The sequence below is a fragment of the Alosa pseudoharengus genome, unplaced genomic scaffold (genome assembly GCF_046254945.1).
Source record: "Alosa pseudoharengus isolate Yale_2024_CS ecotype anadromous, Long Island Sound unplaced genomic scaffold, YU_APseudo_1.1 YU_APseudo_1.1_scf_18, whole genome shotgun sequence".
In the NCBI taxonomy this organism is placed as follows: Eukaryota; Metazoa; Chordata; class Actinopteri; order Clupeiformes; family Clupeidae; genus Alosa; species Alosa pseudoharengus.
The window spans coordinates 23194885-23266973 of record NW_027468650.1 but is presented as its reverse complement, the minus strand read 5'-3'; the positions used below and the strand labels follow the sequence as shown (position 1 = coordinate 23266973).

Sequence of the window (72089 nt, the reverse complement as noted above, 5' to 3'; positions counted from 1 at the left end):
AGTGTAAAAGGTTAAATTATTTGCTAGGTAGATGAGGTTTAATATAGTTGGAATGACTGAACAGTTAAATAGGTGGTTAGTTTATATGGTTAAATTATTTGCTAGGTAGATGAGGTTTAATATAGTTGGAATGACTGAACAGTTAAATAGGTGGATAGTTTAAATGGTTAAATTATTTAGGTAGATAGTTGACGATAACTGACAGTTGGAATGGCTCTAATGTTTGCTAGCAGTTATGTTAACTATGTTAACAAAGATAATAATGCTAACCAAGTTACTTAGTTAATTTAGCTAATGTTTTCTAGCGGTTTTTTTAAAAGTGCTAATAATGTTATGCTGTTAACTATGCTAACAATGCTAACTATGTGACTTAGCTAACTTAGCTAATAATTTATAGCAGTTGTGCTAAAATACTAAGAATGCTAACATGCTAACCATGAGACTTAGCTAACTTAGCTATTCATATTTAGCAGTTATGCTAACAATGTTAACTATGCTAACATACTAACTATACTAACCACGTGACTTAGCTAACCTAGCTTATCATTTTTAGTAGTTATGCTAACTATGATAATTAGCATGCTAACAATGCTAACATGCTTACTATGCTAACCATGTTACTTAGCTAACTTAGCTAATCATTTTTAGCAGTTTTATTAAAAATGCTAACTAACATGCTAACAACGCTAACATGCTAACTCGCTACAGTGGGTAGGAGTCATAGTTGATGACAAGTAACAGTTACAATGGCTGAACAGTTAAAAAGTTCAGTAGTTTAAAGGGTTACATTGTTTAACAGTGAAATATTGTAGTGAGGACTTTTTTTTTTTTAAACAGTTTTTGGCAGAGGAAGCAGTTGAACAGGATGTGTAGTCTTAATAGGGCCAGTTTGTATGCTTAAAGCCTGAGACTGGCAGTTGATCCAGGTGGCCTGAACACCTGCCATAGGATTCTAATTGCTTAACGGCCGTATTATGATGTCACAATCGGCAATGTTAAGTCTATGGGGATTTTTAAAAAGTTTTTCTTTAATAGTTTTTAAAAGTATAAAAGTTTCAAAGTTGAAAAGACATAGCAGCTTGGTCCGTTTGAATACCTACGTTACGAAGTTTGAATTAAGTTTCTAAGTTGTGTAGTAAATTGCGTACAGAAAAAGTGGTAAGCGGAATAATAATAACTAGAAATGCAATTCCAAGGAATTACCAGTGCATGAAAATGCTAAAGTTGTGATGTAAAATATCATGTATAGTTAAAGGAACACGCCACCCAAAATCAGTAGTAATATATGTTCTTACCTTAACTTTCACGAGTTGAGTCATACCTCTCCCGCGCCGGTAGGTGCACTCAAACGCTCTGTCACGCAGCGCGAATGTGTTAGCATGTTGCTATGCTAGCGGGCTCTGCCGTGGCCGTAGAGAGAGGAACATAGCAGTAATCAAACACCTCCACATTTTCCCTACTTAAATACAGTTCCACGAGTAGTTGATAAAAATGTGTACGTCACACAACATGAAACGTCAAGTCAAGTCAAGTCAAGTCAAGTTTATTTATAATTGTAAATTGTAAAGCAATTTACAAAAGATTCACTGAACAAAAATGCTGATGTGGTACATGAAAATTTAGCAAAAAATGTGGAGAATGCAATGCAATCAAGCATTTTGGACGATATATTGTCACAAGCTGGCAGAATAGGCAACAGGCCGATGTGCGTTTTATTTGGAGACTGTTTTGCGCGACAGAGACTGAGTTTGCTGCTGATATTCTGGGGATAGGCCTAGCCAATGTACGACTTTGTACGGTTTTGAAAATTGGTCAACAAACTTTGGTGCTGATGGATGGCTGATGGATGATAAGTTTTGCTATGCAGTTATGGTTGAAATAATAGCCCATCAGCGCATCTCTAGTGTGCCTCTCTCTCGCTCAGAGGGGAGGGAGAGGCTGAGGGTCGATCCAGCATGGATTCTAAACTCTGTGGTGGATAGGATCTACAATTAGGTGTTAATAATATTACCACGCTAGGTCGAAGTACTCCCAAGTGCTATTGCGCCACACATTGTAGTTCTCCTGTTTATTCGCTTGGAAAATCGCCACGTTTCATGTTGTGTGACGTACACATTTTTATGAACTACTCGTGCAACTGTATTTAAGTAGGGAAAATGTGGAGGTGTTTGATTACTGCTATGTTCCTCTCTCTACGGCCACGGCAGAGCCCGCTAGCATAGCAACATGCTAACACATTCGCGCCGCGCAACAGAGCGTTTGAGTGCACCTACCGGCGCGGGAGAGGTATGACTCAACTCGTGAAAGTTAAGGTAAGAACATATATTACTACTGATTTTGGGTGGCGTGTTCCTTTAAAACAGATAATAAAGAGATGGTTACTACGGTGATGCTAGGATAGACATGGTGGTTGCATAGCTTATTAAAAGTTGATAGTTTAAAAGTAGACTGTTTAAAAGTTGAATGTAGATAGTTTAAAAGTTGTTGATAGACAGTAGATAGTTTAAAAGTTGTTGATAGACAGCTAGTTTAATAGATAGTTTAATTATAGTTTAAAAGTAGACCGTTTAAAAGTTGAAGGTAAATAGTTTAAAAGTTGTTGACAGACTGGAAGTTGAATGAATGTTGATATTCAAATAGTTTAATGGCTGTGTATAGGTAGATATTTGACGATAACTGAAAGTTGGAATGGCTCTAATGTTTGCTAGCAGTTATGCTAAGATTTTTAACTATGCTAACCATGCTACTTAGCTAATGTTTTATAGCAGTACTAGCAATGCTAACCTGCTAACCATGCTACTTAGCTAATGTTTTTTAGCAGTTTAATGAATGTTGATATTCAAATAGTTTAATGGCTGTGCATAGGTAGATATTTGACGATAACTGAAAGTTTGAACGGCTCTAATGTTTGCTAGCAGTTATGCTAAGATTTTTAATTCTGTTAACCAAGCTACTTAGCTAATGTTTTATAGCAGTGCTAACAATGTTAGCATGCTAACCATGCTACTTAGTTAACTTAACTAACATTTTCTAGCAGTTTTGCTAAACATGCTGACTATGCTAACAATGTTAGCATGCTAACTATGTTAACCATGTTACTTAGCTAACTTAGCTAATAATTTTAGCAGTTATGCTAACTATGCTAACTAGCATGCTAACTATGCTAACCATGTTATTTAGCTAACCTAGCTAATCATTTTAACAGTTTTGCTAAAAATGCTAACTAGCATGCTAACTATACTAGCATGCTAACTATGCTAACCATATTACTTAGCTAACCTAGCTAATCATTTTTAGCAGTTTTGCTAAAAATGCTAACTAGCATGCTAACATGTTAGCATGCTAACTACGTTAACCATGTTACTTAGCTAACTTAGCTAATCATTTTTAGCAGTTTTGCTAAAAATGCTAACTAGCATGCTAGCATGCTAACTATGCTAACCATATAACTTAGCTAATCATTTTTAGCAATTTTGCTAAAAATTTTAACTAGCATGCTAACATGCTAGCATGCTAACTATGTTAACCATGTGACTTAGCTAACTTAGCTAATCATTTTTAGCAGTTTTGCTAAAAATGCTAACTAGCATGCTAACTTGCTAGCATGTTAACTATGCTAACCATGCTAACTAGCTACAGTGGGTAGGAGTCAGTGTTGCACGGGTTTGGTCACAAGCGGCCCGCGGTCGCCCGATATTTTAATCAACCCGACCGCAATTCGGACCGCGAATATTAATTAGGACAAAATTATACCCGACCCTTGATCTGACCCGCTTATTTACAAAATGTGTGCTTTTGGTTATAGCCTGCATGCAGTGTGACAGTAGGCCATTTCTGTAAAACAAACTAATTTATTTAGGCATGCAGGACATAATGTTTGCGCAGGAGAGAGAATGAGAATAAGAGCGCAAGCACGCACGCAACCACCAAGGATTAGAACACTAGGATAAGATTTGAAGGCCATGGACATACATCTTTCTTTCGAAAACAGAAATGGTAAGGCAAGGTAGGCAAGAGAGATACATTGCTGGTCAAACTGCTGGTCAAACTGCTGATCAAAAGAACTGGTTTATATTGCTGAATGAAGCACAAAGCTTTACTAAAGCACATCCACTGTTTAAAGTCACAAACACAACGAACTGTAACTTTTATGCATGCCCGAACCTATACATACCGGTAGATATGGCTGTGTAGTCTGTGCCATAACATTTATTCCTGCAGGCTGCCCGTTTTGGCTGTCATACTTTTAAATGGCTTCGCAAGAAGTAGGCCTACATAGACCATAACTTACTGTCATCTTCTTTAAGAACTTTTCCCAATATTTCCCATAGCCTATATCGCTTTTCCTGAAGGGGTGTCTTTATTATTTTAACTCGCGTCTTCAGCTTCTTTACTGTTGACTTTATTGTATTGATGCTTTACTGTACTGATGCTAGCCTGCTCGTGATATTTTAAGTAGGCTTATTTGTAGAAAATATATATTTAATTAATTTTAACTGACCCGCCCGCAAATGGCCCGAATATCATTAAAATATTTTGTTTATGACTCATAACCGCGGGTGACCGCGGTCATCCGCGGGCGACCGCTTAATTTCGGGCAGACCGCGCAACACTGGTAGGAGTCATAGTTGATGACAAGTAACAGTTACAATGGCTAAACAGTTAAAAAGTTCAGTAGTTTAAAGGGTTAAATTGTTTAACAGTGAAATATTGTAGTGAGGACTTTTATTTTGAAACAGTTTTTGGCAGAGGAAGCAGTTGAACAGGATGTGTAGTCTTAATAGGGCCAGTTTGTATGCTTAAAGCCTGAGACTGGCAGTTGAGATCCAGGTGGCCTGAACACCTGCCATAGGATTCTAATTGCTTAATGGCCGTATTATGATGTCATAATCGGCAATGTTAAGTCTATGGGAAATTTTAAAACGTTTTTCTTTAATAGTTTAAAAAGTATAAAAGTTTCAAAGTTGAAAAGACATAGCAACCCGATCTGTTTGAAGACCTACGTTACAAAGTTTGAATGAAGTTTCTAAGTTAAACTGTTCAAGAGAAATTGCGTCTAGAAAAAGTGGTAAGCGGAATAATAATAACTAGAAATGCCATTCCAAGGAATTACCAGTGCATGAAAATGCTAAAGTTGTGATGTAAAATATCATGTATAGTTAAAACAGATAATAAAGAGATGGTTACTACGGTGATGCTAGGATAGACATGGTGGTTGCATAGCTTAATAAAAGTTGATAGTTTAAAAGTAGACTGTTTAAAAGTTGAATGTAGATAGTTTAAAAGTTGTTGATAGACAGTAGACCGTTTAAAAGTTGAAGGTAAATAGTTTAACCCTTACAAGCCCGACCGTTCTAATTTCGTTAAAATTTTAACGATGACCAATCATCTAATATCTCAGCTGTCCAATGACTGATTTTATTTCTGAAATCTTCCCCGTAATGCTGACAACATAAGCTTCAATTTGATATGATTGGTTAAAGGGTTTATGGCGCGAAATGTTTTGGATACTTGAAGATGAGTCGTGAAAAAAAGTTTTCACGTCAGTCGTACATTTTGACATGGACCGCCAGATGCCACCTGCACTTCGTTGGAGTTTACCTCGACTGGAAACCGCACAGCTGGATAAACTGAGGTAATATATGTTTTTACATCGTTTCTAGTTATGGTTAATCTTAATTTGTAGTCATAAAATCATGTTATTTGACAGTAATATGCTTTCTCATCAGCGTCAACATTATGGCATAGCGGGGGCTAAGTGCATCGTCATGTAACTTTAGCTAGCTGCATTACTCTGAACTGCTTGCAGTATTCTCGTGTGCTTTTGATATCAGTTATTTTCATTTGACAATTTCATTTAAAAACCTGTTAGTATATAACCTGTTAGTAAGTTTGTTTTCTAGTACCAACTTGTTTGTTAGGTAAGCATTATATTGGCAAGACAGTATAGCATACCAAAGCTGAATAAATCAATGGGCGCCACGTTTCTAAGTTGCGTTCTCTTACCTGAAATAAGTTGAGCGATATTTTTACTCCTCTCAATATGTAGTTGTAGAAAACAAGATGTGAAATCACGGATTCTGTCAGAAATGTAGTGCTAATTAACTTATTGCCTCTCCTCGGGTTGTTACCTCGCTAGGCAGTTTGTAGTGAACTGTTGCTAACTTCTAAATGACAAACATCAGACATGCTTGTCTCAACATTTTCTAAGATGGCATGACTTGATATTCTACTCTTCTCAATATGTAGTTATAGAAAACATGATGTGAAATCACATATTATGTCAGAAATGTCATTGCATTTCAGCAGTTAGTTACTAGGTGAAATGTAATCTGTCTTTATCTTAATGCCAGCCAGGCAATCAGATTTAGGGTAGCTAAACCCATGTGTAATAAAATGACTTTTCATACTTCTAAATATTTTTGAGTTACTCAGAATGCTTCAATAGTTTAGGCTATCTCTTCTTGTATATGTATGTGCACACACACACGCATCTGTAGTTTTGTGATTTTATTTTTTAAATTAATAAAGGTATTACATTTGTATGATTTTACTGTTGTTTCAGATGGAGGATGACAAGACCTACACAGACGTCCTTGCAGGCCTGAAGAGGTAGCTGACTGCTGATGAGCTTGCACTCACAATGTTGAAGACCATGTGACGATGGACGAAGATGGTATAGATTTAGGTGGCGTGCGTAGGGTGGTGTAGACTGCCACTAAAACACTGTGAAATAGACTTGTTATGTTTTTTATATGTTGTTGTCCCAGGCATATGTGGTTTTACCAACCGGAATGGGTGGGAGGTTGTGCTTAGTAGGCTGTCGTATGCAAACACACAGTGCAGGGGCATGGGACGAAGAGACCCCAGAAGAGTTTCACAGTTTTCTGGGATTGATCATTGACATGGAACTTCACTTCCCTCCCTAATATCCATTGCTACTGGGGAACCAAGTCTCTGAAGGGATCAGGGAGCGTTGACCAAATGAGATATACATATTGTGTACACTTTTTCTCCATTGACATTGCCGTTGTCAGTAGTTTCTTATTATTTCAAGTAGGGCTGCACGATATATCTAAAATCTATCGTTATCGCGATATCTTGCACTCGCTTAACATTTGCGATGGACATACCGCACAGATTACTTAATTTTCGATAAATTTCGATAATTTTTTTGTGCCGTGCGCATTCCATACAGTCTATGGTGTATTCACATTCTGAATGTCAACATATTTTACCAAACCGATGCTGTCATGCTGCCCTAGAAGCCCGTCCCCTACCAGTTTAGGTGTGTGGTGTTTTAGGTGTTGAGGCGGGAGCTAATGTCGTGATGGCTGAAGATAGTGAGTCGAGCGAGGTAGGTTACACTTGGGTGAAGAGGAATTGGTGACTAAAAGGAAAAGCATGTCTGTTATATGGAAATATTTTGGTTTTATTAAGGATGACGTGTTACAAACACATTGCCAAATGCGTCCTTCACTGTGTTAAAATAAACAATTTCTTTCGTTATAGTTATAGGATCAGAAGATATCTGTCTTTCACTGTAAGGCTTGTATTTCATGACTTGCATTTAGCAAAAGCCCCAGACAGCAGCAGAGAGGTAATCAGGATTCGTTATTTGTAAAAGTTGTTAAGCCTACTTCGTTGGACTGTGCGATCGCAACCCCTTACTTTCACTTTCCGCTGCACTCGGCATGCCGGTAGCCTAATAACGTGAGATGCGCAGCGTATGAGGTTGGAGAAAAACATGAGGTGGAAATATTTAAATATCGCAACTTATATCATTATCGCAGAACTCAATAATGTTATCGCATATTGCATGTTTTCCTAATATCGTGCAGCCCTAATTTCAAGTTTGGCAATGCAGAATCTGGTGTTGAACCTAGGTTTGGTAGCTACAGCCAGAAAGACTTTGGAGAAAATCTATCACAACAGCTGGCAGGCATTTCCGTCAAAATTTCAGCCTCGCCTTCAGCTGTTCAAACTACTACTCTGTCGTCTTTTCATCAAGTACATATTCCTGTACAGCAGGAGCCAAAGAGAATTTTTTGGCTTTGTTATAAAAACAACACATAATAACACTAAAGTAGCTTGTATGGCCTGGAGTTTAGCGGTAGGTGACTTTTTTTGGTAAACAAAATTGCTGTCAGATTTGGCATTCTACAGAAGGGGATGCGTTTCGTTTTGAGTCATAGGTCTTCTGTGTTTAACCTTCAGGTTCCCCATCCCACCTTTCCCTATCCTCCTCTCTCTGTGTGTGTGTGTGTGTGTGTGTGAGAGTTTGTGTGTGTATGTGTTTATTCTCAACAGGCTTGTTCTATGTAATCCACTTTCAAATGTTTAGAACACATTGATTTTTGAGTGATGTTGAAGTTGATTGTATTCCTAGCTTTTCATAAATAATACATTTTATAGATGTATATCATTTTCATATTACACTAATTTATATAAGGAAGTTGTATCTGTTGAATCAAATGTATTTTATGTCTCTATTCAGAATTGATCTTCAATAAATATACAGTATACTTACTTCCTGTATTACTGGTAAGGTACATGTTTTTCTTTTATATATCATTATTATTGACTGTTGCATTTGCTTATATACAAATAAATGGTTTATTCTTATGGACCACATAAATCTAAACCATTGTGTCTGACTTCATTATTAGTTTTTATGCATACTTTAATGTTTTTGGTGAGAAAGAGAATGTGAATTCTGTCAACATTCTAAATCCCGTTTCCTGCATTTTTTTACACTGATCACTAAATTTATCATAACTTTTGAAAGGTTAATGATATTCCAATTCAGTCTTTTTTGTTAAATAGCCCACAACTTGCTGAACATGTCATACACTCTATATTTTTCTCTATCTTGTATAGAAATATGATGAAAATTCATTTTTATGTGAATGAAATTAAATTTTAACGAATTTCAGTATACATTTGGAGAGGATTTTCAAAGACTGTTCATTACTATATCAACATTACCATATGTATTTTACATCATTTGATAGAACTGATCCTTCTGATTATAATGGTATGTATATCACATTGATGGTATGTGTTATACTCAAGAAATAAGGTTTTTTGTGCAAGGAAGTCATCCAGCACCAAAAATGGAATGTTCGGCACGGGCACGAAAGGGTTAAAAGTTGTTGACAGACTGGAAGTTGAATGAATGTTGATATTCAAATAGTTTAATGGCTGTGTATAGGTAGATATTTGACGATAACTGAAAGTTGGAATGGCTCTAATGTTTGCTAGCAGTTATGCTAAGATTTTTAACTATGCTAACCATGCTACTTAGCTAATGTTTTATAGTAGTGCTAGCAATGCTAACCTGCTAACCATGCTACTTAGCTAACGTTTTCTAGCAGTTTAATGAATGTTGATATTCAAATAGTTTAATGGCTGTGCATAGGTAGATATTTGACGATAACTGAAAGTTTGAACGGCTCTAATGTTTGCTAGCAGTTATGCTAAGATTTTTAATTCTGTTAACCATGCTACTTAGCTAATGTTTTATAGCAGTGCTAGCATGCTAACCATGTTACTTAGCTAACTTAACTAACATTTTCTAGCAGTTTTACTAAACATGCTAACTATGCTAACAATATTAGCATGCTAACTATGTTAACCATGTTACTTAGCTAACTTAGCTAATAATTTGAGCAGTTATGCTAACTATGCTAACTAGCATGCTAACTATGCTAACCATGTGACTTAGCTAACTTAGCTAATCATTTTTAGTAATTTTGCTAAAAATGTTAACTAGCATGCTAACTTGCTAGCATGCTAACTATGCTAACCATGCTAACTAGCTACAGTGGGTAGGAGTCATAGTTGATGACAAGTAACAGTTACAATGGCTAAACAGTTAAAAAGTTCAGTAGTTTAAAGGGTTAAATTGTTTAACAGTGAAATATTGTAGTGAGGACTTTTATTTTGAAACAGTTTTTGGCAGAGGAAGCAGTTTAACAGGATGTGTAGTCTTAATAGGGCCAGTTTGTATGCTTAAAGCCTGAGACTGGCAGTTGAGATCCAGGTGGCCTGAACACCTGCCATAGGATTCTAATTGCTTAATGGCCGTATTATGATGTCATAATCGGCAATGTTAAGTCTATGGGGATTTTTAAAAAGTTTTTCTTTAATAGTTTAAAAAGTATAAAAGTTTCAAAGTTGAAAAGATATAGCAACCCGATCTGTTTGAAGACCTACGTTACAAAGTTTGAATGAAGTTTCTAAGTTAAACTGTTCAAGAGAAATTGCGTCTAGAAAAAGTGGTAAGCGGAATAATAATAATAAGAAGAAGAAGTTGCCTAGGAAGAACAGTACAGTGCATTTTCATGCACTGTAATAAGAAGTTGTTGTTCCCTAGGAAGAACAGTACAGTGCATTTTCATGCACTGTAATAAAAAGAAGAAGCCTAGGAAGAACAGTACAGTGCATTTTCATGCACTGTAATTAGCCCAAGGCTTACTATGGTGCAATGCATCAAATGGTTACACTTATGTTTTAATTGCACTGTCCCTTACAAATAAAAAATAATAGAAACATAAAGGTCATTCAAAAATTGGTTCAAGTTCAAAGGTCAGTTTTAAATCTAGTACTAAGAACAAATTGTTCTCAGATGTCCTCTGCTATCTGATCAAATGCACTTCTTGTTATCACTGAGTTACAAATTCTATACCTATCTTTTAATTATTCTACCTTGTGTCTTTTGTTGTTTAATTATATTATGTACTTTACTTTTGAACTATTGCCCCTTTATGCTTTTATATACCATTACGCTTTGCTTTTGTTAATTTTACGCACCTTAAATGACCCTTGTGCATGAAATGCACTATATAAATAAACTTTTGACTTGACTCCCTATGTGGTCCTGAGCTGGAGTGGGTTCAGCACATCCATTCCAGAGATAGCTAGATCACCAACTTTATTCTGAGTTCCTCATACCTCTCTGGCATTAAAATCACAATGAGGGTTTAAACCTGAATATCCAAGAAAGCTGTGTGGTAGGCTAATACATCCCTGTTTTACAATGCCTTCTAACAAGAACTGGATTTGTGTGAAGATCTCTTTGATTTGCTTTGTAAATGCACTCCACCTACAACAGATACAGCAGAAGCTCATCTCAAAGCCTATTATTGCTGTGTTCAACTTTTGAGTCCTTTTCCTTTTCCTGTCTTCTTGATCAAATTCAATGATGATGGAGGAGGATAGCAGGAGGAGAGAGAGAGAGGAAAGAAAGACAGGTTTAAAATTATTTTTAAAAAATTGGCTTTTGTGAAATGCTCACCATCTTTATCTCATTTTTGACGTAGGTGGCATTTAGAGGCTTTTGCATCTGAACCCTTCATGTCATGAAGCTGGCAATTTTGCTGTCATTTAACTAGAGATGCACCGATATGGAATTTTAGGGCCGATAACGATAACCGATATTTATTGGTTTGTTGTGGCCGATACGATAACTGATAATATTACTCTTGAAAAAAAAAATGTGAAAAGTGATTTGGGGAAAGCATTTAATAAGCATAATTTTATCGCAGTACCACCAAATGATGGACAGAACTCATAATAGTCCTCAATAGTACGGCAGTCAACAACATAACAGTAGCCTAGCCCTACAGTATGTGTGGCTCCTTTAAGTGAACCTGACGTCAGTAAATTGCGAGTGGCTAGAGAGTTTGAATCGTTTTTATTTAGGACTAAACGCTCATAAACGGCTCAGCTTGGAATAAGCTTCAGTATAGCGACCAAATCAGAGTTTGTGAGGGAAACTTAGGTTTAGTTTCAACTGCGGGTAACTGAATAAAGCTGCAACTCCTCAGACTGTATCTTATGTCCGTCTACTCTGTTGCGCACAACCTGCTGCAGCAGAAATGAAAGGCGTTAGCCGCGAAGGTTTTAATAACTTATTATGATGACCTGTCTGGAACTGAAGCACGAATGGTTAGCATATTTCTAGGTAATAATACAAAACCCTAGCTAAAGTAATGCAAATATCATACTAAAACACAACTTAGAACTAGGCCTACTTATGTACTCGTCAGTGGCGTAACAAACCATTGGTGGGCCCAGGTGCGAGAACGCTGCGCGGGCCCCATACGAATTTTGGCCCAGCCTGCAGGCCAGGGTAATCTAATATTACTGCATTAACATCAACTCGCATGGAATTATGGGAACACTCAATGCCCCTCTTGAAACCTCTGCTGAACTGCAAGCGTAGATTGCTTGCTTATAAATTCGCACTGCGCAGACACAAAACTTAATGTAGCCTAACTTATTTAACCGTCCAGAAACCAAATAAAATCATTCATATGCATACAATCCCCAATATGCGTGAATTAGGCCATTAGAAGAAGGCCATCTTACGAGCCTTTCGTTGTGCAAAATCGTCAACGATGTTCCCAATATTTAATGCTCTGGCTCTCGTATTTTCAATGGACAGGATAGCTAACCCACGGAGCCTCTCCTGCCCCATGCTGCTCCTTAGGTATAGGTCTTAATAAGTTTGAGTTTGGAAATAGATCGCTTAGCTGTTGCCACAGTCACAGGCAATGTCAGAAACATGAGTACACACTTCCCCGAATGTGGATGTTACACTGTCATAATCTACCACCAGCATTTTGGCAAGTTGAAAAATAGATGACTTCTGTGAAATCTCTGCTTTAAAGCAAGACCTGAATGAGAGGAGTTGTGTTGGGAATGTCGGTGCAATGTCCCTGCTATAATGGTCGGACAAACGTCTTGCCTTTTCAAGCAGTTCATCATCACCTGCGAGTTGAAGGGTCATACGTAAAGACTCAAACACATGACAAGTTTCCCGCATACTTCCAAATCTTTGGGAGAGCTGACTGATTATGATGTCCAGAGTTGCATTAAATACCTGCACTTTGAAGTATCTCTCTGCATCGGTTAAGCGCTCATCTTCAGATAGATCGTCAAAGTGACGCTTCACTCTCCGTGCTCTAACATTTTAAAGTTCTAAAAAAAAAAAAAAAAAAGGAGGCAGGGCGGGGGTAGCGACGGGCCCCCGGGAGGTCACGGGCCCTGGTGCGACTGCACTTGCTGCACCTACTATAGTTACGCCACTGGTAGGGCCTACTCGTCCCATAACGAGTTTGTTTATTTGTTTCCCAGACCAGCACAAGACGGCTGTAGATAGGGCTGAGCTCCGCTCTGGTAAGGTTAAATGGCGGATCATTCACGAGAGGATTTTGAGATGCACAGATTCCCAAATGAACGCATATCCACAGATTTTGTTAGAGTGGTGAAATACATTCACACCGCTGACATTATATTGAGGAAAAAGTATAGCCAACCAAGCTCAAGTAGCTCAGTGTAGCCAGACGGACCTTACGTAGGCCTAAATTAGTACTTTAAAAAATATCGGCGCAAATTATCGGCCAGAATTCTGTTATCGGACCAATAATAATATTTTCATTTTTTCACTTATCGGCTAATAATATATCGGCCGCCGATATATGTGCATCCCTACATTTAACTGAAACATTCTTTTGCAGCAGCAGCTTGGTGATTCTGCTACACGTAATGCATGCCTTGTCTCTCTGAGGATGGTTTGCATGCATGTCTTGTCTCACTGATGAAGTTTTAAAAACTTCATCTCCTAAAGCAGATGGCCTGCATGAATACAAGCTGAATGAAGAAAGAAAGTAACAGCCCACTGTCTCCCATTGCCCTTGTCTCAACCCGGTTGGCCAGCCTTGCATTTCTATCTTCTGTTGGCAAAAATGTTCTTTTCAATGTCTATCTTGAACAGGAGAGGGGAAAGGTCAGAGTGGATGTGCATGCATGGAAAGCCAGGGACTGCAAACTATATAACAACTTTATCTCTCCCTCTCTCAGACAGAGGGTTCAAGCTGTGATTAACCCCTGCCCCTGTCCAAACATCAGCCTTAACCTGATACGGGTGGAGTATAGAGTTGGGGGAGCAGGTGCATCGCTAATAGCACGACATCTATTATTGAATTACACTACTATACTTCCTTTACAGTGATCTGTTCTGTTTTGCAACGCTCGTGAGAATTTCAAGATAGGCGAAGCAGAGGAGTAATTCTTAGTCTTACAACTTAAATCTGGATTTTCGGTTCTAAAAGAATACATTAGTTTCTTCTGAGCCTCACACACGCCCAGAAAAACCCCCCATAGAAATCATCGTACGCTTCTGAAATGAATGCCATATACAATGAGTATAGGCTATTTGCCAGGAATATGCAGTAGCATGCACAGTGGCGGTCTTAGCTTGTATGAAGCCCTGGCCAACAACCTTCCAATTGTTGTTACCCGACAACTGCCTGTATGAGAAACCGCCCCTGAGATTCATGCCTTTAGGCTATATTTGGGATGCAGTTGGCTACGTTTAAGGACCAAGATGAGGACATCACACAACAAACACGATCCATCGTCACATCTATCCACGTAAAACAGTATGTGTGCGCAAGCTTATCTTATCTCACTGCTTGCCTCATTTAACTCAGTGTCTATGTAGAAGCCCTAAAAGCCCAAATGAAGCACACAAAAAAGTGAATAACTATTCTAATGTATTCGAAATGTTAAACATAATCTGTGCGTAAAAGTGTGAAACAAACTGAGAAAATACAATACAATACATAAACTTAATAATATGTTATATATTTCGAACTCTTCGAACTAATGTGGACATGAGTAGCCTATCCACTATGCATGGAGCGAACTGATTGGTTAGCAAGCTGTCATGATGAACATGCCCACTGAATTTCTGAATGGGGAGGGTATGGTACATACTCAGTTCGCGTTAGAGACGCGCTCGGAGCACAACTTCTGATGCCCTCGAAGGTGTGAAGTAGATTTTCACGAGGAAAAAAACAGGCTACTAGTAATCTTTAAAAAGTACTTGCTCGACAACAGACCGTAGCTCGAAACTTTGGCCACACTATTTCGTGGTCATTTACATTTGGCGGCGCTCTTATCACGGTGATATGGGTGCTTCAAAACTGGTGATAACTCTTGCCACCTTGAGCTGCATGATTTCTGTTGTAAGTACAATGTTGTTCTGTGATTTTTTGTCTGGTCTGCTTTTCAATATCTGATGGACGTTTATCGCCCAGCACCTTTGCATTAAATCAGACAGCGCAGTAGCTGTGTTTTTTGATAGATGCAGCGTGACCTTTGTATTTAAAAACGAAATGGATGACGGTGAATAGAAGTATATGATGTGTCTAAATGTTATTGTAGCCTATGTGGTTTTAAAAAATGTTTTGGAAGTAACTCACCCTGCTGCATGTCCTTCGATATTAATATTTTACAGTATCTCAAATATAATGGCGTTAATGATGATGGTTTGATTTGTTACTTTTGCAAAACATTTTTTCGTAGTTTTCAGTATAATTTTGCATTGTTCTTCCTTTACACCAGTAGTAGAGAATCACGTTGTTCGTAACAACGCTGGAGCATTCAGCAAGCCTTTCAATAGGTGTGTCTGCGTCAGCTTCCAAGGATGCACACATAAAACAGTTCACTTTTAGTTTACGTAAGTTGTTTTTTTATTGTCCATAGGGATACCTGCGTGTAGGGGATGCGTCATGTGGTGTGTCACATCATGGGGTTCTAGGAGGTGGCATTTGTTTCCAAATGGTTTAAATCGTCAGATTGTCATTTGATGTAATAACAATTGATCGCGTGGCAGTAGATGAGGTTAAGGATTTCTGACCCTAACGTTTGACCTCAACGAGTGTGCCTGAGGGCCAGTAGCACATGTCTCCATAAAGTAACCGACTGCAATTTGACCCTCCTCAACGACTCGTCGTTATTGAGAGGTGTTGTGTATTTGATTACAACTACTTCGACTTGAACATTATCTGTAAATGCGCTCACAGGTCCCCGTGATTGTTACTTTCGTGTGAAATATACCGTTGTAAAATGTTCCTGTAGAATAAGTCAGTCCACCAAGTCATGGGTTATGTTGTCCTCCCCCTGCACATTATTTTTGTTGTTGTGAAAAAGGGAAATGAAAATCGGATAATCTGCCAGTCCAGGTGACATTAAAAGATTGTGTGAGATGATCACCATGTTACACATACTGGGGTTCCCCTGGCAAACACTGTGATAGGAAAAATATCACTTCACCAAGAGCCAAGTGTTCAATATATCAGCCCCTTAAAAATCAGAAAAAACTTGTAGGCCTATACAAATGATATCCATGAGCTCAGTTGGGTCTGATGGATGGAAACGCATTGAGGTGAATCACCTAAAGTGTCAGCCTTGCTTATGACCTGTTGCACCATGGAGTGTTTTCTGTCCTTTGGTAGTATTTTTCTTCATTCTTCCTCTTCCTGTATCTGCATTGTCTAAACCCCATCCATCGCCCTGCATGCAATGTCCTCTTGGAAGCAGATAATGTCTTGCGTATTTCACACCTCTCTAGCCTCTGAAATATTTTTGAGACATGACAAAAGACACATTAGTCTCTGTCCCCCCCCGGAGGAGGCTGAGCGGGCTATTCCCAGTTTGGCGAGACAGCGGGACTATTTTCTGAAATTCACTTGATTGAAGCCATCTTTCCTCAGACGCACAAATGCTACTAATCCCAGGCGTCATTTACAATCAAGGGCAATGATGAGACTAGATGGGCTTGGGCGATTCGAGCCGAGTATTTGGAGTGCATTACTACTTGTTGTCTGGGTGTCTTACGAGAGCTTCTCTCTCTCTCACACACACACACATACACACACACACACACACACACACACACACACACACACACACACACACACACACACACACACACACACACACACACACACACATGCTGTGACAATGATACCCAGCTGAGTTTGAGACAATGACAACAAATGAAGCAGTGAACGGTAGACCAATAAAAGCAGTCAGCAGTGGAATGATGTCCCTCTCACCCCTGTCAGGCGTGTGTTATTTCTGCTCGAGTTCAAATCGTTCTTGACATCTGTGGCATGGGGCCCGGGAGGACTTCATCAGTGAGAGAATGATTGATACTGCGCTCACTGTGTCTCAATTTGTCAGAGATATGTGGGCATCTGCTACCTTCCAAGACGGGAGTGTAGTTTGTCTTGCCACTGCCAACATTTCCGTTTTAAAGGAAATATTCCCATGATTGCAAAGAGGATGTGTGTTGACCTTCCTGGGTGTATGCATATGTATGTGCATTTAGACGTGTTTCATTCATAGACACATCTCAGAGTGTTTACTTGAAATCAAGTGAGAGTTTTGCTCAGTAAGGGTTGTCCATTTAAGGTGATCCAGGATTCAACGGGGCATGGATGTGACTGGAATCCGGTATTCCTAATTTTAGATAACCATGGCCAAGACCTTGGGCTACAGATATATTTTTCCATGATTTATACCAGGTTTTTATAGCTAGTTTGGGGCTTATCTAATGACGCATACTTTATGTATTTTACGTCACCTAAAATATTAGATAAGGCTGTATTGAAACACACTTGTTCCTACAAGTCTCACCCTTAGTGCTTTTGTTTGAACTTTTGTTTGACCTCTGACCTCATAGTGCCATTACAGAAAACATCATAGTTTGTTCAATTTCAAGCACATTGCATTATTATTATTTTTTCCATATGAGATATACTATGGTATGGCATGTAATCCTTTGTTGACACGTCAGATATCAATAACCTTTTTAACTTCCTCAGGGTTGAGGGAAACGTTATTATCTTCAGATATCCTCCAGAGGCCTCTATATTGAAATAATCTTAAAAATAATTCTTACTTCCTTGGACAGAATAAAGTGAAATGAAATAATTATGTCATGGCCTTCGATAATTGAAGGACCATCTTGAAGGAATCTTTGCCTCTAGTCAGTGTCAATGCTAATATTGCCCTGCTGCAGTTAAAGATAAAAAACAAAATCCACCCATTTGAAAGGCTGCATTTGATACAGTGGAGCTTTCTAATTGTGTATGTACAGTGTGAAGTAGGGCCAGCAACCTCCTCTCCTCGAAATGTTCCCTATTTGCATTCCAGAGGAGGCTAAGCCATAGAAAACACATATACAAAATCTCCATAAAATGAAAAATGTATGTGGACCATGTGAATTGTTACATAAAGTAGAACAAAACCAAGCAGGACAACAGGAGCTCTCGCTGTCGTTATCTCCTGATTTACCCTCATTTCTGGAAAATTCCATTCTCTGAACAGGGGCTGTTGTCTGGAAATGTATGTTGATAGTGTTGGCTAGAGGTGGTCGATTTGCTCTGAACACCGAAAACAATCTTGCCCTTTGTGGTGGTGATTGCCTGAGTGATGAGTGCGCAGTGAGAGCATGCCCAGAGGGGTCTTCAGGAGTGATCAGCAAATGTTAACCGGATTGTTGCTAAAGCGAGCCATGTGTGATGGTGGCAATGATGGTGGTGGTGTGTATGTCTGTGTGTGTGTGTGTGTGTGTGTGTGTGTGTGTGTGTGTTTGTGTCTCTGTGTGTGTCTGTGTCTGTGTCGGGGTGGATGGATGTTCAGACCATCTCTCTCAGCAAGCTGGCTGGCGCAACACAGAGACACCCAATCCTCACCCCCCCCCCTCCTTTTTTTTCATGTTCTCCGTGGCTATCAGAGGCATTTGTGTGAAAGACGTCTAAACAGCTGCCTCTCGAACGCTCAAACATCTGCAGCGGCTCCCAGTGTGCACGGCCTGTTTCACCATAACAAACTCTGACATGTTTTGTGATGTATCGCGGGATGCGGCCGCGTGTTCTCGGGTGCTGCCGAGGTGCTCAAATGTGCAAACCACACGTAAGATGTCAGAGGAATCCGCATGACAAAGAGCAGACAAAGGACATGGGAAGTGGTTGACGTTTGTAGGAGGTAGTCATTATTTACCAACTGTTGCAATGGAGCCAGTGAAATGTGGCTCTCCAGGCTCATCTAAAAACGAGAACATGTTTTACATGCCACGGATGTTTAAGCGTTTTCACTCTCGCCCTGCTAACTGCAGTCCTGTAAAATGTTGTCTGCAGTTGGCTTCCATTCATTAATACGCTTCCATAATTTTGCATTCATTAATACGCTTCCATAATGCATTTGTTTGCGGCAACTGATGGGTGCATTTTATGTTCTATGCCATCATGTTGTCAACTTTAAAAAACAACAACATAATAACAAAGCCACAAGAATCCAGAACTCCTCCTTTCTAGCACATAGCCACTAGGGTGTTTGTGTGTTGTGGGTTTAGTTGATGCCTGATACTTCCTTCAAACATGTGGGGCGGGTTGGGTGTTGGTGGTGTCAGTTGATGTCATGTGATACATTGACACATTCTCTAAACATCCACATCCCGTCTTCCCAGATGTTTTAGTTGGGGGAAAAGGGGGAGAGGTAGGGCAGTGGTGGAGGAAACAGAGAGGGAGTTAGCAGTGTTTTTGTACTACTGTCGTAACAGTTAACCTTGACTCCATTTAGCAGTTTGATGCTGTCAAACACAAAAACCAACCCCACATCCCCCAACTAAGACAACATCTGCGATGTCCTGTTGGTTACCGGAAGTGCGAATGGGTCAGTTGACATTAACGGTGTACCTTTTGCCAGGAGAACCTTCCATAAAGATCTGGGCACCTAATTTTTCTTTTCTGTCCTGATGAAAGCCATGTTGGCCGAAACATGTTGCCATTATTTTATTTGTTCGCAAATTAACTGAAGTTTTTTTTAATATGAAGAGGAGTGCCTTGGATCTATCTTTTTTGCATCAAGTTGGCTGTTTCTCTCTGTGGGAGAAGTTGACTGTGGCCAGGTCTGCCCTGCATCCACAGCACAGGTGTACCACTGGTGGGTGGTACTGGCAGAATCAGGTTCCATGAGTCATCGTAACCCACAGGGCGATTTCTCTCAGCAAATAATAACACTGAAACATGACCCACCCTCTAAGATCCTCTCTGGGGGAACATGTGGCACTGAAACCTTTTCTAGGGGGGGTAGAGGCAGTCAAATGGCTCCCCCAACTGTGTGTGTGTGTGTATGTGTGTGTGTGTGTGTGTGTGAGTCTGTGTGTGTGTGTTTGTGTGTGTGTGTTTACATGCAGCATCGTTGCTCTGCACCTCTTGGGTGAGGTAGTTATCTCCGAGCCTTTCTTTTATGAAATATGAGGTGCCGTAATTAGTCCAGACAGTTGGTCAGCTCTCAGTGCCCCACACTCCCCAGTCACCAAACCCCTCCAAAAAAGACAGGAAACTCATCAGCCTTCAACAGGTTTTTTACTCCTCCAGTTTGAGTTGACAGCTTCACAACATCTGGAGGCCTTAATAATGCGTAATGAGGACAAATGAAGTCAGGAGGATAGGTGGGCCTTGGTTAACATGGAGAGCAGGAGGAGATCAGTCCAACAAGCAGCCTCAGAGGAAGCACTCGGCAAGGCAATGGAGTGGAGAGTCGGAGGATAAAGAGTGAATTTACTTTTCAGTGACTACATGTAAAGTTAAAGTTAAAGGTTAAAGTTGACTGGTATTTTGCAGATGCTTTTATCCAAAGTGACATGGACTTGCAACGGAGGGCTCAGGAATCGAATTGTCAATCGATTGTCAGGTGCTGACGTTACCACTGCTCCACCAGGCCCGACATCACCTACTGTAGTCCTCCGCACCCCTTCCCACCCCTGTGTCTGAACAGTTAAAAGGCCGTCACCACATCAGCACTCGTGTTGAGCTTCGGATTTCACTGACCTTGGTCTGGAGTGACTGTAGGACCTTGGTCTGGAGTGACCGTAACTCTCCTCTCTGTGAGGCAAGAGAGGTGAGTCCAGGGCCAGGCGTGTGTCCGCTGATAACATGATGTCTGTGGCTGGTTTCCTCTCTGACAGCCGTCCCCCACTCATCTGCCAACTCTGGATGCTGGCTTTACCTGACAAGATAATTTCAGCATTCATCACGTCACTGAGAGATATAGCTCCATCACGACACATGACACCCCCCCCAAACCCCCATCTCCCCCCATATCACATTGCGACCAAATCTGAAGCGCCTTTTTTCCAACAGCTATTAATCCCCCTCCGGCCCTGTGCTGTCATTTTGGATAACCTTGTGCCCCATCTTCCGACTGGCCTGGATAAAGCTGAACTGAACTCCCCCTCATGATGTTTTTTTAATGATGTTTTTCACTTGCTGAACACATTTTGGTATCTTTGCGAGGGTGGTGAGCTACTCATAGTCTGACATTTTCTTTTTATCAGCAGTTTTCTTTTTTCTTAGCATAATTAGTCCACTGATTAATTTCAGATTTGTACAGTGGGTTGTTTTTATGTTTACACATTATTTATTTAGTAATTATTTATTTATATTAGTAATCATGGTACATACAACACAGTCACATAAATAGCTACATCTACATATATAGCTTCTACATATGTAGCTATGTTTACATGAAATAGTGTAACTAATACAAGCAGGGTAGCCTGGGTGCCAGTTGAACTTAGTCCCACCCACAACATTTGAGGTCATATTCTGACTAGAATTTGAGCAGACAACGTCAGGCTACAAGCAGGGCCCTCTCATAGTCTAAAATGTATTGAGGCCAAGTGCACTAGATGGAGCATATAAAATAGTAAACAAAACATTAGTATGTAATGTAGAGAATGGTATATCAGAAGAAAAGGTTAAACGTTAGATAAAAATGTTGAAGTAAATTAACAGTAGACACTGACAAAATAAATCAACAGATAAGCAAATGAAAGTCTGAAAGTGTTTGACCCTCCTTCCTCTCCGTCTCATCCCTCTAGTCACTGCTAAGGTAAAGAGAAGGCCTTGGCCACAATTGGGGATGAGGAGTAATTAAAAAAACGAAGCTTTGCTGTTGTTATTTCCCCAAGTCTGCTTTTGGCACCGCCCCCGCAGGAGCCTTGGTTATTAACGAACACGTGTTGTCAGCCGTCTCTTAAGTGGGATAGTGAGAGTTCTGTAGCTAACGCCGTGCCGGCGGCTCAAGACGGGTGCTTTTCTCCAGACAGTTCTGAGACTTCTTAAGGATGCCCCAAAGCAACGTTCACTCCTGCGGGCAGGCCTGCTTTACGTTTCACCACTTTCGCGCCTGTCATAGGGGGAGAGGTGGGTGGGAAAAGAAAAAAAAACGTCTCCTATAACAAGGGCTCTCACACTTCTGCTCCATCACTTCAGCTCAATCGCAGGCTCTCACAAGAAAGCCCTCTGCCCTGCGGGTAACCATTCGTCACCACTGGTGCGTATTAGCTGAATCCGAAACCCGACAGACAACTTATCCGATTTTAAACAGACTATATATATACATTCAATATATATATATATATATATATTTATTTACTAGTTTATTTCATTCACATATTTATTTTTTTCTGTCTACTATTGGTGGCTGACTTTTGGTGTACCAGGGCTGAATTCAGTCCCCCTCTCATAGTGCAGGCTATCCCAGGGGGCTTTGTGGTTCACTTGTGAGTCAACTGGATTATGGGGTAATCACCGGCTCATCTGTCTGCCCCATCCTTCAGATGTGCAGCCAGCCCAACAAGTGTGTTGTGTCTGCTCTCCTTTATCTCAGCCTGGGCCCAAAGGGTATTCCTTCATTTTTTGTTTTTGTTTTTGAGTGAAGAGGCTCATGTGAAACACTAAGGGGAATTTAATCCCAGCATAACATGGAAGCTTTTGTATTTAAAGATGAGCAGTTAGCCCAACGTCCCTTAATGATTACGGCAAGAAAGGCATTCCCACCCCCTTTGTGTATTCATAGATTGATCACCTTGTGTGTGGGTCGATGCTTCATTTGCAGTGTCAATACAATACCTCAAGTATTGTGTGGAAGCAGCAGCGTTGTGTTGTCGATGAACAAATTTTGTGCCATAAATTAGGTCCCTGAATTCCTGTGCAAATCCTTGGGACAAGTGGGATTTGGTATGAGTAATGGGTCCTGGAACTAAATAGTGAAAACCAGATAGAAGTGTAAGACTCTAGTAATTTGTTATTTGTATAAGGAAACCTGATATTCAGGTATCTAGTGACATCCTCACGCTATTTACTGTGTTCATGATTTTGAGAGTATTCTGTGGGCAACATTTTTGTTAACATAGATATGAATTGGATGTCTGACAAACAAATTGGATGTAGCAATGAAATCATGAGGTTTCGATCTCTCCAGACTGTTTTGGGGCAGGATCAAAGGTTATGATTCTGGTTCTGCTTTTGTTCAAAGCCACATGAAAGGTCATCAGATGAGAAGATTTTTTAGTGAAGATTTTTTTTAGTGTACGGTCTGAGCCAGATTTTAGCTCCGTAATATTATTAAAGGAAATAAACAGTGCACAATAGCTATGCTAAGCTTTTAGACATCAAGCCAGTGCTTACATAAGTATTATCCGTCTCTGAATGACATCTAAATAAGACGATGTGGAACAAATCCTATTACCTATTCTGGGCAAAAGCAAATTTGGATATTTCCGGAGAGTTACCTGATGTTTTTATGTTTTTGCTATGCTACTGCAGTTCTAAAGTCAAAGTTTGAGGAAATTTGAGTAATTAAATTCTGAATCTGCATTTCAATGGGGGACAAGTAAAATAAAATGGCATGATGCGACTGTTTGCCCCCCCCGTCTCTCTCGCTCTCTCTCTGTATGTGCGTGTCTGTGTGTGTGTGTGTGCATGTGTGTGTGTGTGTGTGTGTGTCTGTGTGTGTGAGTATGCGGTTGTGTTTGCGCATGCTTGCGGATGATTTGACCGCATGAATACAAATGGGTAGGACTAATGTATTCTATCCTTGTCCTTACATCATCAACAAACATAGAAACCAGCTCAGTGAATTACGCTATGGTGCTACTCTGTGAAACTGTACTGTGAAAGTGGGTCTTCCACTCATGACTTCAGTTAGAAAATTCTGTCTCCCTTGTTTAATGTTAGGAAGTGAAATACTGGGGGTGTTCAAGCTTGAATAACCATGCAGGTGCGGTCTGTGTTCACGACCCAGATAAAAGTACGCTCTGGCCCAGATCTGCCTCAGTTTTGGCCCAGTTCTGGTTCTGAGTCAGGTGTTGACCTGGTCCAGTTCACATTGTATTCCAGTATTCATAATTCCGACCCTCTTCTTTAGTCCATTTAACAGGGCGCTCAATCAATCCCAAGAGCAACGTTTGCTCCAAGCCTCGCTCTGTGTGTGCTATGAATAGACTAAACATTTTAGAGAGATAGGGATCTTTGCCTAATAGCTGCCTGACCACAACAGTATGTCCTCATTTGTTATAGGACATGACAGGTCATCATGCCATCATTGGCTGTATTCATTACAGCATTATTTACATACGCTAGTGGGAGATAGGCACTTGCATAATAGACAGTATGTTAACAAGACATCATCAACATATAAGCCACGTTGATATGAAACACCACAGGAGGTATTACAGCACATTGCACAGCATACTAGGTCAGGTGATCTCTTACTTCCAAGTGCCTGGTAGTATCCGGAGCCATAGAGAGAGAGAGAGATAGAGAGATGTGGCTCTGGTCGCATCCATAGTGATGTTGTGACTGCCTCCGCAGCTCAGCAAGGTTGTGGAGCATTCTTACCTCCAGCTTGATTAATGTGGCCTTGAGTGCGGGAAGACCTCTCCCTTCCTGTTTTACCTTTTTCTTCCCCTCCTTCTCCTCCTCCTCACTACAAAAAAAAAAATCTAAGTATGTTAAATAACCTTAAATATATTTGCTTATAATGAGACATTTTTGCACTCCTCCATCGTCACCACATCTCATTGGAAGCATGAGTGCTCCTCATTCTAGATGAAGACCTCCTCTTCATCTTTATTTTACTCCTCTCCGTTCTTTTCCTCCTCTTCCTCTACGACTCCACAGATAGGCTCAGCAGCCCGCACATACAGAGGCAAGGCAAGGCTGGAGAGTGGCAGCCTAATGTACTGAGACGAGCCCTAAGTGTTTTTTGACACAGTTTGAAATAAGAACACTCTCTCTCTCTCTCTCTCTCTCACACACACACACACACACACTCACACAGCACACAGCTGACAGCAGCTGTGAATCCTCTCTCTAAATGCCGCCGTAAAGTAAGCTATGTAAATAAAGGCCGGGAGCACGGACGACGAGGCACCAGGATGTTTCGGGTGGACACTTGTTTTTTTTGTGTGTCTGTGCTCATCCTTATTGTCCCTCATAAACATGTCACTGTCTGGAGTCACCTCTGGACCTAATGGGGGCTGTGTCTTCTGCTTTCTTTCCCAGATGGTTTTCACCTCCCACTCTTTTCACAGAACTATTCTAAAGGGGACTGATAGCAAGTTCTACTTTCTGTCAAAACACCCTTACAGTAACATTTGGAGAGATTATACATCAGATTATACGAGAGATTATACATCAAAGAACAAAAAATAAATTGTGAGATATTTGGACATCTCCTTGTGATTTTCTCAGAGCTCCTAGCGTGAGATTTTCATCACTTTGGCAAAGACCTCCAGAAATAATTTGTCTTAATTTGTCTGTTGATGTTTTGTTTTTAAAGTCTGTTTTTGAACCATTTATTTTGTTTAGTCTGTTCCCTCTTTCGTTGTGAGGCATGTTTTACCGTAAGTGTCATCGTGAAAGTTTAAACCCGCCTCAGGGTAGGGTTGCTGCAGTGCAGGAAAAACAAAACTACACTGTAGATTTTTAAAAATGAACTCTTATGGGATCCATTTGTTATCAGTCCAGCTCAAGTCATCAGTACTATCCAGACATGGGCAAGGGAAAGATGTCCTTAGACAGCCTTTGGAGCGTCAAACTGGAACCGAGCGTGTTTTCACTGTCCTCCCCCCACAACCCCCTACATTTCCGAACAAAATAACACGGGAAATGGGGGTGGTGATCGACATCCTCCCTTTGCCACGGCTCCCCACTGAACGCACCCTCTGTACCCCCCCTCCCCCAAACACGCATACCCACACCTCTCCAACCCCACCTTCCCCCCCTGCGTGCGGCACATCTACCCTGACCTTCTCGTGCCGCTCGTCCCCAACCACCGCATACTGTTCTCACTGACCCACGGCTTCTCTGCCGGTGACTGTCAGCTTGGGTTTGTCGTAGCTGGTTGACGACCATGCTGAGCAATCGCCGCTCTTACTCAGCGCCTCCCTCCTCCCCCATCTCCATGTCCCTTATACGCGCCCCCCACCCCACAAGACTCGAGGCATGGGTGGGCTTTGTCGTCCGTTGCTGGCAGAGGAGATTGGCCTCTTTTTTTGCCTGGTTGTACTCGCTGCTCAAGCGTCTTAGAGAGAATGTTGGGCCGGATTGAGTATGTGATGTGAAATGTAATGTTATGTGAAGAATGTCATAACAGTGTAAGGAATCATGACTGCCGTAAAGGTCAAGATGCTCAGATGGAGAGTCATTTTCTGGCTGTGATGTTACTGAACCACTCTCTTTATGTCCTCTTTTCTCTCCTCTTCTTTTTTTCTTCTTCCTTCTCATCTCTTCCTTTGTCGCTCACTTTCTCTCTCTATATGTCTGTTCTCTATTCCCTCTCTCTGTCCATCTCTTCCTTCTCTATTTCCACTTTCTCTCTGCCTCTCTCTCTCTCTCCTATTTCTACAGGGTTTCTGTGTGCAGATGTGTGACATCATAAATGAAATTACACAGGAACGGGAGCGCTGTGAGAGCAGACTGGCTGAAAATGTCACATCAGGTAACATTCCAGACTGCAACCATGCATGCTCTCCAGCTTCACCTATCCATCTTAGAGGTACTCTAGGCAGCTTTCCGCTTCTCAGATGGCGAAGGGAAACAAACTCCACAATAAATCAAATAAAATGTTTTTTTTTTCTTAATAACAAATGTTCAGGGTAAAGCATCTGTTTAGATACATGAATGGCTCTAGAAACTCTACTTAAACACTAGACATTTGAGTGTTTATTGTTAGATTTTATTGGTAAGGACAATACTTTTCCACTTTATTTCCACTCAGTCCACACCATCCTGTCCACTTTTGTCCACTATGATGCAACGTTGGGTATTACTTCTTTGAGTATTACAGTTTGTTGCCAATGGCTTAAGGTTTGAGTTGCTGGATGTAAAACAGTAACATCCATTGCACATCCATTGACTGGCCTGTAATCAAAAGTGAAGGGAAACCGATAGTGTCAGTGCCAAGGGATTGCTGACCTTTGCCTTGCAATACAATAAAGCTGTTGAAGAAAGAACTATATCTTATTGCACACATACCCCCTCCGGAACCCTGAGGCCCCCAGAGTTGAATGTTTGTACAAATCATAGCACAAAAATACCACCAGGGCATGTAATAGGCCATTCGGGGTGAGTCATCTTTTTGATAGGCTGTTGCTTTGGCCATCACGGAAGCACTGGCAATTCTTTTGATGTGGAAGGATGCTTTAAAAGTCAAGTCCGTCACAGTGGGCGAATGGAAGAAGAGTCGGGCTGAATAGCATTTATGAGGTCCACTGGTAGACCCATTCGCCAGTTTGATGATGTGAAGACCACAAATGTTCCTCAGCATATTGTGCCGATGTACAGCACGACAATGCTTTGAATGACTCACAACTTCTAACAGGCAAATCCATTGAGCAGCTTTGCCTCAAGGACATAATACCACAGCTAAGCCTTAGACAGAGACTAGTATAACTGTCATGTTTTCCCTTCTGAAATTGAAATTAGAGGGGAAATACATGTCTATGGAGCAAAGGAAATGTGGTGAACCAGGGTATCAGCCGAAACATTTTAGGCTCGTCTCTCCTATCTATCGGCATTTCCCTCTCTATCTGAGATCTCAAATTAGATCCAATTGACGCAACGTGCGGTCTGGCATTTGGAAAACATTCCACATACTCCGAGGGTCGCCTTGCAAGGGCAGCCTACTGGGGGTCCATCTACACATCAAAAAGACAGTGGATTATGTTCACTGATCACGCCTAGCACAGCAGGACAGCGTGGCCCATCCATCTGTTGAACCTGACATTTGAGAGTGAAGTTGTAACCAGCATCTTTAGCACATCTGACTTAGCTATGAGATAAGAAGCTACAGTCCTCAGACTTAAGTTTTGTCACACTGTGAACTGATTGGTGCAGCCTTTAGTTAAACTCCACTGATGATCGGGCGGTGGTAGCGTAGTGGTTAGGGAGCTGGCCTAGCATGCAGTAGCCTGAAAAGTTGTGGGTTAAATTCCTGGCTTCCACCGTTGTGCCCTTGAGCAAGGCACTTAACCCCAAGTAGAGAAATCAACAGAGGGGCACTCAGTCTCAGAGCAGACTTCTCCCAAGGCTTGGTTGACATATAATATATAACATAGTTCATTCAGGTAGCCCGGTGAGTCAGACCCAAGAAACAGACAAACCGTGCCAAAGGTAGATATGGTAGGAGGTAATCCTCATTTCCACAGGGGTCAGTGTCAGCATCTAGCTGCAGTCGAGTATGATCTGTTCACAGTGCAGCCCCAGATCTCCGCTGTGCTGCTCAGGGAGTCGTTCTCTGGCACTCTCCTCTCTCCTGACGAGAGCTCTTCCTCGTTCACAGGCTGCTGAGCCAGGATTCAGAGGTCCTCGTGTTCAGTGTTCAGAGTGCGAACGTGTCGACTGTGTCAATAACCTCTGGTCCCAATCACAAGGGACGGTGACCCTTATGCTAATGCAGATCTCCCAGCGTCTCCCTCTGCCGAAGGCATGAATAGTAAGATAAACTAAATAGGGGACTCATGGATCTGGTGGCTGCCTGTGCCCGCACTCTTTTTTCATAAATCCTTTGACGATGGAATTTACAGGGCATTAATGGATTTAACCAGAGCTATTAAGTTGGCCATAATAGCAGGCAAAAATTAAATAAAAAATACCAAATCCAATTCTTGACGCAACATCCAGGTTCTTACCCGAAACTGGAAAGAGTGGATGAGAGATTGAATAGCATTTGTTTATAGGCGGATAATTCACATGTTAATTTTAGACTGGCGCACAGGGAAAGAATGGAACAGATTCTTCCAGATGCCCATGTGCTGCAAATATGCTTTAATATCTCATTTCAAAGCCTGCCATTATGTAGTGTTCACATAAATTAGTCCCTCAGTGCCTGAATTGACATATTAATTGTTGCCAAAATAATGCACTTAAAAAGTCTGAAATGGGAATCAAAGTTAATGTATGGTCCCTGGTCACCTACTGTCTAGAGGCAGATGTAATGCATTCCTGAGTTGTATCTTTTTAGTCCTCTGACTGGCAAGCCATTACATTTTCAGCTATTCAGTGATTGTAAGTCATAATGCACTCTTAAATATAGGCTAGGGCAAACACAGCCTATCATTTATTGTTTTGCTACTGTCACATGGATCAAAACTACTTTCTGTGACAAAATGATTAAAATCTGGTCAGTCATGTGGATAGTTATTGTGTCGGTTTTAACATGCTTCTTATAGGTTTTTATAGCATGTTTTAAGCATGTGACTTGCCCCATTAATCTGCTTTTCTCCCTCGGGTCAGGGTGCCAGGGAACATGGGAAATGTTAGCCTGCTGGCCAACAGCCAGCTTGGGAGAAGTTGTCACCATCCCCTGTCCAATTTACTTCAGTCACTTCAACAATGAACACAAAGGTAAGTGTTATGGCCATTGTGTGACGTGTCCATTCAGATACCACCAAGAAGCTGGTGGGCAAATATTGACTTAAATGCCCATTAGATGTCTATGTGAGTGATAGTGCAAAAGGAGCAGTCATACTAAAAAATGTACTTGTACTGGAAGTCACTTTTGGATCAAAGTGCCTTCCAAGTGATTGAATACAAATGGCAATATTTTGACAAAGATGCATGATCTCAGCATTGTGGTATTTTTATATGTCAGTTTGTGCACTTTAACAGTGTCAGTGACATTCTTTGCCTGTTGATAAAAATGACAGTTATGTAATCCAATGATAAAAGCACACCATGCTGTCTGTGGTGTCACCAAATAAGTCCAATATGGGAATGTGAATCCAAACTATTCGTCTCTCCAGAAACTTGCAGGGTATAAACAGAAATTCAGAAATAAACAGACATAAGCAGAAATAAATATGGTATGAAGAAGTTCAAGTGATTATTTCAGTGAACCAGTGTCTTGACAGACATGACACAGGAAATTCTTTCATGGAGTTGAAGAAATGTGTGCAACACGAGAATGACATACTTGTGAAATACAGTAGGCTTATGCAGTACAAAATGGTGTATGAAAAGGTTGGTAGTTACTTGGAACAGATGATACGGTAAAATAGTTATTGACCACAGTGGGTTTATGTTGTGGGCAGGGCCTACGGGAGGTCTGTCAGGGTGAATTGTCTGACATATTGACGCAGTGAGGTCAGAACTATGTGCATAGGGATTATGGTGGCTCTCGTTATTTGATGATTTGTCGTCACTTTCCTTTGTGTGTGTGTTCCTGCTGTGGGCAAGAACCGGAACGTGTTTGTCATCCATCCACCATCCATTCAGCAATGGTACATTCACTGGGCCTTCAGAATACAGTACCTTAACATTCTCTCTGTGTGTGTGTGTGTGTGTGTGTGTGTGTGTTGTTCATGTTGTCTCTTTCTTTCCTCCGAGGTAATTTCGCTACAGTTCAAGTACATATTTGTACTGAACAGCATGAAAAATTGATCCATAGACATGTGAAAACTGTTTTATTTTCTGTAATCCACCAAATAATAAAGTGGGTCTGAAAATTTACTTGTTCAAGGCTCACCTAGCTTCTCTCTCTCTCTATCTCTCTCTCTCTCTCTCTCTCTCTCTCTCTCTCGCCCTCTCTCTCTCTCTTACACACACACACACACAATCAGGATCTCTCTGTTCTTTCTTTTTGTTATCTGTCACTTACTACCACAAGTGAGTCTACCACAACTGACCTACTGGCATGTTAAGAACTTTTCCCCTGGCCCTGTCCAATTCAAAATGATGTTTTCTCTTTCCCAATTCAAGGCTCCTCTTTGAGCTTTTCAGTCAAGTTTTAAAGGCAGAGCTACTTAAGTTCCTCCAGCAATGCCAAATTGCATGCAAGCTGTCACTGCGAAGAAGCGGCAGTTCTAATAATTGGATGGGACGGCGTTAAGCTGAGCAGCAAATCAGACTCAGTTGGTACAGGCAGTTAGGATGAACCTTGAAATGTGGAAGAACACACACTACACACGCAGACACACGCGCACACACACACACACACACACACACACACACACACACACACACTTCATCTAAAAACTATTTCTGTTCATATTGTCACATTTGAAAGAAAAAAAGATTCATTATAGTATATCCAGAAGCCTAGTATTAACTTTGCTTTCACAGTTATATTCATTATTCATATACTGTCTCACTGTGAAAATGGTATTTTCATTCAGCAGAAATTTTGCAATATGTAATTTAACTGCTCTCCATTATAATAGAGGTCTATAAAGTTGGCAATACTTTGGTCATGGCTTGTTATAAAGAAAATGCTGAACATCTTTTACTCATAAGTAGTTCAGCACTACCTGATGCAGTGCAGGAAACAGATCTTACATATTCTAATTTGTCCATCATTAGTTTCAATTGGCTAAGAAATGATGAAATAATTATTTCATCACATTCGTTTGAAGTTTTCAACACATTTGTTTTAAAATTGTGTAAGTAGAGAAAGAGAAAAACAGGATATATTTTTGGTTAGGGAAAAGAGCAGACATATCATATTTGGTTTCCATGAAGATTAGTGAGTGCATAGTATAGAGAGTATTTGGCACCTGTGTCAGAACTCAAATGGTAAATTCAAGCTGCAACCCTTGTGCATTTGCATGATGGATCTGCCTGTCTTTTCCGTGTCATTTCTAAAACAGATATGGTATCGGGTAGGTCTTGGTTTATCCCAGATCCCTTATGATTAGCCATTTACTTACGGTAATTCACATGGATTATGCATGGCTCCAAGATCTCCTGTGCCTTTACTAGCGCTGGCTAGCGTGGGTTGAGCTCTTTACCTCTGTGATCGCGATAGACAATGGACATGTCACCCATTATCACGGCTGGAGTGAGAGGGAGATGTGAGGGGAGGACTGTGTGCTACTGTATGACAAACGCTGTTGGAGCATGTCAAGATGTTTGATGGACTAGTCATCGGAGTGAATTAACGCTGAAGTGGTGACGGTAATGAATTAAGTCCTAGCCAGAGGCCCGTGTGCTCCGAGTTCATGTGAAATGAGATCCGCGGTTACTCTTAATAATTAAAACTGTGTAATTCTCTATTTGGAGTGAGGGCTACTTTTTTGGAAGGCTTTTTTTTCTGTGCTTAAAAAATAAAGAATTCTGTGAATCAGGATGTGACTGTGACTGTGTGTGTGTGTGTGTGTGTGTGTGTGTGTGTGTGTGTGTGTGTGTGTGTGTGTGTGTGTGGCTTACTGCTCCATATTTCATCCTACCTGGCCACTGTGTTCCACTGCACAGCTGTTTCAGAGCAGGATATGAATGTTCATGGCCGGAGACCATCTGCAGGGGCATTTTTTTGTGTGTTTGTTTTGTTCATTTTTTGTTCCAATCTCTAGCTCATTTAGGAGCTACGGACTGTGTATTTTATCGCCTTGCCTGAAATTACAGTGATTTTGGAGAGACCAACGTTACCCCCAGGGCACTTTCCTGTTCTTTTCATCAAACTTCCTGGAAAAAAAAGGGAAGGAAACACGTTGTCTGGCGGCAGCTGGAGATGAAAAAAGGAAACATGGGAAGAGAAAGCAGCTTTAGCTGTAAGGTGTCTGTCTCATACTAAGTGTAGCCTACTGTGCCTGAACAAACAGCAGCTGAACCCAGCCTTGTCTATTCTATGCTGTGTACCTCTAGGGGAACTTTTGCATGATGAAAGAAATCCGGCAGCCGTCCCTCTTCTTGTTGGACGTTCACACACATTAATGCAAATACACACACACACACACACATGCACACACGTTGGCATACACATGCATGTGTACACGCACCCACACATGCACACCCACACACACACACACACCACACACACACACACACACATACACACACACACACACACACAAACAAACAGACAGACAGACATGGAAAAACATGCTAATTAGCAGGGCCGATTCACACACCAAGAGCTAATCCTTCCTCCAGCGCTGTGCTGTGCTGTGCTGTGCCGTACAGCTGAGGGGATTAGTGCCAGCGCAGATCCCGGGTCAGCGCTCGGCTACGCGAGTCATTAGATTCCAGCGCACGATAACTAGCAGTCACTACCCCGCTCAAGCGGCTGGCGCCGGTCCGGTACGCCTCTGGCCCAGACCTGGCTGAGGTCCGCAGACTGCACATCAAAGCCGAAACAGCCAGGATCACCCCACACCCAGCTGCCACTGGAACGTATAAGTGTGCTAATTCACTTCAATTCTGTTGTTCTGTCATTGCTCTTGTGCAATTTCAAATTCCAGAACGTTCCAGTTGCCTCATGTATAATTACAATTCTATCTCTCATGTAGCGACTTGTAAACAATGAATCCTTTTTTTGCTGATGATGAATAACTATGAATAATGTGACACCTATTGTGTGTTGACTTGGAAGTGTTATCTCCTCAAAGTGTACACACCCAATCAGTAAGGAAAACAGTTTTCCTTCCTTCCTTTATTATACCTCACTTCCTTCTTTCTCTCTTTCCCTCCTTCCTTCCTTCCCTCCTTCTTTCCCTCCCTCCTTCCTCTCACTGTCACTGGTGAGAGACGGACTTTTTATCCCACTGGCTGGGTTTGGGAGGCCGCGTGGGCTCGCTGGGCTGAGGGCCTGCTTTGTGCGCCTGCGGGTGCGTTCTCTTCTCCGCGCGCCGTGTTCCACACCAGTGCTCTCGCCTGTCGCTTCGCCCCCCCCCACCCCCCACCCCCCACCCCCACTCCTGGCCTGTCGCTGCCCATGGCAGGACTCTGCCGGCCTGCAACGCATTTCAACATGCACTGCTGCACGGTCCTGTGTGGGCCTGTCCAGCCCTCTGCTGCTTCCAGGCAGGCTAGGACCTCCGCTGCAGTGTCACTTCCCATTAGGCCATCACAACCCTCAATAATATATGAACACAGATGCAAATATACACATGTATCCGCACACACACACACACACACAGACACACACACACACACACACACACACACACACACTTCATTGCACTCCATTGCTCATTCGGTGAAAGCATATTGCTTTGCTGTGGGCGTGAAACCACACATATGCCGCATGTGACATTACATTGCACTGTGAATTCGTGCCATGCACTGTTCATTTGTGTAAATTGTAAACAGGGATACAATTTAGAGGAATGTTTTTCCTTTCTTCCCAAAAAATGTGTGTGTGATTTGCATTTTGTGGTTTCCTACGGTCGGCTATGATATGGCCACAATAACTTCACACTGCACAAGCTTCCCACAGTGTTTACTACCACAGATCCTCCTTCTAGCTGTGGCAAGACAGAACCTTAACCATAAAAATGTCACACAGTGTGGTCATCACAACTTGGTTTTCACTGAGGTACACAACTGACGACGTTTCAGTCAACAGCACAAACCCCCCCCCCCACCCCGGTCATTGAGACTATCACGAGAACCCCCCCCCCCCCCCCCCTCTGCCCCCCATCCCCCTTCAGCAGGATAAACAGCCCAAGCAAAGCCGGTTTTAACAGAGCCAGTCCTAAATATGAATCAAATTGCTCGCTGGTGCCGTCATTGTTCTCAGAGTGCCCTTATAAACATTCTTTATAACATTCTAAGCTTCACTTCCCTCTGTACCATTCATTTCATTAAAAACAAGGTCTTTATGTTTTCAGTTTTCATGTTTCCATGTTTCTGAGCACAAACGTCTCTCTACTGTATTCCATACCATGTCACAGTCGGAAAATCCCTCATACTTTCACAATACCATTCTCGCCCACTTTCTACAGCATATCATCCACCACCATTACAGTAATTGTGCTCTAGTCCCAGCCTTTCCCATGTATGTCCCTGCATCACTGGAACTGGATAATGCCAGACTGTTTCCAGTGTTGATTAAGGCGAGGTGTATGCACATGCATCTTGGCCATAAACCAGATCATAAATCAGATGCTAGAGTCCATGTAGTAATCCCTTCCCCAGTGATGTATGATTCACGGCTAATTGCCCCTGACGGAGAGACTGCGTCACGCCGTCTTCCTGTCATAACACTTTGTTAGGTTCTTACCACAATTACTGTAATAACTTTGACATTGGCGAGACACAAACCGTGGCATGTCGTAAATGCCAAAAATCATGTGTCACAATCATTTTATGCATCTCACTCACTAATGAGAATGAGCAGCAAGAGCTTTACATTTATTTATTTAGCAAACACACTTATCCAAAGAGACTAACAATCAGATAAAATGTGTATTATGTGTTCATGTCATGTAGGCTATACATTCTTCTGGGAATGCAAAACTCTGATCTTGGATGATGGTAGCTCCCTGAGCTAAAGAAATAGCACCTTCTCATATTTCTACAAATATGCATATTTCCACAAATGTAGTCTACCAGAAAACAGCCACTAGTGTAAGACTAGTGCGCGTCATGCCTACAGGCTCACAGTGAGTGAATAAGTGATTTTCTGAGGCCAGACCATTGGGTGAGTGACGTTGGAGGTTGGAAGGGGCGTGGTGGAGAGGATTTAAATGAAGGCATCCATCCATAACAGTGGTGGTTTCTGAACTCACCTGTCACTAGTAATGTGCCCAAGGCAAAATAAATAAATAAAATAAAATGCTGTTACAAGGGGATTGGATTTTCCCCTTTTAGAATATCTCTGTGTACTCTTTTTCACTTCCCAGGTTTGATTATGCTAGATGTCTTCAGAGCTGTTACATTCAATGCTTAATGTTACTTAAACTACATTCTACAAGCTCTATGTTTGATTGTTAGCCAGGAAAGCTTTGCAGAGGGGAAAAACAGATTCCACCAAGGATCTTTCGGCTTGTCACAAAAGCATCTTGTAACAAAAGAATGTTCTCGAACATTGATAAAGCATTCACCCTCAGTAGTACCCTGGTTATTTAGCTGGAGAACACTTCTAACTGTAGGAAAATTAATTCCCAATTTGTTCTGTTTTCTTTTCCTCTATTTAGAGCAATATGGCTTTCCAAGAACTTATGAGAATCCCTGAGGAGTTTGTGTGAGGTCACAGATGAGAGAGCTATATAAATAAATGGGTACCGTGCTGAGGAGAAGCATAAGTGTGATGACTTTAATGTGCTATACAGCGGTTGGGGCATGGCTGTGGAATAGGAATAGAAATACCATCAGTGACATGCAACCTATTGAGCTGTGCAAGGTGCAGCTTCTGAATAGTTATTGACTGGGAATTGATATTTTAAAATCAGATATCAATATCTGAATGGCTCAGAATGTCATGAAACTAGTCTGACATCTGATGTCTGAAGTTATTCTAAATCCATTTAAAGTTTGGCGTTTTTGTGATTAGCCACTCACATCCTGGTTTCTGGAAATTTGCAAAACAGATTGTCATCTGTTGACAGACTGTCTTGGTAGTTTAATGATCTTTTCATGTTACAAAGATTTTAAAGTGGCAGATGAGGCAGAACAGTATGACATTAAAATGAATGGTAGCTAATAACACCATCTCGATGTGATAAAGTACAGCTTTCTTACTGTAATAAGCATCTTTAGAGCCTTTGCCTGATCATTTCTAGTATAATAACTGAAGAGTACACCAAAACATTAATAATCTTTTTGAGGTCTGCACTAAGAGATACCTGCCATCTGTAGACTGTAATGAAATATAATTTTACTTGTTAAGAGTCAGATGTCTCTCCAGGTTTTTTCCTCTCGACCTCCTTCTTCAACGGCACTGCTCTTTTCATACTTGAGGGAAGTGGTGGTTGGTGGGGGGGGTGGGGGTGGTGGTGGGCTGTTTTAAACTAAAGGCAAGGTGGTAAAAATAGCTTCTAACAGAAGGAGCCATATGCCAAACGATATCAAATATTTTTCCCCATACATCAGACATACAGTAGTTAGTGAGCATGAATGGCTTCGGCTTTTAGTAGCTCCAGAACTTCTCACCCAAGCTTGTTTGTTTGAACCTCAGTGGTTCAGTAGGTCAAGGAACCTTATGCCAAACAGGATTCATACAGCACTCTCATTTATTATGTACCATGGGTTTGGACATATGGATGCGTTCAGTCCTCCTGAAATAATCTGCAGCAGTGATATCTAACCTACTTCTGCCATGTGCTGTTTTCTCTATCTCTAAATGTATACCTTAGAATGGCAAAGGAAAGCTCATGCCATTAAGTGTGACAAAAAGCTATTCAGCTCACAGCATAAGGATTACCTCCTCTGGCTCTTGCTCTGAAAGACCTCAAAAGCCTTTTGACAGCAAACAAGGGCTGGGAAAAATGTTTGGTGTGGCAAGATATGACAGTTTATTCGGCCATGACAGTGAAGCATGAAGGAAGGCGTTTGGGCAAACATGCATGAACAAAATGCTCTCAGCAAATAAAAAAATATATATATATTATCCAGAGCAGATGCTAGATGCCATAAATTGTGGTTATAACTTTCCTTTTAGCATTCTGTGTAGCCATTGCAAGGTTAACACCTTTCTGCAGATACCCTACACTTCCTGTGGCTTGGTCTGGCCCTTTACATGAGTAGTGTAATTGGTTTAAACTCCAGAGAGCTGTAGGTCTTTTGTTCCATAATTGAGCAATAACAGGTTGAGAAAGATAAACCCCAGTAGTAATAAGATACAAAACTGCATCTGAAGCAAACATCTGTTGGATGGCCCTAGAGAGAATTCGTAATAGAGTGTGCCGACATATGGACACGTACCTCCCATATCGACAGGAGTTGATTGGGTTTGTGCCACTTGACAGTTCTCAAATTGCTTTCAATACCATTGTCCCACAAACTGTTTCTGCTTCACCCACCCTGAGAAACAGTTCTTGACTAAAACTTTTTTCAGACAGAAATCTCTCCTGGCTGTGTTTTGGTGCACAGTAACTCTGATAGGAGCCATATGCTTTACGAAACACTGTGATTCCTCTCTGCAGCCTGTCAACTCAAGAGAGCCTTCATCATTAAAGGCATTTCTAACTTAAGAGAGCACTATTTTGATTTACATGTGTGGGTGTCAAAGCAACACACCCCTAACAGCTTCAGGATTCGGGCTATGAGATGCTACATGATGAATCTCCAGCCTTAGTAAGTGTTCCCTACTAGATCAGAAGATAAAAATAATTTATGGTCTAATGCCTTCTGAGGTGTTTCTGTGCTTTCAGCTGGGTTCTCACTTGGGAAAGATTACAGGCTCAAATCACAACACAAGCTTTTGTTATGGCAGCCTAATCAAAAAATAGATACGGTGAGACATGTGATCCCGAAAAAAGGTTTTTACTTATTGACCAAAGTAGCTCCAGAACACAGAATATGTGAATATCAATTTTCTTCTAAATACCAGAACGTAATATCATTATATTATCCCTCAGGTAGTCTGTGTGTGTTTTGAAGGGAATTAGAAAGTGATAATAATTATAATTCAGATATCTTATATTTGAGTGTTTCATTTTTTTGTTTACACCATCACTCACTCATAAGATGGCACTTCTTCAAAGACAAGAGTCAGATTGTTTGTGTACGTTTGACTAGCATTGCATGTGTGCAAGACTTGTTTACACATACATTTGTATTTGTGTATGCCTCTATGTCGTACACAAATGATGTTTTTTTACACAAAAAAGCATGTATCTATGTTTGTGTTTGTACATGCGTGAGTTTGTATATGCAGCAGTAGAATTCCATTGTTTACTGATTGCAATCATTTGATGTGGTGCTAATGTGTTGCATGTTTTTAGGTTGCTTGATTGTTTTTTGGAATTATACTGTACACAATCTGTATACAATCACTGTATACAATCTGTGCTGATGTGATTGCTGTTACGACAATGTGAAGGGCACACATCAACATTACACAATATGTAATGACACAGTTCCCCCTTTCTAAATGATGGCACACACACACAACAAAAAAAAAACATTGAAATAATGGACTCACACTCAGTCATACTCTAAACTAGTGCATATTTCAGAATCTAATCCAGTTTCAACAATAACAGCAAATCAGTGCACCTGGATGCCCTAGACATTTGGTGTTTTCTCAGTGTCCCAAAGCATAGCTAACTGCAATTTTACACCGTGTTTGTCATCAATGACATGCATTGTTTAGCACCCATCAAGGCAGCAAATGCAGTATTTTTGCTGTGACAGCCTTTGTTGTCTTTGTTCCCTGAAATGTATTGTTTATATAGCACACCTAATGAGGACTCAATTATTGTCTTTCCGCAGTCTCTGTAGTGCCCAGACTAGTTGTGTATTCATGCAGTGTATGTAAGAGCATACAATGTATCCTTTGTTCGTTAATGACTTTGATGCCTAGGATACATTAGTGTGAAACTGATCTAAGATATCTTTGAGGGTAATTGATGATACTCTCCAGGTGTGTTCTGGATCGAGGACTGATGAGAATATTGCATTAATGTACTGAAACCGTTACATTCTTGTGGAGCCCTCTGTCATACCATTAGTATTGAGCATGTAAACACACCATGGTAGATGTGATGTGAACACTGTTCTCTCCTCATAGTACAGTTTTGTAACCTGACATTTTGGTCAATCAGACCTGCATGTGAAAAAAGCAGTCTACAAAAAGACAGCAGCATCCCACTATTCTTTATGTCCTGTGATATTTACATTTTCAGTAGCTGCGCATGGTGTGCTAATCCTCTTATCTACTTGTAAAACGAAGCATCATATTACTTTTGTCAGTAATTGTTATAAGAGTGTTCACAAAATTTGATGTGTTAGCTTTATAGCATACACGTGTCTACCAGCATCAGTGCTGATGTGACATCAAAAGAATGGTGGCACAACACACTTTTTTGTCTCTTATATCTGAAGTCACCCCACAGGGTCCCTAAAGCTCTTGTAAAGTAGTGGGAGTCCATGATTCTGTCTGCTATGAAGATCCCTGAACCTCTAGTAAAGTGCCTAGATGGAGCCTGCAGCCTTTGTTCCCTGTCTGCTTGCCTGGCCCAGTTTAGAATGCGGTACAGACCCCCCCCCCCCCCCCCCCCAGTGGGCGAGCCCCCTAGGGTTGGGTATCGTTTGAATTTGAACGATTCCGATTCCAATTCCGATTTCTTATTTCGATTCCGGTTCCTAACGATTCTCGATTCCGATTTTTTTAAGAGGCAGGGTCAAAAAAAGTTTAGGATATTTTAAATGAGCAAGCTAACCAACGGTCTTTCTCAGGGTATCTGCACATTTTCCAAGTGCAAATTTAAAGACTTTTAAGACCTTTTCAAGACATCTAAATGAAACTTAAGACTATACCACGGCAAAAAGATATATATGACTTTATGCAATAGTTTTTTTCCCCTACTAATTTTAACCCCCACTCCATTTTGGATGTCTACAGAAGTTACCAAATATATTTTGGCGAAAGAAAAATAATTGTGTGTGAATTACCTTCAAAGCTATAAATGCCCAATTTTAGGGTCTGGGCTGCTTGCTTTTGAAGCTGGCTGTGGTTTTGCTTACTGCTGAGGCTGACTGTTCTTCACCTGTGTCTGTAGTAGCCTAGGCTACTTGCCAAAGACATGTGCACTGGACTGGATTCCCTTCAATATTTTTTCAAAGTTAGACTAAGCTATTTACATATTTTAATAAGCCTACTTTATATAATGTACTATGTGCATCTATTGTCCAATATGCAGCACAGCAAATTAAAGTTAATCCACTACTTTACATTTTGCATACCAGTTGTATCTAAACCAACCAAAGCTTGACTGAAACATCGTAAAACCATTGACTTGTTTTAAATTAATTAAGAGACAGGTCCTCCTCGCGTGATCCTGCTGAAAACTGCTGGTTTCATCTTAAGCACGCACGTATTATGAACGCACGTTTTTTTTTTTATGTAGCCAGTCGCCGACATTCAAAAAATATGCGGTTATAGTTCACAACTTTTGCTAAGTAGGCCTAGCCTACTGGGAAACGCTGGCAAGCAAGCTGCTGGCAGATATTACAGGTAGGCTATAACATTTTCTTCCAGGCTAGGCCAGCAACACACGCTGGAAAGATGCAAACATAATCAACTTAACATACAGTATTTCCTCCTGATTGCGACGCACTGCACATAATTTGAGCAGCAGTCTTCGCGTCCATAGTTTGTGAAACGATGCTGCATCCGAGCAACGATTTTAGATGCCAAGCGCAACTCCAAAAAGTAGAACAAATGAGCGTCCGGCTTGAGGCTGCGCCGGACGCCGGACAGGGCTTTTAAAATCAATATGTCCGGCCTAAATCCGAACGTATGGCCAACCTATCGCTCTTTCTCCCGCTCATTCTACCGTAGGCTTCCTCATTCCACGTAGGCTACCTGTATATCTCTCTGGCCTCAGCTACGGCATATTATTTTGTACATAGGCCTACTGTATTATTACCGTTTTCACACCTTTAACCACACCCGTGAAAAACATCTTCACTCTGCAACCACTACACTTCCTCCCGTAGCCTAATAGCCTAGTCACTTATACAATTGCGTTTTAAATACACGAAACTGGATTGAGACATCACTCGCTCTCTTGCACTCGCTGGCGGTCCCATACGCACATTTAATACCTCTCTTTTGAAAATTCAGTTGTATTTAAGACTATTTAAGGATTCGCGGGAACCCTGCTTTTGAATGAAATAGTCTGACCTTCTCCATGAATTTTAATTCTATGAACTATGCGCTTGGTGTGGTGTTCAGCCGTTTCTTCTTCCGGTCGGCGGACTGGGAATCGAAACTAGGAATCGAAATTTAAACTTTTGAACGATTCCGGGAAAATCGCAAAGATAGTCCCGGTTCCAACCAATACTCGATATTCGATACCCAAGCCTAGAGCCCCCCCACCACCACCACACACACACGTTCACACACACAGACCCACACATTTACACACACACACACACACACACACACACACACTTCCTTCCTTCATTGGGAAATATTAGTCTACCTCTCAGGACGCCGCTCCTCCCTTCATAATTCACTGTTAGGGGTTTCTGTGCAGGACGGTGGCCTGTTAGGGTCACCTCAGTAAAAAGCGTCCCTGCATGGAGTCACCTCGCCTGTGGGGTCCCTCTCCTATGGCTCCTCTGCGGACAGCAGTGATTCATTTAGACACACAACAATGGAGGCCCTGGGAGGGGGGCCCGCTCTAAGTCCTCCAAGTCCACGTCCACGTCCACAAAAGAATCCACATTTAATTATCTGCACACCCTTCGCCTCTTCACCTCATGGGGTGCTGCCTTGGCATGCAATTATAGTACGATGTTGGAAGTGAAATCAACTGGTGTTTTGTTTTTGTTATGGTGGTGAGCCATTTGTTTGCATTGGGTGTTAGGAGAGGGCTAACCTTAGCTTGTTTTTCCGCGTTGCCCAGGTAACCTCTCGAAGACCTGTACTGCAGATGGCTGGTCGGATATGCAACCCATGGCCATTGCCGTGAACTGTGGCTACAACATGAACAGCACAAATGATGATGTAAGTATAAGGAGTTATTATTTGTTTGTTTGAATTTTAAAGTTTAATATTGTTTTCTCTGTCTGTGTTTCTTCTTTCCTTGTTCCTTTTTCCTCCACATTCTTTCATTCTTCCTTCCCTTTTGTTCCTTCTTCTTGTCACATCCTGCCTTCTTTCTTTCTTTCTTTCTTTCCTTCCTTCTTTCTTTCTTCTCTCTTTCATTCTTTCATATTTTTTTTCAGAGTGTGTGTACACGTACCCTAACCCTCTGGCAAAAGAGAATGAAACAGAAATGGCACCTGAACCAAATGAAAGCATGAGTTTGATTTTTTTCCCCCGTCCCGGACACCTCTGACTGAAAATCACCCGTGTGATTGTCAGAGTCGGTGCTTTAATATTCTCCATCTCATTTTAGCCAGCCGGGCAGTGCGCACCACCACAATGACTCACCCAAACAGTCTCCAGGGCCTGATCAGAATGCTGAATGCTATGGCACCGTAACTCTCTCCATATCTTATCCAAGAGAAAATCAATCATCGGGATTAAAGCACAGGACCTGAGTGGCATCCCACAGAATGGGCCACTATTTGTGTTAATAAAGACAGTAGGGATTTCATAAAGTTGTCAGTGGTCCATGGTGCTAAATAACATTTGTATTAGAAAATTATAAGTGAATTGGCAGGGCATTCCTTTAAATTAGCTACATATGTGGCCTATTAAGGCAGTGGAATGAGCATAAATGCATAAGAATGAGTACATAAGGAAGTGAAGCAATCAGGAATCAATAAAACCATGGAGGCAAAAGGACTCTAAATATGATTAGAGCCATAAAATAAAGAGAATGGGGAAATGGAAAACAAAAGTAAGCAATACATTAAATGTAAATATGTGATAATGCATTTCAGATTCATAACAATGCATTACACACAGAAAAATAATCAATGAGTGGGACTTCTTTGGCAATTAAACTAAGTAGCCAAAATTGCATCTCCAAGTGGGCCATATTTAGCCTCAACATTCCTCACAGTAATAGGTGTCTTGTCAAAAGCTTTCATATCCAAGCGGATTTATGTATTTGCGGAGGCAGAGTTGAGGCAGAAATCTTTAAATATACTGTCAAATATCCTGTGATGGGCTGGGGAGAAAAAAAGAATAGCGGTTACAAGGTGTTAAAAGCCTTTCCAGCATGGGCTTCCTGCTGCGAGACAGTGGGCAGCTCATTTCTATTCCAGCCAGTTAATCCACAGGGTCCTTGGGATGTGGGGTCTTTAAAAGGAATTTGATGTTGAGGGTGACAAGCCTTCAGGAAGTGATTTGGGTGGCTTACATCGGCTTTTAGTCACGGAGTGTGCAGGGCGGTGGGTATATTGAAATGACCCGTCTACTCGTTATTTTGACCGAAACTTTTGTTCTTTGGTATTGTAGACATGTCTGAGACGTTGTGTGTGGGAAGTCGTATACTTGTCTTCTTGAAGGGCTTGTGTGCATACTGTATGTTTTTATGTGTGGGAGTGTGTGTTTTTATGTGTGGGAGTGTGTGCTGTACTGTACTGGTGCCTGACGGAAATACAGAGAGAGAGAGAGAGAGAGAGAGAGAGATAGAGAGGGAGAGAAAGAGAGAGTTTGATTGATTTTTCACAGAAAATAGGACCATTCAAACAGTGGATTCACGCTAACACAGTGGACTGTTCTACCCGACTCCATGCAAGCTGAATGAACTTAAAGAGTATCTGTAATAATGGAAACGCAAACACACTAAACGCATTACTTACACCTTGGATGTGTAATAGTGAATCATTCGTGGCTACATGTCTATGACAAGAAGATAGATTTGTACACATTTGTGTTTCTTGTCATTAAAAAGTTTGATGAGTGTTTGGCCATGTTTTACGCCTTCAGCTGTGACCTTTCATCATCAGAGGTCGTTCGCTTCGAAAATGGCCTTCTGTCCACGTAGCAGTGATTAATGAATGAGAGCTATTTTATTTTCACTAATTTCATTCTTCACTATTGCCAGCTTCAGTATGCACTGTGGGGGACAAATTTCGCAGTTTCATATTGTTCAGATGAGAACTGCAGCCGTACAACTTTATAATTGAGCTTTTTGAGACTGAGTTATTTTTTTAACCTTATCAAAGATATGACTATACTTTAATTTCTAATGTTTCAAGTTGGGTGGACGAATTTACAGCGATTTTGAGGTTTAATGCCCTGCTAACCACAAAATCCTACAAAAAAGGCCCTCAAAACATTTTAGGACTTTTTGGAAAAGAAACCTTTTATATTTCTAATGACTTGTTTGCTGGCTGCTAAACAATCCCCATTTCAAAATATTGATGAAATGGCCGCCAGTGTATATTGAGGTTAATTCAAATGCATAATTAATAGACTAGCTTTACCCTGGATCTGTCTGTGCTCGGAATGGATTTGCATTTTGCGCTGAAGAGACATGAAAACTCTTAACCGCCCACTGGGTTTTTGCTTGATCCTTTGATAACTGCCCAGTTTCAGGCACTCATTTGTGGACATGTGAGTGGCCTTATCCTAGTTGTGTAAACATTGCCTGTGAATGAGATCTTATTTGGTTGGGAATTACGTTAATTTATGTAACTTTGTTTTCTGATACTAGTTTCTTTTTGCCTCACAGGGCACATTCTTCCGGTCGGTGAAGATTGGCTACACCATTGGTCACAGCGTGTCTTTGGTCTCCTTGACCACTGCTATAATAATACTGTGTATCTTCAGGTAAGACTCCATATTACTTTATTCAGTGATGGAAAACAATGCATTCTTATTCTGTGGCTACAGACAAATGCCAGTGTGTTGTTGAAACATTCAAAGACACGTGTGGATTAGTGACGAAGAGTCATCTTGTTTTGAATCAATCTCTCAACCTAGGTGTAGCGCAGTCTGAAACAAATCCAATCTGTTGCTCTTGAGGGATGCATTTCCTGAAAGCATCACAGCACAACAGCCATTGTTAAATGACAGAGAGACAAGCGTTTTGAACTCTATTTCTCTCTCTCTCTCACTGAGAGATCTATGGTTGTTGTACAGCAGCTATTTCGAGGAACACATGCTCTAGGTACTACAGAGAGTCATGCAACTCAGCTGTCACTCAAGCACATATTCAGTTCTAAATATCAAATATCAATTCCTACAGTCTGTGGCATTTGGCAACAAAAAAAAATCGCCTCATTAGATTTTAGTCTGAGTGCCTGACTGAACCTCAGCAATTACACATTTATATAATGATGCCCTCTAAAGAGTTAGCTCATGAATAAATCTCACTGAACATTTCGCTGCCAGGGACATGGATGAGTAAGCCTTTGATGGAAAACGTGCCAAACAGATCCACAGGCTTCCCCAGGATATATTTGATCAGGTAATTGAAGGTAATGGGAGTTGACCTCCAAATCTCAGCTTCTAGGGGACTCTGTTCCATTGATGAACCAGAGACTCAAAGATCTCTGCTAATTTGACCATTTGGACTGTCTATGTTTTAGTAGTGTGAAATATTTTGACCTGGAAATGTATGTAAATATGACTGCATAAAGATTTAATCATACAAATCGTCAGCACTTGACACCACATGTGATTGATGGCAGCCTTCACCAATTGAATTACAAGCTAATGTCACAGATGAGTGAGTTCCCATCATCTCTGGCTGATTCCTTACCAATAAGGTCTTCATTTTAAATGCATAAGGGTTATTTGGGAATACCAGATCACACACTGGAACAGTCTCACTGCAGAAAGGTCTATCATAGGACTGAATTCTATTCCATAAATATAACAAAATCTAGGTTTTGTCAGACTCCCTGTTGTCATCCACGGTGGAACTTTCCATAGACACTCTCTCATATCTAATCTAATCAGCCCGCACTGTAAATGACCAGCTACTCAACATTCTAAATATTTACACAGTGAAGGGCATCCTGAAGTCAAACATTTACAGTAAAAATCGACCATCGCCTACCAGAGATAGGATGGCACAGACAGTTTCACAACGCTCAAGCACTCACACTCCCCAGAGCCACAATAGCTGGGATGTCCCACTGGGATTGTCTTTGTATGGAGTGAATGCCAGTGTGGTAGATGTAGAGGAACAGGACCTGCCATGTTGACATATTTGTAGGGGCAAGTCAGGGGGTTGAGCATGTCCCGCAGGACAAATAGAAGTAGAGTAGAGAGAGAGAGAGAAAGAGAGAGGTAGAGGAAAGAGACAGGAAGAGAAAAAAGAAGAGAGGGCAAGAGAGACGAAAGAGAGGAGATGATAGAGAAAGAGAGAGAGTGAAAACGAAAAGAGGAGAGTGAGAGAGAATGAGTGAGTGACAGAGGCAGCTCATCTATACCTGTCCAGCGAGGCCGTTATCTTAATCCAGTCTGTTATCCTTTTCTCCCTCTGAGAGCGGACAAGCCGGCCACGTGAGCCTTGAGCTGAAGCACCAGGTGCTCAGTGAAGCATCTGTCATCTAAGGGGGCCTTAAGAGTCAAGACTATTCTGCAGCCTCCACTTTGCTCAAAAAGAGAGAGAGAGAGAAAGAGAGAGGAGGCGGAGGAGAATAACCTTGCCTGTCCATTCTGGAGGAATTCTCGGACAAGAACGGAGGCTCTAAGTCGAAGGCAGACGCCACCACGAAAGTGCCGATGGCAGCCACGGCAAAATCAATGACGAGTCTAAATGCTCAAAAGCTCCCATCCTCTGTGCGTCAGGCGGAGCAGCACAGATTACTTATCATCTCCTTCCAGCATCCTACACAGCTAGAATGATTCTCGATCACATCGATCCCTAACGCTGCCTCGCCACTCCAACAGGAAAAAGAAAATCAGTCTCCACTGGTTCTCCAAAAACATATGAGATCTAAAGGTTCTGTTCAGATCCTCATGCTCACATGAAGCCCTTTGATTAATACAAATGGTTCTCTATGATGACAAATATACAGTATCTGTGATAGCTGTGATGAAAGATAGCAGATCCAGGAGGGCTACTCAGAGTGGAGGCTTGCTGTGAGGGTTTAATATGGCTCTGTGGCTACACTGAAGCATCAGAGGTCTACATGGACATATTTATAAACTCCATCTGCGAGGACAAGTTAAAGAAACTCTCTTGGTGTGCATTTAGTCATGGGAAAGCAGAGGCCGTATTAGTTTTGTTTTTCATCTTTTCTCGGTCTGACTAAATGTTTGGTTCTCTGAATAGTTATGAACAAATTCTGTGGAGTTTCTCTGAGTCACCTTGGCTGAAAGCAGACGTGGCTTTTTTGTATCATGAAAGCGTTGAATAATAGAAACGTTATGTGTGTATCTCTCTCTCTCAAGATCATAAATCACCGCTCTGTGGTTGCACACGATGTGAAGTATTTTTTTGTGGTAATGAACAGAATGTTTGGCCCTCCTCCATGGAGCTTTTGGGACATCTGCAGGTTATGGAGGCAATTTGAGAGTCCACTTTCGGAGTCACCGGGCAGGGCTTTCCGCATATCCACCTGGGTACACTTGGCTTCACAGCATGTCCTTAATGTTAAGAGGAACACTGATAATAAGCAAGACAATAGCCAAAGCCAAGTGTGCGTGTGTGTGTGTGTGTGTGTGTGTGTGTGTGTGTGTGTGTGTGTGTGTGTGTGTGTGTGTGTGTGTGTGTGTGTGTGTGTGTCTGTGTGTGTGTGTGTGTGTGTGTGTGTGTGTGATGAATTGAATTCAGCAGATTTGGAACAAAATCTCTGCTGATATTCACAGTCCATGCTGCACATCTTATTTGCAAACAGAACCATCAGGGAAATTAAGCCTGTCTTGTGGTGAGTCATTGCGGAAAATTAAGTCAGATGCTTTGGGTAGCCCTTGAATCAATTATTATTAAACAATTATGTCCATTTACTCATTCATCATTCTCTGAATAGTACAGTACAACTTTGGACAGGAAAACATTCATCAAACAATCAAACAATATATTGAATGACTACCCTACCCTACAGCATAAAAAACATTTCAGAAAGAAATACAAAACTAACATTGCTATTATTATTTAATTTATATTATTATATTACTTTAATATTCTCTGTGTTGAAGATTGTCGTATATGCATAATTATTTAGGAGAAAAAAGTGACATGTCTCCTCTCCCACAAAGAAGTTGCCAAATGCTGATTTATCCCACTTGACTTGTTGTTTGAATTCCGCTTGGTTCATTGACTTCTTTTTAAGTTTTTGTGTCATGAGGACGCCAAATTGCTTGACTCTCAATCAGATGCAGTTGCTTTATTCGATATGATCAAATCTACTGAGTGAGCACGGCTGCAGAGAGACAGAATGAGATCGCTGAGATTGTTTCCTAAAATACAAATCAACAAAGAGACCTTTTCATCAACTCTCTGCTGGGCTCAGGAGCCTATTAGGGATTTAGTTTGTGTCTGCACTGGTAATAGCATGTTCTTCCTGTGGTTTTTCACACACCTCAGATAGAAATGAGTGCAAAAATAACAAGTGTACGCAATGTTTTTTTCAATACGAAATCCTGTTAGGTCCCTATCATTGCCAAGGCAAATGGTCTTTTTAATAACTAATCATGTAGTCAACCTTGTTTTGTGTTTGTGCATTTTGAATGGACCATGGACGCGTTGCTCCCATTGACTCTAATGCCTCTCCCATACCAAACAACTGTGTCCTCACACTAACCAAATAGAATTACACTCTGGCTAGGTTCTGGCAGTTTGTCAGAGGGTAAGTGGATCGCTGTCAAGGCTCTCAGAACGCTATGTGCTCCATTTAACCCACGGACACCCATACGCTTCTGTTTGAACAAAAACAGCCCCTTGTGAGCAAGGGGCATTTACTGGCATTTTCTTGTCTTGGTGGAGGGGGGCGGGGGAGAGGGGGGTGTCGCAGAATGTTCTCTTGGCTTCATAAACACCACACACAAGCATCTGTGTGGTGTTCTAGGCACCACTTATTTGAACAGTGTCTGGACAGGCACGACAAGTGCACAAATCAGAAATTGCTTCCAAACAAATAACACTGTGATCCGTAGAGGCTCCCCATCAGTGGCATTGAACCAGTGCTTGCATTTGAACAGCATTAAACTTGTTTCAGTCACTCGCTCTTGGGTAAATTAGATTTTTTGAAATCCCTCCAATATGTATTGTTGTTGGAACCCCACTGGGGCACGCGGTTATAAACTGAAGAACACTGGGATGTAATTTGTTATATAATTATCCTTAATTTTGCTCATTAATTTTGAGTGGAGAATGTGATTAGTATCCAAGAGGTTTGTTAATAAGCTACAGAACTTTGTCTCATCTTCTGTCTCGTGTACACATGCAAGATTGTGTGTGTGTGTGTGTGTGTGTGTGTATGTGTCCATTATGCTAAATTCAGTCAGTCATCCATCCCTGTGTATGACTGGTAAGACCTCTCAAAGGTGTTGTTCTTTCCCCCCAGAAAGCTTCACTGTACCAGGAACTACATCCACATCCACCTCTTCCTGTCCTTCATCTTCAAGGCCATCTCCGTCTTCATCAAGGACGTGGTCCTCTACACGCCGGACGACGACTATGACTGCACCTCCAACGGCTCTGTAAGTCCTCACTCCTGATTGGAGGAGAGACACACTGCATTGTCACTGCCGAGGGTCATACCCTTTTGGAGCGTTCCACTGAGATGTGTTCCACTGTGTGAGGATAAGCCATTCTGAGTGCTTGGGGGGAATTGTATGCTGGTGCTATCGCTTCTTTGTCATGGCTTAACAGACTTATTTATGAAATTAAGTCTTGGAAACAGCTGTACTGCTAAAGGAGAGAAGTGTTCTGCACATTTGGTTAATTGGACAGTTTTTGTAATGTTCTTTTAATTATCCCAGCAGAATTGTCCAAATAAATGTGTTGCGGTAGTTTACATGTTTTGGAGGCTAGTTTAACCTCAACTCAAAAGCAGAACGTCACATTCCATCCCAGAGCACATGATATCTAAGCGTAAGGAGAGGCCCTGGGATGTGTGTGTGTGTGTGTGTGTGTGTGTGTGTGTGTGTGAGAGAGAGAGAGAGAGAGAGAGAGAAAAAGAGAGAGAGAGAGAGAAGGAGAGAGAGTGTGTGTGTGTGTGTTGAAGTGTGTGGTATAAAGTTTATGTCTCCTGATGGTGAGGTGTCCCCGACGGAGTACAACCAGCTGTGGGGATGGGAACTCATGGACCACCCTGGTAGCAACACACACACACACACACACACACACACACACACACACACACTCAAAACGCTTGCATGTGTGCACACACATCTACATGTACAGTACATACCTTGCCCCATACAATCACTCAGTCATGCTCATACAAATGTACAAAGATCCACATATACATATGACACAAACACATGCATACTGTATGACTGTGCATGCACAAACACACACACACACACACATAGACGCACGCACGCATGCACGCACGCACGCACGCCCACACACACACACACACACACACACACACACACACACACACACACACACACACACACACACACACACACACACACACACACTGTGTAAGAGAGGCAGCAATAAACCATAGATGAAACTGTCATTGTGTACACTCCCCCTTCAAGCGCATTGTCTGGGTTCCGTCATGTTGTAGGTGAACTGAAGATATTCAGGATAAGAACTGGCATTGCATTCCCAGGCTCCTGAATGTCGTTACACATGTTAACATGGCATGTTATAGTTGAGTTAGTATTTCCACAATACATACTTTATTTGTGCAGTTTTATTGTAAGTCATACTATCTGAACTGAACTAGTTTTCGTGGTGAATGGGATGGTAACATTTTAGACTTGTAATCAGTCAAACCAATGTGATACCTCCATGCACATGAACCTCCATGCACTGAAATTACCTATGGGTTTTACATGATTCTGAACCAAAACAACAAGCTCAGCATCCAACCGGATACATTATACCAAGTCAAGGACAGCCAGTGATCACTCATTTCAGTTGTAGAACTCAGAGAAGAAAAGCACTCCATCATAAAACAATGCATTAGATGCCTGGAGCCTCTACACATATTAAGCATATGATATAGTGACACTGAGCACGCTGTCTATCCTGTGTGTGCGTTGTGTGTGTATGTTTGTGCGTGTGTGTGAGTGTGTGTGTGTGTGTCAGACCCCTGTCCATTGCATTGCATTCCCTCCCACACACATACACACACACACACACACACACACACACACACACACACACTTCCGGAAAGCTTTTAATCCATTTCACAAGCCTCGCTGTCACCCTGGAGCATTTTTCTGCCTGGGCTCTCCGCGAGCAATTTTGTGTGATTTGTACACATTAGAAAACTACAGACAGATCCATTCTGATGCTGCCAAGCCCCTATGCAATCCCTTGGCAGAAAAATAAGAACACATCACTTCCTGTTTTGTTCTTCTCTTTTTTGCAGTGAAGAAAAAAAGGTGTTGTCTGATCAGGGTTATGGGAAACGATTTCTTAATAAAAACAGCTCAGAAAGGCCTAATGCAATGCTTCCATCAAACACAGGGTATTTCAAATCATATGTCCGGATGTGTTGACTTGTAATGGTGTTTTGAACAGCCAGGAAAGGTGTTAATTTCTTTTTTCAAGTGAACTGAATGATTTGATTTTTTTTAAAGGAACATCAATAATTTCTCCCTGGATGCCTTTCGTCACAAGTCTTATTTCTGACAGGAAAAACTTTCAGTTTAATCAATTATTCATGCTGCAGCTTGCAGAGCTCCTGACATAGCATTTAAAACTTGAAGTGTGTGTGTGTGTGTGTGTGTGTGTGTGTGTCTTTGTCTGTTTATCTGTGTGCCTGTCTCTGTCTATCTCTGTGTGTGTGACTGTGCATGTGTGTGTGTGTGTGTGTGTGTGAGTGAGTGTTTTATGTTTCATGCTATTTTAAACTGTTATATATATATATATATTTAGTTTTTGTTTCTGTGTATATCTCTGTAGGTGTAACACTTTGCAGTTCTCTGTTGAAGTAGGAGTTGTCACCCACAGACCCCTGAGCGCAGCCAAATTGTGATGGCTATTATGTAACCCTTACTAGTACGATGTAGCATCGCTTATACCCTCCATGTTATTTAGTATACCATCATTATGTTGCACATTCATTTACTGGCTACAGCCTACTGTCCACATTAAACTAGGCTAGATCTATGTTAGATATCGCCCCATGTCTGCTTAATGTATGTTAGATATGGCCCCATGTCTCACTGTGCTGTGAGTGGACATTTGAGATGGTCAATTTACAGCACACCTGAGGATCCAATTGAGTTTCTCTCACCTGCTGATGACTAAATTAATAATGGAGGAACTGTAACTCTATCCTGTGGCCCTTTGGATGAGACCCCCTCATTGGCTGTCCTGACCTTCTGGTTTAGAGGGAGACATTGCTGTAGTCAACCTGTAGTCATTATGGATGCACCATGCACCAGCATGCACCGTGTTTCTTTCACGTCACAGGGGAAACATTTTCTTAGAAGAAACAGGAAGAGTCAGCAGTGTTAGCTGGAATAATTTCAAGAGATGTGGTCAACGTTGTGTTAACCATGTGTCAACCACAGTTTCTCTGGTATAGAAATAGCCTATGTCAGTGCACAAACATGTTTTTCCTTGGTACCATCAGGTACAGGAAGTTGCCTAAGTTGCCTCTTGTTGATTTCAATTGGAGTGTGTGTGTAAGAATTTTTCATATTGCAATATCGCAGTACTTTATTTATTTTTTATTTCAACTGAACACATCTATTTAGATACTGTTCTTAATATCACAAATAAATTTTTAAATGTTATACTACATTAAGATTTGTATTGTATTGTAATATCTTCTTTTCTCCTTCAATATTGAAATACAATTATTATGTCATATCACCCATCTCTAGTATGTGTGTGTGTGTGTGTGTGTGTGTGTGTGTGTGTGTGTGTCCATGTGTTCATTCAGCATATTCTCATCCCCCTCTTTCTCTCCGCTCTCATCTTCCACTTGAGTGACTTTGTCTCAGAGTTTGTTTGTTGTTTGGACTCATATCACCCAGCTGTCTGACCATCCAAGTCCCCTAGCTCTGCCCAACCGCCCCCCCCCCCCCCAATCCCCAAACCTCCACCCACTGTAATCCCCCCCCCCCCCCCCCACACACACACACACATACACACACACTCCAACACTGCCCCCGCATCAGTCAGTCCACTGAAGGGGAATGGTCAGCATTTAGGCCTATTAACAGCCCCCCTGTGAGGGAAACCTCATTTCGGCCCGGATGAGTGACTAGCTAATGACAGGGCTGGATTGACTTCTGAGGCACTGTGTTGCCCTTGAGGGATCGCTATAATGATGTTCCAAATGGTGTCCTCCACCTCAATAGCCCCTGACCCTCCCATCCCCTCCAAAAAAAGTCCAGCTCGAGACCCCCTCTCATCATGGAAAGTGTGAGTCAATGCGGAAGACTGCAGGCATGCAGACACTGCAAATGACATATTAATTCATTATGTCTCAGAGCTTGTTCTTGTCACTGACCACTAAGAATAAGATTTATTTGTTTTTGTCATGCCCACATGAAATGAGAGAGAGAGAGAGGAGATAGGGAGTCTGAAAAGACTAAAAAAGATCAACAAATTTGTTCTAAAACATTAAATTTGATTTTGGTGACTTTCGTCTTTGTGGAAACTGAGCTTTCTAATGCAGCCAGGCAGAATGGACATGATCTTGTTATCTTGCTTCACTGTGTCTGTTCCTACCCACCGCCGCCTACTCCAAACACGCACACACACACACACACACACACACGCACACACACACACACACAGATAGAGAGACAGACTACTCCCAGTTGTTTATTCTTCTGTACTGAGGTTTCAGCCACCTTCTCCTCCCTCATGCTCTGTACCAAATCAGTCATCCATAAGCACAAAAACATCAAAACACTCCAAAATCACCCATTTACCTTTGCAGAGGCCAATGTGAATATCTTTATTATTCTGCTCATGTGCTGTTTAACTTCTGTTAGAGATCCTCAGGGCTGTGGACTCTAACTGGACACTAACACAGCCATGGCTGTTGGGGACTATGCTGTCCATGCTTCATCTTTTAACATCTTCTGTTGCCATTGTCAACTCACATGCTGCTATGGTGGAATATCCTTTTCACCTCAGCATGTTAAAGGTACGGTCTGTGACTCTGGCGAAAGGTGGTGGATATTTGAGGTCAGCAGATGGCCACACTGCCTCCCTTTGATTCCATGCTGATTGGCTGGAATGGTGTATAGTTCAGTTTGGGTCACTTTTGTCCATTTCCCTTTAGCAGAGGCGGGACTGTGTGCAGGCAGTAGAGTTTATTAAGTAAGAATACACACATAACAGACAACCAGAGGCCACGTGGAGTGCACTGTTGAATTTGAGGGGAAAAAAGAGTGTATAAGTAGACTGTACTTTTAAAAATGTAACTCATTAAGCTGCCATGAAGCCTTAAATCAGTGGTTCTTTAACGTTTTGTTTGGTGACCGCCCTAAAACATTGACCAAGTCTCGCAACCCCCTTCTCTTCAACCATGCAAAATAGTCATATTTATTATACTAGTGCAGTGCCCGTTCAAACATGCTATTCCTGTAGCCCAATTACATGCCTGCAGGTAGGCCTGCTTTAAAAATAGGATGATAGGGAAAAACATAATTCCAGGTAAGCATTCAATAATGAATAGGCCTACAGATAATATAATAATATAATAAATGTGAAGTGAGCAGAATTTAAGCATGGCTGCATGTGACATTTTTTACAAATCAAAATGACATAATCCTAACAGCTGTTTTGAGTCAAGGCTATATGCTTAGCCTATTGAATAACTTGATGATAGAGAAAACAAACCATTTCGTGGAATGATGCATCATATGGAATTTGCAACGGTGTGACTCAAAAACAGTCTCTGATGGCCTATAAGTGACATCACACTCTGTCTGCCACTCGTTGCTTGTCGCTGGTTATGCTTTGCATGTGTGGCATTCTGAGACGTTCTTTAATTCGGGACCATTATCGCTCGTTTCAATTTAGGACCTTGCAGTTGGAATTGTCGTTTGTTTATTCAAAGTCTAAAGACAGTCCAAAGTAACCTGGGCTATTCGAAGTGTCCGCTTATTGCACATATTTTTTTACGTAATTTTGAAGAGCCACTGCATATAGCCTACCTGTGTGTGTTGGCATGTTGGCGTGTTGTTGCAAAATCCGTGGAGTTATCTTGCACTCGCTTAAGTTTTTACCCATGTAACCTACACTGATCCAATTCTGCCAAAGCCCTGCTTCTATCCTCACTGGTAGCTTACAGTCCTACAGTGCTGTGTGGGAGGGGGAGTGGCTAGCGGCGAAAGCCAATGCGTGGTTCTTTTACCGATATAGGCTATTTAACGATATCTTTTCAAACAACGTCAAATTCGGCAGTGCACTTACTCATGCCTGTAGCAAGACACCTGCCAAGTTTGTAATCAGTCTGACAAACGGTCAGCGAGATATGCGTGCCACAGACACACACAGACACACAGACGCTTCTTGCTTTATAGATAGATTATACCTTCAGTTGGGATAATGCTATGTCAAAGCCAAAGGCGTTAATGTTACAGTCAGCTATAGCGCAGGAAGCCCCAATTGTTTATGTTTATGTTTTTATTTAAAATTATTTGTAGATGCACTTATCTAAAGCAATATACTTTACAGTATATATTTCCAGTTTCAGAGCCTACGCTGCCTACAGAGTTTTTTTTTTTTTACAGTGTACCCACGGAATGGGCAGCTAGCGGATCACAGGGAGAAGGTTGCTGAATGTGACAAAAAATGTTATGGGCTTGAAATCGCGTACTATCACTGACTGCACTGAATGTCCATGGTATCCTTTGACGATCCGATTTATTATTTTCCAATTTACAACTAGCACTCATAACTGGTGCACCTGTGGCGAAAGAGGGCTGTCTAGTGTTCTGTCCGTGGTATGCTTGCGCACCACATTTTTTTTTATTTTTTTTATTTTTATTGAGTTTTCCTTGCTCGGGGAATCACATTGTTTACATCAATTATATTTTAAGGTCAGAAAATAACAGTTCTTAAAATAACAAGTAACAAGTATTTTGATGGTTGAAGCAGTACATTAGATCTCATCAGGTGTCTTGTATAAGTACATTTCTATTTGCATTCCCCCGTATAAGAATACATGTGAACATACATTCAGACATGCACACACCCACACACAAACATACATACATACATACATATACATATATACACAGCCAGAAGTCCATGCAAGCGCATATACGGAAATGCATAAATGTGCAAGTACAGACTTACATTCTTGTATGTTTACGCCAGCACACACAGTACATACATACATACAAGCATGCGTACGGAAATTCATACATACTCATATGGGTACATACAAGTATATATTCATAAACACTCATTTACATTATCTCATATATACATACCATACAGGCCACAAGTCAATCTACATTATCTTCCATCAAATCATTATTACATTTGAAACATAGATCACAGTCATCATTTATCGTGTGATCTAACTATAGCATGCAATATTACTGTAGATTGCGCACCACATTTTTGAGCTCCAACAGGTGATTTGAGACACAGGTAGAGATTTGAGTTTGCGTAAACAGAGCATCCACTTTCAGAGAAACATTATATCCCAGTTTTAAAACATTTTAGTCTAAAAACTGTTTAAAGTTTTCCTTAATTCCAACAGTCAATCATTTTGCCCCCTTCAATATTTTGGCAACCCTCTAAGGGTCCCTTCCCCCAGTTTAAAACCCACTGCTGTAAAGGATGTTTATATTAATGTTATTTTTATATTATGTTAACAATAAGTCGTAATTTTCAGTGGAAGTGTGTGAACTCAGCGAATATGTCTGTCATGGCCAAGTTCCTGTCCTAAAGCACAGCTGGCATAAGCAGGGTCCTAGAGTTTTGGTTCCACATACTGAGGAAATGAGCGCCTTATCTACACCGTGAGTTGCTCTGGGTGAAATCGGGTGCTAATTGAGTGAGTGTGACTTTCATCTCACGCTTGACAGTATATCGGTTATGTAACATGTACGGCAGACTGATCATTGGCTATAGCTTGCATAGCTGCCTGCAGCTCATTGTGAGGCGGGTCGGGTGCACATCTGGACTGGTTCTGGTCGTGTATTGGCACGTGTGGGGCCTTGCCTTTGGTGCAGGCCAGTCAGCCAGAGGTTTGATTCTGATTAAGAATGAGATTTTTCATTTGAGGTGAAATGGTATCTCAGCTCAAACTTCATTTTGATATGTCAACATACCTTGTGTGTGTTGGAGGGTGAAGAAAGGGATGGAGATGGTAAGAGAAAGAGGAGTTGAGAGATAGAGTGAGACAGTAATTAAGTTTCAGAATCTGTTGACAGACTACAGACATCCATTTCTCTCTGCTGTATAAATTTTACATGTATTTGTCACCAGCGGCAACCATGGCTGTTCAATGCCCGTTTTTTGTTTTCAGTACTATATAGATTTCATTAAAGGGGACATAGAATGGGTGAACTGAGTATTGTACTGTGTTCTCTGATATTAAAATAGTATATTAAACTTTGATTTATCAAAAATAAACTCAATTGCAATTTTACAAGCCCAAATAAAACCTTATATTTAGGCTGGGTATTGAAATGGTCCTTTTGACTAAATGGCGCCCTCTTTGGCAACCACAATTGAACTATATTTGCTTTGTGATATTTGACATCACATGTAGGCTTTGTTCTAATTCGCCCATGTTTTAGTGGCTATTTTTAAGTTCAAGATTTCCATATGAAGGAGGGCACAACCCATGCCTCATGTTCATGTCAGCTCTTTGGTTATGACGTTCAGCAGTTATTGTGTGCACATCTCACCTTCTGGCAGGTGCAGGACAAAAGAAAAACTTACTCAATTGAAAAAATATACAGTAATGTCTGCAACACTGCTTTTGACTCCCATATATTTAATGCACAACAGGCATGTTGTGCATTAAATATGGGAGTCAAAAGCAGTGTTGCGGACATTATATTTTCTTCAATTAAATATATTTCTTCAATTGAGCTCTTTGGTTATGCACAACCTCTATAATTAATCAAAACCAGGGCAAAAGTGGTTTCCATTCTATGTTTCCTTTAAAGAAATGCAATGCAGTTGTTTTACTTTAAAACAACAGCTTCAAACTCATTCTGATGTTACACTGACTTATAATAAGGTGAATGAAGTCTCTGACATCGTCATTGCATACCCCAAACACTTAATATTACACTATGTAACGTTGATCTGGTAGATTGTGAGCCTTTAATTAGTTTATGACTAACTGGGTACCCTTTTTGTGGTGTGGTCAGTTTTTCTGCTGTTAAAACCAAACAGAGTTGATGCGCATGAGTGTCAAACACATTTCAGAGATGAACTTCTGATTTTTGTTAATGAGCACCTCTCTAATTGCTCTCTCAAATTCAAAGTTTGAGTAGTCTTTGATGGTTGTTTTTTTTGCTATCAATGTAGAACTGAGAGGACAGATTTAAACATCAGTGGATTTTTTGACACTGTTTCAATTATATATTTGAATCACATAGAGATGAATGAAGCCACATTTATATTATACAGAATTTCATTTTTCCTTCTATCTTCTTATGTAGCACAGAAAGTAATGTCTGCCTGTCAGCCTGTAAAAGCTACTGTCAGACACAAAGCAATAACTCTGATAGCTCAAATATTGTGGAATTTTACATTAAATGTTTTTTTGGAAGATGACCGTGACTTGTTCTGTCAGTCAGTTGCTCTTGAGTGGTCCTGGGGCTCAACTAGAGTAAGATCAAGAGTTTGATACACTGGGGCACAGCGGGGTTCATACTGGAACCAAAAAGGGGTCCCCCGAGCTATTCCCAAATATTTGAATATGTCTTCTTACTAAAGCATTATGATTTTCCTTCACTAACCCAAACCCAATCCCTGAGAAACAACCATTATGCCATTATCCCTCCACCAGCATGGTTGTACTTGCACAAAGGTGCACAAAGCAAGGTCCTAAAAGACAGTATGGAAGAGCTTGACTGGCTTGTAGAGAACAGAGTTTTCTACATATAAAAACCTTTAGGACTAGAACTAGAGCAGACATTGCGAGCCAGGCTCGAGATTGTCCAACAGCCTGACCTCACAAATGCTCTTCTGAATGAATGGGCCAAAAGTTCCACAGAGAGTTCCACAAATCTTGTGGAAATCCTTCTCAAAAGAGCTGAAGCCGTTGTAAAGGGGGAACTAACTCCATATTAATACCTATGGATTTAGAATGCAATGCCATTGAAGTTCCTGTGAGTGTAATAATTACAGGCATTCCAGTACTTTTGTTGTAGTGTATTTATGGTGTGTATATGTGCTGTACTGGATGAAATGATGTTGCTAACTAAACGAATCAAAGGGTCTTGATCACGTACATGATCCCACAGGTGGGATGTAAGGTGGTGATGGTCTTCTTCCAGTACTGCATTATGGCCAGCTTCTTCTGGCTGTTGGTGGAGGGACTCTACCTCCACGCGCTGCTCGCTGTCTCCTTCTTCTCCGAGAGGAAGTACTTCTGGTGTTTCATCCTGATCGGCTGGGGTAGGCATCATAGCATGCTTGTGTGTGTGTGTATGTGTGTGTGTGTGTGTGTGTGTGTGTGTGTGTGTGTGTGTGTGTGTGTGTGTGTGTGTGTGTGTGAGCGTGTGTGTTTGTGTGTGGGGCTTTTATGTGTGTGTATGTGTGTGTGAGTGTGTGTGTGTGTGTGTTGGGGGGGGTCAGGGTAGTTGTAGGTGGGATATGATTCTGTTCTCTCAGCGTGGGAAATGCAACTTGCTGTTTGGATCTAGTTAGATTCCTATCCATGCAGCCTCAGACTCTGGTAGCTTGGTTTCCCGTGGTGATATTGATCAAAAGGTGTTCTCCCTTTCATCTTATGTATTTATAGGTGGTCCAATGATTTTCAGCGCAGCCTGGGGCATTGCCAAGGCCTACTTTGATGACATAGGGTAAGATAAATGAGAGCAATTGCTCTCTCACCTGGCTCATGGGGGACATATCACCTATCACATCACATCAAAACTCACACACCTTATGTCAGTATAGTCTGCTTGGTGCTCTGGACCTGCAGTAACATTGCACTTTTTTTTTATAACAGATGCTGGGACATCATCGAGAACACTGACCCTTACTGGTGGATAATCAAAACACCCATATTAACGTCAATACTGGTGAGCTTACCCGGCTCCCGCTGTGAGTGAAATTGACCCATTTGATGGGGGATTGCATGGAACATGTGGCTGACAAGAGAGTAGACATTTTGGAAGACTGAGCTTACATGGCCCATTACAAATCTGTCAGTCACGGTTGCCGTGGAGAATAAATCAAATCACCTTCACCTATGCAGGTGTCGTCAGTACTCTCCCTGTGGCAAAGGATGGGGGGGTTTGCTTTAATTTGAATGGCTGTAATTGAGTTTCATGATTCCTTTACCACCAGTACAAAAAGACTAAAGGTGCATGATTGCTTTTGCAATCCTCTGTCACAATGAAAGTTCATTAGCATAAGTGCCAGATTGATACCTTACTAATTGAATAACTTTGTGATAGTGCTCAAATGCTTTAAAAAGTCACTATACTGTAACATTCAAATGCTTCACTTTTAAATATGACTGAACATCAAAATGGCGTATTTTCAGAAGATACAGCCCAATTCATTCTGACCTGGGTCAGGTATATTACTGAGCCCCTTGACTGGCAGATAGCTGTAGACTCACTGGCCCTGAAAACTATCAGCTGAGAGTGCAACCCTGCTAGAGACCTCTCTCTCTCTCTCTCTCTCTCTCTCTCTCTCGCACTCTCTCTCTCTCTCTCTCTCTCTCTCTCTCTCTCTCTTTCTCTCTGTCTACCACCCAGGCTTGAGCACACGTGTGAAATATCAATAATGGGTGACAGTGTGAAATAAGACTTTCACAGGCGCTCACTCCACCCATCCACCTGTCATTTACCATAGAGAGGACGGGATAGAGGGAGGGAGGTGTGGAAGAGCGAATGAGGATGGGTGGATAGAACTGAGGAAGTGGAGGTGGCAGGGTGGATATAGGGATAGGGGGTGGTGTGGGGTCAGAGAGAAGATGAAGAAAATAAAATGTGCAGTCAAGGCACCAGGTTGGGGAGCAGAGCAACTGCGAAATCATCTGAGAAAGACTATTTGATCAGAAGGGTGGGGGAGGATGGGGGGGGGTCAATATTTTCTCATTGGCAGCTGAGTCAAGAACAGATCTGGCCCATGCCTGTGTCTTATATGCCCACCACTGGCCCTGATCCGGCCCATGTGTGACTCTGAGTTTGCCAATATCTGGCCAGCGCTTAACATATCTGCTCCCAAGTGCTATCTGGACTGTGTCCGTTTGGTGATAATGTGGACATTTCCTGGTCCAGTGACAGTGCGAGGTGTCATGGGACATCAGCGTGAGAAGAGTTCTGGCAGGACTGAATTCTACTTATCTGCACAGTAAACAAGAGGCTGTTTGAAACAGAGGCAGTGTCTGAGTTATTTTATCAGTGCTAGTCACAAAGTAAACACATTTCATCCCTGCAAGAGTGATGAACCAAACTATTGAAATAGCTGGCATTTGTTTCAGTCTCGCTTTTTAAATGTGCTGTATTTGCCATTAAAATGGATTGTGGCATTGAGCCATATCCCTTTCAAACCTGTTCAATTGTCAATCATTTTTTGGGGATTGTTAGACTTAGAAATACAACATCAGTCAACGTTTCTCTCTGTCTGCAGATGAACTTCATCCTATTCATCGATATCATCCGAATACTGCGACAGAAGATCAACTGCCCTGACATCGGAAGGAACGAGTCCAACCAGTATCTGTGAGTAGAACTCACTGCAAACCTGATAAACAAACTAATTTATGTTTTACAGATTGGAGTTGGCTATCAGGAGAACTTAAAATCACTTCATTCACTTGTCACTCACTTTTTTCCCACTTGGAAAGGGGCTTGCCTTTCTCCGTAATTGCAGCATGGTAGCCCACTCACAAGTGTAGTGCTCTCAAACCCATTGACTGTGGGGTGGATATTCATTAGACTCTCACTGTGAGAGGTCAATGCCCGGTCATGTTTTGCTACTGCTGAGAGAACTAGAGTTATTTGTTTACAGTTTTTGCCCATTGCTTAAACACTTTTTGCAAAACTCGGCTCATTGTGTCAAAACTTTACACACCAGCACACAAGACACAACACTGGGAAATAAACCATTCACATCTATGTCGAATTGAAACACTGATATCAAGACCTAACAATCCTTTGTCAAAATGTCACTCTGATGACAAAATTATATACACTTGCATCATATAAATAGACTTTCAGATTAGCAGCAACACACTAGTGTACTTTATTTAAAACACTGCAGTATTTTCACAGCTTTCATTCAGTTTATCAGCTAGCACTAGTGCAGTGCCCGTTCAAACATGCTATTCCTGTAGCCCAATTACATGCCTGCAGGGAGGCCTGCTTTAAAAATAGGATGATAGGGAAAAACATAAATCCAGGTAAGCATTCAATAATGAATACAGATAATATAATAATATAATAAATGTGAAGTGAGCAGAATTTAAAGCGATGGTTCGGAGTAATTTCACCCTAGGGTCCTTTGCACCATGACCCCAAGCCAAACACCCTCCCAGAACCTGTTTACCCTTGGTCGAACCCTGGTCGAGTAGCGTTGTCAGAAACGAATGAGTTTCTGCAGTCGTAATGGTACCAACTTTTATCTCGTAAATTACCCCACTAATAATGCCCTGAATGGTACGAAACTTCTACAGTAGTACAACTATGTTCTTTACTCATTAAACGAGGCATTGAAAAGTTTGTAAATACACCAGGAGTCTATTTAAATAACACTTGCCTGATGGATGCTACTATCTGCTACTATACCGCTGCGTCGACGTTACTTTTGTGATTTGGGAAAAGCCCGTAAAAGTCCTGGCAGGAAGCGATTACATCAAAGTTTTTTGATATCCAGTTTTTAATATTTTTTTTTCCGAAGTGTTTACAACTTAGTGTTAACTAATAATTTTTGCAAACTGGTACTACGAACAAAATATTAGTGCATTCCTGGATCTACATCCTTATGCATGCTTCCTGCCAGGACTTTTACGGGCTTTTCCCAAATCACGGAAGTAACGTCGACGCAGCGGTATAGTAGCAGATAGTAGCATCCATCAGGTAAGTGTTATTTAAATAAACTCCTGGTGTATTTACAAACTTTTCAATGCCTCGTTTTATGAGTAAAGAACATAGTTGTACTACTGTAGAAGTTTCGTACCTACGTATGCTTAGCCTATTGAATAACTTGATGATTTGAGAAAACAAACCATTTTGTGAAATGATGCATCATCATATGAAATTTGCAACGGTGTGACTCAAAAACAGTCTCTGGTGGCCTATAAGCGACATCACACTCTGTCTGCCACTCGTTGCTTATCGCTGGTTATGCTTTGCATGTGTGGCATTCTGAGACGTTCTTTAATTCGGGACCATTATCGCTCGTTTCAATTTAGGACCTTGCAGTTGGAATTGTCGTTTGCTTATTCAAAGTCTAAAGACAGTCCAAAGTAGCCTGGGCTATTCGAAGTATCCGTTTATTGCACATAATTTTTTACGTCATTTTATGCAAGCAAACCGCATACAGGGGTTTTTTATTGTTGAGGTCAGACATGTTAACACATCTTGCACTCGCTTAACTTTTTGCCCGTGTAACCTACACTGATCCAGTTCTGCCAAAGCCCAGCTTCTATCCTCACTGGTAGCTTACAGTACAGTGCTGTGTGGGAGGGGGAGTGGCTAGCGGCGAAAGCCAATGTGTGCTTCTTTTACCGATATTTAACGATATCTTTTGCATTTCTTATTCAAACAACGTAAAAATTTGGCACTGCACTTGGCACGTAGCAAGACACCACGTTTGCCATCAGTTGAAATCAGTCTGACAAACGGTCAGCGAGATATGCGTGCCACAGACATTAGGACACACGGACACACAGACACACAGACAGACACACAGACGCTTCTTGCGTTATAGATAGATTCTGTGAAGCTCAATGCAACACTTACAGTTTTTGTTGTTATTTTTCCAACAAAGGTTTTGACAAAAAACAAAAATGAAAGTACTGAAAGGTTACAAATGACATCAACTCAATACTGTACATCACATTACTTTACAGTACAGCACAGTAAATGCAGTAACACAAAAATAAAACAAAAATTAAAAACAAAAACACTACTGTAAAACAGGCTTAGATGTGGTGGACTCTCTGCCCAGCTTCCCTCATTGTCAGGCCATGACTTATCACATGATCCACCAAAGTTTCTCTAATATCATCTGAAATATTGTTCCGTGCATAGCCTCGTCGACCATGTCCTACTCCTCTCTCTCTTTGTCTTCCTCTTCCTCTATTTCTTGCTCTCCCTGCCTCAATGCTTGCAAAGTTCTCAATATGGCTCAACTGAGGCCTATTTTTGTGGCTGGCTGATTGGTGTTCAGTTTTGTAAGTAAGTATTTTCAGATGTGTGTCTAAGTGTTTTCAATCACCCAATGTGCTTTGTATTTTGATTAGATGCGTTGTCCCAATGGTACCCATGAGATTTAATTTATGAACAAAGTGTCTTACTGTATGTATGAAATAGTGTGTAGTGTGCAGGAGCAAGTGTGTTGCAGAAAGGTGCAAGTGTGTTGCAGAATTGCAACTAAAGTGTAAAGCAGCACTTTTGTTTAAGGTATGGTAACATTGTGTTTAAGGTATAGTAACAAAAGATTCAAGTTTTGTTACTTTGGTCTAAGCATGTGTCTATAGTGTTCAAGCAATGGGCAAACATTTTATTTATTTATGACATCTATTCATTTCTTCATGTTTTAGAGTTTTTATTTTCACTTTATATATATTTTTTTCAAGGTGGCCTGAGCTCAGTGCTAACGCCTATGTATGAATGAGGCTGAGCGCACCTCTCTATCTCCATTTCTCCCCATTACAAATGTCAGCCACAGACCGGCCTCACATTAGGGGGATCCATTGGCCTCCGCGCTTAAGTGGCTTTCCATGATGTGCCACTCGCAAACTAGCCCTGTTGCTGTAGTGCCAGGCAAATTTCCTCTCATCACCTCTCTACTCTGTTCTCCTCTTCTCACCTCCTCTCCTCCCCTCTCCTCCTCTCTCCTCTCCTCTTCTCCTCTGTCCTTTCTGCTCTGATGTCTCATCTTTTCTTCAGTCCTGTTACCATCTACTCTCTTCCTGTGTTCTCTCATCTCCTCCTCTGTCTCCACTCTTTGCTCTCTTCTCTTCTGTCCTCTCCTCCCCTCTTCTCTTCTGTCCTCTCCTCCTCCCTCCTCTGCTCTCTTCTCCACTCTCCACTTCTCTCCTCCTTTCTCCCCTCTCCTTACCAATGTCCTCTCATCTCCCCTTCTCTTTTCTGCTCTCCTCACCTCTCCTCCTCTCCTCACCAGTGTCCTCTCCTCACCCCTTCACACCTCTCCTCTCCGCTCCTCTCTTCAGTCCTCTCATGCGCTCCTCATGCTTGTCTGACAGGGTTATTTCACTGCTCTGCCTCTACAGCATTACCCGAGACAAATCACACACATTTTATGCAGCAGGTTACGAGTGGCAGCCCACTGTCTTTATGGGAAGCATAGGAGTACATAAAGAGGTGTGTGTGTGTGTGTGTGTGTGTGTGTCTGTGTCTGTGTCTGTGTGTGTGTGTGTGTGTGTCTGTGTGAGAATGTGTTATGTTTACAACATGACAATGGCATATATTTTAAGTTCTGCTCCCAAATAATAAAAAAAAACCTGTGTGTATTGATTTATTGTTCATAGACCCTTCCAAATGTTTATTTATTTACTGAATTGTAGACCCAAATATAAAGATCAAAACGTGTTTGTTTGTTTTATTGTTTGTTTGTTTTCTTCATCCACTCTTCAGGAGGTTGGCCAAGTCCACGCTGCTCCTGATTCCCCTCTTTGGAATTAACTTCATCATATTCGCCTTCATTCCCGACCACATCAAGACAGAGCTGCGGCTGGTGTTTGACCTCATTCTGGGGTCATTTCAGGTATGCAAGCTGTGTATATTTATATTTGATCTGTTGGAAGAAGCTGTAATCCAACGACTGAAGCACAATCCAAACACTGAAAGCTAAATTCCATTGAAAATAAAATATAGAACCTGGGTGACAAACAGGGAAGACAGACAATTAAGCTTTAAAGCCTGTGCTTAACTTGCTGTATGTATGACCACAGAAAACCACCATCTCATAAATATCCTTTTGTGTTTTTATCAAAACCGAATTTCCTTAATCCCATGTCTTTCAAAGCCCAAATACTGACACACAACAGTGTGCCGTTATCCTTAAATGTAAGCCTTATGTAAGACATTCTCCTGAAATGAGCTCTTCTGGTCAGGCGGGGATGTGCTGTATCTCTTATCATCACAGCTGAAAGTTCATTTCCTTGTTCGTTCCAATGAAATATTGTACTTGTCTAAAAGTACACATGAGTGTTTCTATTTTAGATCACATTGGCAGTTCTCCAGAGTCATGGTTCATTCTAATTTCACTCTACTGGGTCTGTTAAAAAAAAGAAAAAAGGAAAAAGCTCTTGGTGCTATTTAGTTCTTCTTGTAATGACTGATTCAGAGAAAGCATCTGCATAGTCTGAATGTGTAATCTTGATGTCCAATATGGTTCCTCTTTCTCTCTCTCTCTCTCTCTCTCTCTCTGGAAGCCAATGACAAATTCTTAGAATTCTTACCTCTGAAGAATCTTTTCTATCTTTCTCTCCCTTAAAGGAACACGTTAGATAAGAGGATATACCTTGTGGGCTTGCAATAACACCAGTTAACCTATAGCTAGTCTATAGCTAAAAAGGAGCTTTAGGCTAACTGGCGTAACCCACTTCATTCTTCCTTGAAATGTGTAAATTCAAGCAAATAAAAAAAAAATATTGGCACAACTCTGTTATCGTGCTGTATGAGGTAGCGTAACTAAAATCTTTAGAAGACTCAGGTGAAAGTATATTTGTTCTGCTACTTGTATGCCACAACATTCTCACAAGTGTTTCTGTTCTCTCTTTGTCCCCTTACCCTCCCTCTTTCTCTGGCAGGGTTTTGTGGTTGCCGTCCTCTACTGCTTCCTAAACGGAGAGGTAATACCCTTGGCTCATCCTCCTTTCAGTCACATGTAAACGCTGTGTCTAAACAACACCTTTTCTTTGCAAACACTCCCACTGCATGCTGCAACACACACACACACACACACACGCACACACACACACACACACACACACACACACACACACACACACACACACGCTGTCGATCCTCACCCGCAGTGGCAGCGAATCAAGCCTGAATAAGTATGCTTGACCTTGGAGTGGCAATAAACCAGGGATCCCTGGCACCCTACCTCCAAACTCATATCAGTGGATGAGTCAGAGACCAACCCACCACACACACACACACACACACACACACACACACACCACCACCACCACCAGTGCCATCGCCATCTTATTAGCATGTCTGTCCTACTCCCAATGTGTAGAAAGGCCCATAAATAGTGTGTCTGTTGACGTCCTCCGTCTCTCACATTGATGTATCTCCTGTTGTTCAGATCCCTCTCCAAAAACTTTTCTCTCTCCCCCTCCCTGCATGTGTGTGTGTGTGTGTGTGTGTGTGTGTGTGTGTGTGTGCATTTGTGTGTGCTGTGTCTGTGCCAATTCAATTGTAAAGAATTGCGGTTCTCCTGATCTATTTTAGCTGCCTGGGCTGCAGTCCCATTTTAATAGCATACTGAGTCAAGGTGGGAAGTGGGAGTGGTGGTAGGACTCCAGCGTTCAAGTGCAGCAAGGGACTGCATGCAAAAGCTGAGAGGATTATGTGGAAAAATCACTGACGCCAATTCCTCTCCCATAGCATTTAGGGAGGAACAAAGTCGTATTCCACTTTAAATAAGTTCTCGGTTTCATCCGGGGCTGTGGTGGCGGTGTTCACGACCCCTCGAGCACATTAATTAGGTCAGAGTTGCGTTAACATACAGCAGACTGCTCTCTGTAATCGTTCCGGCCGCCAATGAGACTCCCTGGGACCAATTGGAGTTTGGAGTTCCGCATCAGTATTCACGGGAGCAGCCAAACATAAAGTTCTACATTTTCTATGAGACTTAATGATTGGTGACATTTGAGATGTAAGACCTGGAGCCAGTCAGACAGCACTCCCTCATTAAAGACAGCCTCTTCATGCTTCATGGACATAAAATGAAACTCAATATGTGTCATGCTTCTGAGGCAACTGGTGTAGTTTGGATCCGGCATACCAAGCATTATTTTTCTATTGCGTAGCTAAGGATGTAACATATGTAGAATATGTCTTCCCTGGACCTCAGCTGGTGTGAGTGTGTCAGTGTGAGTTTCAAATTAATTCACACCCTTCAGTGATGTTTAGAGTTCTGGGAATTGTTTTAGAGATAATTCCTCTGCAGAGGACACAATGTCGATACTCTTCCCCTCCTCCCATGCCTTACCATCTTAGATGCAGAATTCATATCCATTACAAAATGTAATATACCAAGAAATATGCAAGGCATGATGTTCTGTGTACAACGCAATCCTCACCACCCTGTTAAAAGCTACTTCCAGTTTGCACCTGTTTTTGTTTTTTTCACATAAGCATGACCTTCAGTGAATTAAGGCTCTAAGTCCTTTCAGATAAATGCTGCTGTGAAATTACTTATTTCACTTTCACAAGAGAAAAAATGTCTATTCTCAACATTTCATTATGCGGGTCATTGATGTATACATAGTTTTGGGCTGTTTGGGCGAAGTTTACAGCCAGACAGCATTCGTTTATCGCTGGTGTGGTATTACGCTTCAGTTCTTATTCCCCAGCCACCACAGGCCTATTTCGGTCCTTCCTTTCATCTTTGTCTCTACATGGGCTGCAACAGGTGCAGCCCGAATTGTGTGTTGAGAGAATGAACATCTTTCACTCTTCACAACGCCACGAGGAGAGGAGTGCCTGCTGAAACACTAAACTTTTTAGTGTGAGGAAAAAAACTCTCCTCGCTCTCTCACCTCTCTCTGTCTCCCCCCCCCAATCTGTCTCTGTCTCTCTCTCCCTCTCATACACACATCTCTCGCTAATCTCTTTATCTCTTTCCCCCATCTATCTCTCTTTCTCCCTCATACACACTCCTCTCCCCATCTCTCCCTCTGTCACTCCTTTCTCTCCCTCTCTCTGTTTCTCCCCATCTCTCTCTCTATCCCTCCCTCTCTCTCTCTCTCTCTCTCTCTCCATCTGGCCTGTGAATGTTCAGGTGCAGGGGGAGATCAAGAGGAAGTGGAGGCGATGGCATCTGGAGCGCTTCCTGGGCTCCGACACCAAGTACCAGCAGCCGTCCATGGGCAGCAACGGCAACAACTTCAGCACCCAGATCTCCATGTTGACCCGCTGCAGCCCCAAAACGCGGCGCGCCTCCTCCTGCCAGGACAGCTCCGTCATCTGACCTTCGACCTCTCACCCCGGTGACCTCTGAGCCCCAGGCAGCGTCTTCTGTAAACCTTCGGTCACTGATGCCTCATTCCATGTGCTCTTGGGCCCTCCAAAGGCCAGGTTTCAGCTCAGGAAGATCTCACAGAAGGATCCAAAAAGGGAATCGCGGACACAAGGGTAGATTGTTTTCCATTCAAACATTCATCGTGCTGTTCGTGCCATCGATTGACTGGAGTTCCGTGCTGCATTTTCATGTTGCAAAGATACTGAAGGCTGGTGTTTTTGGCCAGTTCGGTTTTCATCATCCATCCAGGTGTCCGCTCTCTCCATTGTCCATCTGATTAATGTATGTGTTGCTTTGAACTGTCTCTGTTGCCATTGTCTGGCAGACAAGCCAAATTACTGTCCCTCCACCCACCCCACCATAAACTATTATGTGAAACATACAGCAACGTCCTGTTCAAAAGGAGCCATTTCCTTTGGTGAAAAACCTTTTTCGACAATTTTGACATCATTCTTTCCGTGCTGCCCTGACCACAATATCAAAGGAACATTCCGTCACATTCTATTACTATTGGAGAAACTGCTACATGCCAGGTTGCCAGTGTAAAGAAATGTCCGTTAAATGGGCCATAATCAAACTGAAAATGACAAATTTTATACCTCTGAATGTACAAATAGAGTTCACATATTGGACAACATCCCATTTATTACAGAGGTACATAGAGAGTGATTTCTGGAATAGTATGACTTGTATGTCTATATTTGTCCCTTTCTCTAGACAATACAATCGATGAACACCTGTACCTTTTGAAAATGGAATGTAGAAAAAAAGACATCAAACTAAGGAGGAAATGGATGTTGGATAAAAAAAGAATTTCATTTTTACAACCATGTGAATGTTCATCTTCTTATCAATCAGACTTCATTTTCATCTGCGCTTTTGTAACTTCAATTGTAAAAAAAAAAGAAGGAACAAAAAATGACCAAAATGGGATCCAAGAGATCCATATCTACCTGGAGATATACTGTAGAGATAAAACGCCAGCTCCCCTACCCTCTGACCCAAACACCTCGCTCATGGTGAATATTTTTAGCTCATTATCCAAAGGCGGTGTGAGTGATAAGAGTGAAACGATGCCATGATACGGGAATCGAATGCCCTTTTCTGCACTATCCTTCCCATTAGTTCCCTCACTCTCTTCCCATCACATCCAATTGTTCCATGTGTGAGTGTTTTTTCTGTCACTACTTTCTGGTTACCATATTGCGATGTATCTGTGAAATTTATGCTCAACCATACCCAGCCTGAGTCAGATAAATACCGATGCCCAAATTCTGACTGAGCACAGAAAGTGACAAATTAATTAAAACTCTGTAGGAAATTACTTCACCTTGATGACAAACCCTAATGATAAAAATCTAATTTTGTCACACTCTTAATTGTTTTTTGATGTTTATCGAGTGTGTGGTTTTTATTGCTCAGTCGTGAGAGTTCTAGTAAATTACTTTATGTTATGTCTGAATCCTGACTAAAATGTCACACAGGTAGACAACAGGCTGTACCACCTTCCTTATCCTGTACCCCCCTCACTCTCTTCTCTCTCTCTCTTCTCTCTTTCTATCATGGCCTTCACATTGTACCTCACTGTTCAATATGTGGTCCATCTTTTGTTGTGTAAAGACATTGATGTATAACATGCCGGGTGTGTGAGCATTGTGTATTGAAGAGGCACGTTGTGTTGTGTTTTTGTAAGTGTCAAGAACACATGGTCACCACTGAATACTGAATTATATTTATAGTCTGCTTGGTATTCAGAGGAAAATCATCTCACTCTAAGCAGAGATATGGTTCTGTAAATTAATGTAAATTATTATATAGTGAAGATGTTCTTTTTTACAGTTCAGTTATGTTCATTGGTGTAATCAACTTTGGATGTGCTTCTGAGATTGCTTAAAAAGCTTAAACAACTGAAGGTATTCTT

At 41.4% G+C, this 72089-nt stretch overlaps 1 protein-coding gene across 1 annotated transcript; it reads left to right on the top strand.

Annotated features, from left to right (window-relative positions):
- Positions 1-26568: 26568 nt before the first annotated feature.
- On the top strand, positions 26569-71077 carry vipr1b (vasoactive intestinal peptide receptor 1b). Its single transcript, XM_076290620.1, has 12 exons — positions 26569-26655; positions 29451-29561; positions 42452-42552; positions 45179-45276; positions 49968-50103; positions 60004-60157; positions 60504-60564; positions 60714-60786; positions 62348-62439; positions 66541-66670; positions 67719-67760; positions 69929-71077. Exons 1-12 carry the CDS (start codon positions 26580-26582, stop codon positions 70115-70117), a joined length of 1263 nt encoding a protein of 420 aa, XP_076146735.1. The 5' UTR covers positions 26569-26579; the 3' UTR covers positions 70118-71077.
- Positions 71078-72089: the final 1012 nt, after the last annotated feature.

Excerpts from the sequence above, each read along its gene's own strand:
- vipr1b (XM_076290620.1), top strand. The coding sequence starts at position 26,580 with ATGTGTGACATCATAAATGAAATTACACAGGAACGGGAGCGCTGTGAG. Across the intron at positions 26,656-29,450 it reads GGCTGAAAATGTCACATCAG|GGTGCCAGGGAACATGGGAA; the intron begins GTAACATTCCAG and ends CCCTCGGGTCAG. Across the intron at positions 60,158-60,503 it reads TTTCATCCTGATCGGCTGGG|GTGGTCCAATGATTTTCAGC; the intron begins GTAGGCATCATA and ends ATGTATTTATAG.